Genomic DNA, 72,089 nt, shown 5'->3' on the forward strand with positions numbered 1-72,089 from the left:
CAATAGTGATAAACATAGTACTTTGCAAGTAATTTGGTAAAAATACTCAAATGACATGAGCAAGCGATGAACTTGCCTTTCTTGACTGCAAGATTATGCAGTCAAGGTCTTCGATACGCAATAACTCCAAATTCTGAAAGAGCATCATCGTCCGGTAAGGACGATGTTTAAAAGATTGCCAATGATGCAATAATGCATAAGTATGAGATGCAATCGCTCTAAGCGTGACCTAACCCCGATGATTTAGGATTAGTGAGTGGTAATGATTAGTTTAGGGTGTGTTGCACTTTTAGAGTGATTCCTCAAACAAGGTTCTTATTAAGAATTGGTTACTTGGTATCATAAACAGGTGCTGTAATATATCATAATAATAACACTAATAGCATACATCAATAACATTTGGTATAATTCTAACATGTAACGAATAGTGGTTGGTTTTAGTACTATATGCCATGGTTAATGATTGATTATTATATACTTCAAAAGAATAACTTTTGAAGAACATGTTTTTTTAATAAAGGATAAGTATAATAATCAGGTTTGTGGCGTTCTATGGTTTATTATGGGTTCCAACTAGTTTCTAGGGTAAGGAGTAGATGGATCCCAACATAGTTGGATTCATCAAAAGCTATAACTTGTAAGTGTTGAGCTAAGTCAAAGCATCTTGAGCAATTTATTTTAAATAGTTGCCATCAAGGTTGATATACCTTGTTGGTGATAGATGGCTATTGACTATAGGTCCTATTAGGCAGGGTTGATGATGATTCCTTATTTTCTTCAAAAGAATAACTTTTGAAGAACATACTTCTTAAATAATAAGAAGTATATCAATTAGGGTTGAGGGGGTCTAGGTTTTACTATTGGATCCACTCAAATAAGGCATAGTTGGCTCCTGGATATTATGGTTCATAAGTATCTAATACTTTAGTAGGGGAATCATCACCGGAGGGCTCTACATCACCATGCCCGCCTCCGGACTGATGTGTGAGTAGTTCATCCTTGGACTATGGGTCCATAGCAGTAGCTAGATGGTTGTTTTCTCCTCTTGTGCTATCATGTTTAGATCTTGTGAGCTACCTATCATGATCAAGATCATCTATTTGTAATGCTACATGTTGTGTTTGTTGGGATCCGATGAATATGGAAAACTATGTCAAGTTGATTATCTATCTATCATATATGTGTTGTTTATGATCTTGCATGCTCTCCGTTGCTAGTAGAGGCTCTGGCCAAGTTGATACTTGTGACTCCAAGAGGGAGTATTTATGCTCGATAGTGGGTTCATGCCTCCATTGAATCTGGGACAGTGACAGAAAGTTCTAAGGTTGTGGATGTGCTGTTGCCACTAGGGATAAAACATCAATGCTTTGTCTAAGGATATTTGTATTGTTTACATTACGCACAGTACTTAATGCAATTGTATGTTGTTTGCAACTTAATACTGGAAGGGGTGCGGATGCTAATCCGAAGGTGGACTTTTTAGGCATAGATGCATGCTGGATAGCGGTCTATGTTCTTTGTCGTAATGCCCTAAGTAAATCTCATAGTAGTCATCATGATATGTATGTGCATTGTTATGCCCTCTCTATTTGTCAATTGCCCAACTGTAATTTGTTCACCCAACATGCTATTTATCCTATTGGAGAGACACCACTAGTGAACTGTGGATCCCGGTCCATTCTTTTACATCTGAAATACAACCTACTGCAATCACTGTTCTCTGCTGTTCTTTGCAAGCAAACATCATTCTCCACACCATACGTTTAATCCTTTATTTACAGCAAGCCGGTGAGATTGACAACCTCACTGTTAAGTTGGGGCAAAGTATTTTGATTGTGTTGTGCAGGTTCCACGTTGGCGCCGGAATCCCTCGTGTTGCGCCGCACTACACTCCTTCACCAACAACCTTCACGTGGCCTTCATCTCCTACAGGTTCGATAACCTTGGTTTCTTACTGAGGGAAAACTTGCTGCTGTACGCATCACACCTTCCTCTTGGGGTTCCCAACGGACGTGTGCTTTACCGTCACAAGCACTAACCTATTAACAAGATGCCGAAGCGCCAGTTCCTGTTTTCTGCTGTTTTTGGTTTCAGAAATCCTACACGGGAAATATTCTCGGAATTGGACGAAACAAAAGCCCACGGTCTTATTTTCCACGGAGCCTTCCAGAAGTTCGAAGAGGAGATGAAGAGGGGCGATGAGGCCGCCACATCATAGGGGGGCGCGGCCCCACCCCTGTCCGCACCGCCTTATGGGGTGGGCCCCTCGAGCGTCCCCCGACTCTGCCCCTTCGCCTATATAATCCTTCCGCCGCGAAAACCCTAGTACCGAGAGCCACGATACGAGAAAAGTTCCAGAGACGCCGCCGCCGTCAACCCCATCTCGGGGGGTTCTGAAGATCACCTCCGGCACCCTGCCGGAGAGGGGAATCATCACCGGAGGGCTCTACATCACCATGCCCGCCTCCGGACTGATGCGTGAGTAGTTCATCCTTGGACTATGGGTCCATAGCAGTAGCTAGATGGTTGTTTTCTCCTCTTGTGCTATCATGTTTAGATCTTGTGAGCTGCCTATCATGATCAAGATCATCTATTTGTAATGCTACATGTTGTGTTTATTGGAATCCGATGAATATGGAATACTATGTCAAGTTGATTATCGATCTATCATATATGTGTTGTTTATGATCTTGCATGCTCTCCGTTGCTAGTAGAGGCTCTGACCAAGTTGATACTTGTGACTCCAAGAGGGAGTATTTATGCTCGAGAGTGGGTTCATGCCTCCATTGAATCTGGGACAGTGACAGAAAGTTCTAAGGTTGTGGATGTGCTGTTGCCACTAGGGATAAAACATCAATGCTTTGTCTAAGGATATTTGTATTGTTTACATTACGCACAGTACTTAATGCAATTGTCTGTTGTTTGCAACTTAATACTGGAAGGGGTGCGGATGCTAACCCGAAGGTGGACTTTTTAGGCATAGATGCATGCTGGATAGCGGTCTATGTTCTTTGTCGTAATGCCCTAAGTAAAACTCATAGTAGTCATCATGATATGTATGTGCATTGTTATGCCCTCTCTATTTGTCAATTTCCCAACTGTAATTTGTTCACCCAACATGCTATTTATCTTATTGGAGAGACACCACTACTGAACTGTGGACCCCGGTCCATTCTTTTACATCTGAAATACAATCTACTGCAATCATTGTTCTCTGTTGTTCTTTTACATCTGAAATACAATCTACTTGCATTTATTTTATCTAGTTTGCTTTATTTACTACTGCTAAAATGGCCACCCCTGAAAATACTAAGTTGTGTGACTTCACAAACACAAATAATAATGATTTCCTATGCACACCTATTGCTCCACCTGCTACTACAACAGAATTCTTTGAAATTAAACCTGCTTTACTGAATCTTGTTATGCGAGAGAAATTTTCTGGTGTTCGTTCTGATGATGCTGCTGCCCATCTCAATAACTTTGTTGAATTGTGTGAAATGCAAAAGTATAAGGATGTAGATGGTGACATTATAAAATTAAAATTGTTTCCTTTCTCATTAAGAGGAAGAGCTAAAGATTGGTTGCTATCTCTGCCTAAGAATAGTATTGATTCCTGGACTAAATGCAAGGATGCTTTTATTGGTAGATATTATCCCCCTGCTAAAATTATATCTTTGAGAAGTAGCATAATGAATTTTAAACAATTGGATAATGAACATGTTGCTCAAGCTTGGGAAAGAATGAAATCTTTGGTTAAAAATTGCCCAACCCATGGACTGACTACTTGGATGATCATCCAAACCTTTTATGCAGGACTAAATTTTTCTTCGCGAAATTTATTGGATTCAGCTGCTGGAGGTACCTTTATGTCCATCACTTTGGGGGCGGCTACAAAGCTTCTTGATGATATGATGATTAATTACTCTGAATGGCACACGGAAAGAGCTCCACAAGGTAAGAAGGTAAATTCTGTTGAAGAAACCTCCTCCTTGAGTGATAAGATTGATGCTATTATGTCTATGCTTGTGAATGATAGGACTAATGTTGATCCTAATAATGTTCCGTTAGCTTCATTGGTTGCCCAAGAAGAACATGTTGATGTAAACTTCATTAAAAATAATAATTTCAACAACAATGCTTATCGGAACAATTCTAGTAATAACTATAGGCCATATCCTTATAATAATGGTAACGGTTATGCTAATTCTTATGGGAATTCTTACAATAATAATAGGAACACACCCCCTGGACTTGAAGCTATGCTTAAAGAATTTATTAGTACACAAACTGCCTTTAACAAATCTGTTGAGGAAAAACTCAATAAAATTGATATTCTCGCTTCTAAGGTTGATAGTCTTGCCTCTGATGTTGATCTTTTGAAATCGAAAGTTATGCCTAATAGGGATATTGAAAATAAAATTGTTACTACAGCAAATGCCATCCAAGTTAGAATTAATGAGAATATAAGACTAATGGCTGAATTGCGTGCTAGGTGGGATAGAGAAGAAAATGAAAAACTAGCTAAAGAGAAAAATGTAGCTAAAGTTTGGACTATTACCACCACTAGCAATGCTAATGATTCACATGTTGCTGCACCTCCTACTATTAATGGTAAAATAATTGGTGTTGGCAATGTTTCTACTCCTAGTGCAAAGCGTACAAAAGCATGAAATTGCTAAAGCTACTTTGAAATTGCTTGTGATAAAACTGCTGAAATTTTTTCCAACCTTGGGGACAATGATCCCATTGCTGTAGCTCATAATGATTTAGATTTTGATGATTGCCACATCTCTGAAGTTATAAAGTTCTTACAAAAACTTGCTAAGAGTCCCAATGCTAGCGCTGTAAACTTGGCCTTTACAAAACATATTACAAATGCTCTCATAAAAGCTAGAGAAGAGAAACTAAAACTTGAAACTTCTATTCCTAGAAAGCTAGAGGATGGTTGGGAGCCCATCATTAAAATGAGGGTCAATGATTTTGATTGTAATGCTTTATGTAATCTTGGTGCAAGTATTTCTGTTATGCCTAAGAAAGTCTATGATATGCTTGACTTGCCACCATTGAAAAATTGTTATTTGGATGTTAATCTCGCTGATAATGCTAAAAAGAAACCTTTGGGGAGAGTTGATAATGTTCATATTATGGTTAACAATAACCTTGTCCCCGTTGATTTTGTTGTCTTGGATATTGAATGCAATGCATCTTGCCCCATTATATTGGGAAGACCTTTTCTTCGAACCGTTGGTGCTACTATTGATATGAAGGAAGGTAATATTAAATATCAATTTCCTCTCAAGAAAGGTATGGAACACTTCCCTAGAAAAATAATGAAGTTACCTTTTGATTCTATTATTAGAACAAATTATGATGTTGATGCTTCGTCTCTTGATAATACTTGATATACACTTTCTGCGCCTAGCTGAAAGGCGTTAAAGAAAAGCGCTTATGGGAGACAACCCATGTTTTTACTACAGTATTTTTGTTTTATATTTGAGTCTTGGAAGTTGTTTACTACTGTAGCAACCTCTCCTTATCTTAGTTTTGTGTTTTGTTGTGCCAAGTAAAGTCTTTGATAGTAAAGTTCATACTAGATTTGGATTACTGCGCAGTTTCAGATTTCTTTGCTGTCATGAATTTCGACCTGCCTCCCTGTAGGTAGCTCAGAAAAATATGCCAATTTACGTGCGTGATCCTCAGATATGTACGCAACTTTCATTCAATTTGGGCATTTTCATTTGAGCAAGTCTGGTGCCTCAATAAAATCCATCTTTTCGGACTGTTCTGTTTTGACAGATTCTGCCTTTTATTTCGCATTGCCTCTTTTGCTATGTTGGATGAATTTCTTTGATCCATTAATGTTCAGTAGCTTTATGCAATGTCCAGAAGTGTTAAGAATTATTGTGTCACCTTTGAACATGTTAATTTTTATTGTCCACTAACCCTCTAATGAGTTGTTTCGAGTTTGGTGTGGAGGAAGTTTTCAAGGATCAAGAGAGGAGTATGATGCAATATGATCAAGGAGAGTGAAAGCTCTAAGCTTGGGGATGCCCCGGTGGTTCACCCCTGCATATTCTAAGAAGACTCAAGCGTCTAAGCTTGGGGATGCCCAAGGCATCCCCTTCTTCATCGACAACATTATCAGGTTCCTCCCCTGAAACTATATTTTTATTCCGTCACATCTTATGTGCTTTGCTTGGAGCGTCGGTTTGTTTTTGTTTGAATAAATGGATCCTAGCATTCATTGTGTGGGAGAGAGACACGCTCCGCTGTTGCATATGGACAAATATGTCCTTAGGCTTTACTCATAGTATTCATGGCGAAGGTTGAATCTTCTTCGTTAAATTGTTATATGGTTGGAATTGGGAAATGCTACATGTAGTAATTCTAAAATGTCTTGAATAATTTGATACTTGGCAATTGTTGTGCTCATGTTTAAGCTCTTGCATCATATACTTTGCACCCATTAATGAAGAAACACTTAGAGCTTGCTAATTTGGTTTGCATATTTGGTCTCTCTAAAGTCTAGATAATTTCTAGTATTGAGTTTTGAACAACAAGGAAGACGGTGTAGAGTCTTATAATGTTTACAATATGTCTTTTATGTGAGTTTTGCTGCACCGGTTCATCCTTGTGTTTGTTTCAAATAACCTTGCTAGCCTAAACCTTGTATCGAGAGGGAATACTTCTCATGCATCCAAAATCCTTGAGCCAACCACTATGCCATTTGTGTCCACCATATCTACCTACTACATGGTATTTCTCCGCCATTCCAAAGTAAATTGCTTGAGTTCTACCTTTAAAATTTCCATCATTCACCTTTGCAATATATAGCTCATGGGACAAATAGCTTAAAAACTATTGTGGTATTGAATATGTACTTATGCACTTTATCTCTTATTAAGTTGCTTGTTGTGCGATAACCATGTTTCTGGGGACGCCATCAACTACTCTTTGTTGAATATCATGTGAGTTGCTATGCATGTCCGTCTTGTCTGAAGTAAGAGAGATCTACCACCTTAATGGTTGGAGCATACATATTGTTAGAGAAGAACATTGGGCCGCTAACTAAAGCCATGAATCATGGTGGAAGTTCCAGTTTTGGACATATATCCTCAATCTCATATGAGAACACTAATTGTTGCCACATGCTTATGCATTAAAGAGGAGTCCATTATCTGTTGTCCATGTTGTCCCGGTATGGATGTCTAAGTTGAGAATAATCAAAAGCGAGAAATCCAAAATGCGAGCTTTCTCCTTAGACTTTTGTACAGGCGGCATGGAGGTACCCCATTGTGACACTTGGTTAAAACATGTGTATTGCGATGATCCGGTAGTCCAAGCTAATTAGGACAAGGTGCGGGCACTATTAGTATACTATGCATGAGGCTTGCAACTTGTAAGATATAATTTACATAACTCATATGCTTTATTACTACTGTTGACAAAATTGTTTCATGTTTTCAAAATAAAAGCTCTAGCACAAATATAGCAATCGATGCTTTCCTTGTTGAAGGACCTTTCTTTTACTTTTAATGTTGAGTCAGTTCACCTATTTCTCTCCACCTCAAGAAGCAAACACTTGTGTGAACTGTGCATTGATTCCTACATACTTGCATATTGCACTTGTTATATTACTCTATGTTGACAATTATCCATGAGATATACATGTTATAAGTTGAAAGCAACCGCTGAAACTTAATCTTCCTTTGTGTTGCTTCAATACCTTTACTTTGATTTATTGCTTTATGAGTTAACTCTTATGCAAGACTTATTGATGCTTGTCTTGAAGTACTATTCATGAAAAGTCTTTGCTTTATGATTCAGTTGTTTACTCATGTCATTACCATTGTTTTGATCGCTGCATTCATTACATATGTTTACAATAGTATGATCAAGGTTATGATGGCATGTCACTCCAGAAATTATCTTTGTTATCGTTTACCTGCTCGGGACGAGCAGAACTAAGCTTGGGGATGCTGATACGTCTCCGACGTATCGATAATTTCTTATGTTCCATGCCACATTATTGATGATATCTACATGTTTTATGCACACTTTATGTCATATTCGTGCATTTTCTGGAACTAACCTATTAACGAGATGCCGAAGAGCCATGTTTTCTTTACTGCTGTTTTTGGTTTCAGAAATCCTAGTAAAGAAATATTCTCGGAATTGGACGAAATCAACGCCCAGGGTCCTATTTTGCCACGAAGCTTCCAGAAGACCGAAGGAGAGTCGAAGTGGGGCCACGAGGTGGCCAGACACCAGGGCGGCGCGGCCCAGGCCCTGGCCGCGCCGACCTATGGTGTGGGCCCCTCGTGTCGCCTCTTTACCTACCCTTCCGCCTACAAATAGCCTTCGTCGCGAAACCCCCGATGCAGAGAGCCACGATACGGAAAACCTTGCGAGACGCCGCGCCGCCAATCCCATCTCGGGGGATTCTGGAGATCTCCTCCGGCACCCTGCCGGAGAGGGGATTCATCTCCCGGAGGACTCTTCACCGCCATGGTCGCCTCCGGAGTGATGAGTGAGTTGTTCACCCCTGGACTATGGGTCCATAGCAGTAGCTAGATGGTTGTCTTCTCCTCATTGTGCTTCATTGTTGGATCTTGTGAGCTGCCTAACATGATCAAAATCATCTATCTGTAATACTATATGTTGTGTTTGTCGGGATCCGATGGATAGAGAATACTATGTTATGTTAATTATCAAGTTATTACCTATGTGTTGTTTATGATCTTGCATGCTCTCCGTTATTAGTAGAGGCTCTGGCCAAGTTTTTGCTCTCAACTCCAAGAGGGAATATTTATGCTCGATAGTGGGTTCATGCCTCCATTAAATCTGGGACAGTGATAGAAAGTTCTAAGGTTGTGGATGTGCTGTTGCCACTAGGGATAAAACATTGATGCTATGTCTAAGGATGTAGTTATTGATTACATTACGCACCATACTTAATGCAATTGTCTGTTGTTTTGCAACTTAATACTGGAAGGGGTTCGGATGATAACCTGAAGGTGGACTTTTTAGGCATAGATGCATGCTGGATAGCGGTCTATGTACTTTGTCGTAATGCCCAATTAAATCTCACTATATTTATCATGTCATGTATGTGCATTGTTATGCCCTCTCTATTTGTCAATTGCCCGACTGTAATTTGTTCACCCAACATGCTTTTATCTTATGGGAGAGACACCTCTAGTGAACTGTGGACCCCAGTCCATTCTTTTATACTGAAATACAATCTGCTGCAATACTTGTTCTTTACTGTTTTCTGCAAACAATCATCTTCCACACAATACGGTTAATCCTTTGTTACAGCAAGCCGGTGAGATTGACAACCTCACTGTTTCGTTGGGGCAAAGTACTTTGGTTGTGTTGTGCAGGTTCCACGTTGGCGCCGGAATCCCTGGTGTTGCGCCGCATTACATTCCGCCACCATCAACCTTCAACGTGCTTCTTGACTCCTACTGGTTCGATTAAACCTTGGTTTCTTACTGAGGGAAAACTTACTGCTGTGCGCATCGCACCTTCCTCTTGGGGTTCCCAACGAACGTGTCAATTATACGCGCATCAGCAAGCCGGTGAGATTGACAACCTCACTGTTAAGTTGGGGCAAAGTATTTTGATTGTGTTGTGCAGGTTCCACGTTGGCGCCGGAATCCCTGGTGTTGCGCCGCACTACACTCCTTCACCAACAACCTTCACGTGGCCTTCATCTCCTACTGGTTCGATAACCTTGGATTCTTACTGGGGGAAAACTTGCTGCTGTACGCATCACACCTTCCTCTTGGGGTTCCCAACGGACGTGTGCTTCACGCGTCATCAAGCTATTTTTCTGGCACCGTTGCCGGGGAGATCAAGACACGCTGCAAGGGGAGTCTCTCACACCCAATCTCTTTACTTTGTTTATTGTCTTGCTTTATTTTATTTTCTGTCTTGTTTGCTTTCTTTATATCAAAAAACACAAAAAAAAATTAGTTACTTGTTTTACTTTATTTAATTCGGTTTTGCTTAGTTTATTTTTATTATTGCTAAAATGAGTAATCCTGAAGTTGAAGTTCGTTCGTTTAAGCAACAAGGGGGAGAGAGTTTTAAAGATGCTTGGTATAGAATTAGTGATGCTCATCATAGGTGCACTAAGAAACACTCCACTATTATCCTCCTTAGGAACTTTTATGTTCGTATCTCTAGCTGGAATAGGTATGTTTTTGATACTCTTGCGGGGGGTAATTTCCTAGGCACTCCTGCTTTAGAAGCTAGTTGCATTATTGAGAGTTAAGTTGGAATACTGATTGCGCGTAGTTAACACGTCCGTTGGGAACCCCAAGAGGAAGGTATGATGCGCACAGCAGCAAGTTTTCCCTCAGTAAGAAACCAAGGTTATCGAACCAGTAGGAGCCAAGAAGCACGTTGAAGGTTGATGGCGGCGGAGTGTATTGCGGCGCAACACCGGGGATTCCGGCGCCAACGTGGAACCTGCACAACACAACCAAAGTACTTTGCCCCAACGAAACAGTGAGGTTGTCAATCTCACCGGCTTGCTGTAACAAAGGATTAGATGTATAGTGAGGATGATGATTGTTTGCAGAAAACAGTAGAACAAGTATTGCAGTAGATTGTATTTAATGTAAAAGAATGGACCGGGGTCCACAGTTCACTAGAGGTGTCTCTCCCATAAGATAAATAGCATGTTGGGTGAACAAATTACAGTCGGGCAATTGACAAATAGAGAGGGCATGACCATGCACATACATGATATGATGAGTATAGTGAGATTTAATTGGGCATTACGACAAAGTACATAGACCGCTATCCAGCATGCATCTATGCCTAAAAAGTCCACCTTCAGGTTATCATCCGAACCCCTTCCAGTATTAAGTTGCAAACAACAGACAATTGCATTAAGTATGGTGCGTAATGTAATCAATAACTACATCCTCGGATATAGCATCAATGTTTTATCCCTAATGGCAACAGCACATCCACAACCTTAGAACTTTCTGTCACTGTCCCAGATTTAATAGAGGCATGAACCCACTATCGAGCATAAATACTCCCTCTTGGAGTTAAGAGTAAAAACTTGGCCAGAGCCTCTACTAATAACGGAGAGCATGCAAGATCATAAACAACACATAGGTAATAGATTGATAATCAACATAACATAGTATTCTCTATCCATCGGATCCCGACAAACACAACATATAGTATTACAGATAGATGATCTTGATCATGTTAGGCAGCTCACAAGATCCGACAATGAAGCACATAAGGAGAAGACAACCATCTAGCTACTGCTATGGACCCATAGTCCAGGGGTGAACTACTCACTCATCACTCCAGAGGCGACCATGGCGGTGAAGAGTCCTCCGGGAGATGATTCCCCTCTCCGGCAGGGTGCCGAAGGCGATCTCCTGAATCCCCCGAGATGGGATTGGCGGCGGCGTCTCTGGAAGGTTTTCCGTATCGTGGCTCTCGATACTGGGGGTTTCGCGATGAAGACTATATATAGGCGGAAGGGCAGGTCAGGGGGAGTCACGGGGGACCCACACAGCAGGGCCGCGCGGCCAGGGCCCAGGTCGCGCCGCCCTGGCGTGTCGTCGCCCCGTGGCCCCACTTCGTCTTCTCTTCGGTCTTCTGGAAGCTTCGTGGCAAAATAGGCCCCTGGGCGTTGATTTCGTCCAATTCCGAGAATATGTCCTTACTAGGATTTCTGAAACCAAAAACAGCAGAAAACAACAACTGGCTCTTCGGCATCTCGTTAATAGGTTAGTGCCGGAAAATGCATAAATCTATCTATACCTACTAATAAAGGAAGGAAGGTTTCTCCCCAAAATTTTCGTCCGTTTTTTCATTACCCCTACTTTTGTGTGGAAATTACGGCAGCTGCCACCGCAAAACTGAAAAAACGATCGCTGGATTCCTCCGTCGCTCGCCTGCCTGGGCCTGGCCCAATTTTGGGAGCACGAACCCTACGTCTGGATCGCTCACATAAATCCGCACGGACGCCACGCCTCTCCTCTAGCCGCCATCGTCCGCGACTTCCTGTCCTCGGTTCCTCACCACCGTCGCCCGCGACCTCTCGTGCTCGATTCGTCGCCACCGTCGACGAGTTTGTCGTCCAGGAGAACTATTCTAGCGGCAGGGGAGTGTGAGCCGCATCACCCCCGATCTGGGGAATCTCGGTCTCCCGGCGCGGCCCGGTCCTCCATGTCGAGCACGCCCAGCGCAGCCCCTTGCCCGGCACTTCCAGGAATGTTTTCGTTGTCTCCATCACCGCAACAGATGCGTTGGTGACTGAAGTTTAATTGGCTGGGTTCTTTCAGTACAACAACAGAAAAACATCACTCTGATGTTCGATTATTGGCTGGCTGATGATGCGCGGATTTACTTCTGCTTCATATTGAAAATTAGCTGTCATTAAACTAATTCGTTTTTTGTTCAGATTTTAAGAGAGCTGGAAGATTAGATATGAGTGAGCCGGACGGAATTTGGGCTATTGTATGCCGAGATTTGAGAAGATAAAGAGAGATTGTGCTGGGCATTATGACAAGTTGTTGCTGTTTGACCGCATGCTTATTCTTGAGGCCTAGAGATTGAGCCAAGGTGTGAGATTCAATTTCTTGCTCGTGCTTGCTACACTGCATTAGACATCAGAGAGGAGAGAGAGATTTATTTTGTTTGGTTGTGTTTTCTGCATAGGAGAGAAGAGTGGACCCTGTTATTTTGTTGCGTGTAAAATTTTCAGTAAATGAGTGTATGTGTATCAAAACTGAAAATTTGAGACTCATAGTATGTCAATACATTATATGATTTTTTAAAAAGTGTGTGTATTATTGTGTTACGTCAATGAAATATATAGTGTCACTTAAAGAGTCCCCCCGTATCAATACAAACAGAATAGAATTTATGTTGAAGAACTATATGAGTGGATATATGCATAGACCTATTTCTGCCACTCATTATATATTGGAGGAGAAAAATGGGAAAATACCAAAGTAAGGCTAGGGTTACGGTCCTGAGCTACCTACATTATCGGGCAGCATTGTATGGATGTTTTTAGTTAGTACTAAAATTTTGGAACCATTACCAAAATATTATGTGTGTACTAATTATAAAGTTGTTTGAATTCATATACTCAAAAATGGTGCCCACCATCTTACCGGTGTGCGGTATTACAAGTCGGTGTGGTGATCGACTTACACAATAATCTTATTAGGTATGATTATGTCGGCCATGAATAGGGAAAATCTAAACATCATTAACGATGGTGGAAAAGAGGAGAAGTGTCAATACGGATTATTAAATAGAGTGGGTTTCAGTATTTCTTTCTCCCGGTGCAACGCACGGGCACTTTTGCTAGTACCTACTAATAAAGGAAGGAAGGTTTCTCCCTAGAATTTTCGTCCGTTTTAAAATTACTCTTACTTTTCAGTTGAATTACAAGGAATGCCACCGCTTATGTTAGATACCGGTTCGTTTTGTCGTTCGCAAAATGAGCTCGCTCGATCACCCGGTCGCCTGGGTCCAGCAGGCCAAACTTTCGCGCAAAATGAGCTAGCTTGCTAGAAAGGCCGTATGCCCGCATGCCTGGGCCCATACCTGAGCCAGACTTGCATGTAGAGGCAATACACGTGGCATGCTGGACGTATGCACAAACATTAAAAGATTGGCAAGCTGCCTCGATCCGGTTCCGTAGGCATCCGAGCTAGACGTAATCTGCCCGTGCACGTCTAAAACTCCGGCTACCTGTATATACTATGACGCGCGATCGATTAGATGCGTGCAGTTCACGACAAAGGAGAAAAGCTAAAATCTAAACTGATCGGGGAGTCCAACACGGTGACGAACGTCTTGCCCACCGCCTTTCGCCAAGACCTGCTGCATATGCCTATATAAACAAGGCGCCAGGATATGGACTCATGGACGGACGCATGGAGACCTAGACTAAACAGAGGAGGCATATATGCGACGCCTGTGGCCTGCATGCTGGCCGGTGTCGGCGTGTCGCCAACCACGGCCAGAGACGAACTCGATCGCATCTAGGCAGCCGAGAAACATGGCCGTCGCTCGGCCATCTACTCGAATATTACAAGGAGTCTATGGATTTGGCATCACCCTGAAACGGCATATGTCGTCCCGAGTAGCGATGCCGCCGCGCTTGATGGATGGCATGGAGACGTCTGCTACGGCCACGACGCCAGACAAAAACTGGAGCCGCGCGGCGAGACCTTCCGGCAACACGTACGTTGGCATGATGAGGTACATAATCCTCAAGCTGAACTTAGTGTTGCAGGTATTGAGATTACACACGCATGAGGCTGTGCACTTTTTTTCACTCGGCTGTGGTGCCCGTTTTATCACTTCATAATAGTTCAGAAGCCACTACGATTTGTTGGTATCCTGATTCACTCCCATGAAAAGAGCATTTACCGTGCCGGTTAGAACTTTTTGCAGGCTTATTTATTTACTTTCCACAAAAGTTTCTTGGCTAAAAAGATCGAAGGGCAGATCATATGATATGTGAAGCCCTATTCTAGCTACGCGATTGCGCAACTAAATATCAGATGCCCTCTCCTCTACCATAATCCTTCATCTGCACCGAATTTGATTTGATTTATTTATGGACGGAATATATCGTTGCATAATTAAATGGGTATTTGAGTTGTAGGTCCTATACCACTGCCCCTTAAAATCTAAATAACTATAAATTCCGGTGTAAAACTTATCATCAACATGTGATGTTACGATGTCTCGAAGCGACGTATGAGTGACTACGCAGAAGGATCAAATCATACTATACTGATAAGATCAATCCTGTGTAATGCATAAGATATTTCCGCAGCAACGCGCGGGCATATTTCCTATCTATACCTAATAATAAAGGAGCTAAGATTTCTGCCAAAAAGTTTCGTCAACGCTTTTTTTTAGACCGTTTTACCCTCCCACCAAAACACATATAATGCACACTGCCACGTACCGGTTCGTTCCTTCCTTCCTTCTCTTTCTTTTCCCAATCCCAATCCCAAGCAACCGAACGAACGCCCCACCCCTGTGCCACCTGCCCCACAATCCCACAGAAAAAACATCTTTCTTGCCGCCGCCGGCCTCCGCCGTGCCCGTGCCGCCAACTGCCCTCCTGCACCACAGAGGATCCACACGGAGCAGAAACATTTCCCAGGCCACGCGCGACGCCGCGCCGTCGAGCAGCTCCTGGCCGCGCGCGACGCCGTCAAGCGTCTGCAGGGCGCCGTCGTCGTCCGCAGGCGACGCCATCGAGCGTCCGCAGGGGCGCGGGCGCACGGAAGCTCCAGGCCGCGCGCGACGCCGTGAAGCGTCTGCAAGGGCGCCGTCGAGCGTCTGCAGGGGCGCGCTCCGACGGCCCGCGGCCCTCATCGGCGATTTGGCGCCCGCGAAACTCAGAGTTACACCCACGGGCGCAGAGGCGACCCCTTCCCTGACGGTGCTACTTCCTGGACGGTGGTGCCCATGGCCGTGGCCATAGTCCCGGCTCCTCGCCGGGGCGTGGCCGCCTTGCCGCGTCGGAGGCAGCTTCCATCTGCCGGCGCACCACACGGCAGCATCTGCGTCCCTGGCCACACCCGAGAAACAGGGGAATATGTAGGTAGAGACTTAGGCCATGGCGGGAAGGCGTCGTCGTCGAGGAGGATGTCCTACACGCGCCAACTGAGGCAGATTTTGGTCCTATTTCTGATGTCTGGTCCTATTTCTTCTCCTCTCTCACCGTGGCTGGCTTAAAGAACTAAGGGGCTGTCATCGGGGCCGAGGCAGAGGAGTTACCGCGCTCGTCGAAGCTTCCATTCGGGAAGGGGTCTCCTGCTCCACGGGCTTAGCGGAGAGCTTGATCACGACGAGAACACCTGTGGCTGGCGCTAAGCCCGCTGATGTTGCTTTACTAATCTTTTCTTTCATTTTTCCCTCTGAAGAGAGCAGCATATTTTCCGCCTCGTTTGGTTCCACTAAAAAAAGCAGATGGCCATGGCTACCATTGGGCCGTGCCACATGTGCATCAGGCCTGGTGCAACAAAGGAGGCGTAACGTAGAATCCAGATCTGGTAAGCTTCCGTATGTTTAGTCCCACCTTGCCTCTTTACACCGAACGCTACCGATTTATAAATGATTGCAAGTTGCCTGATATCAGCAAGCAGGCATGGGAACAGCCAGCACACCGATCATTGTGAGCTTTAAAGAGGAGGGATTGAGGCCCCGTTGGGCATGGTGCATGATATAAAGGAAGCAGATGCTTGTGATTAAACCAAGCCGGAGGGATTGTGGGCTTGCCCGCTGGTCATCATGCATGACTGAATTAAGGAGTTGTAAAACCAAACAGGATTATGGTGCAATCCTGAAAGAGGAAAGAAACGCCGTGGTACGACCCGACGAAACGGAAGTATGGTGCAATGCCGAAAGAAAAGATTCGCGTTAGGTGGTTTCTCAAAGTGGCAATTGCTATAAATTGTGCATATCAATCAATAAATAGGTACAATTCTTCAAAGCCACTTTTAAGTCTAAAGTTGCATACATGATTTTAATAAGTATAATGATATTTTTGAAGTCGTACGGATGTTTTTAATGCTAAATTTTAGATTGTTAGCAAAATATTATGTGTATACTGACCGTAAGTTTGTTTAAATTTATAATTAATAAAATTTTAGGATGAAACCCACCATTATTGCCTCTACGGACTGCTGACAATCTAATCTTATTTGGTATAGATGATGTTCTTCGTAAATAGGAGAAAACGTGAACCATCAACAATGGTGACAGATTAAAGAGAAGAAGTGTCAACATAAATGATTTGCTGCACCGTTTGAGTACTTTGTTTCTCCCGGTGCAACGCACGGGCAATTTTGCTAGTATGACATAAAGTATGCATAAAACATGTAGATATCATCAATAATGTGGCATGGAACATAACAAATTATCGATACGTCGGAGACGTATCAGCATCCCCAAGCTTAGTTTCTGCTCGTCCCGAGCAGGTAAACGATAATAAAGATAATTTCTGGAGTGACATGCCATCATAACCTTGATCATACTATTGTAGGCATATGTAATGAATGCAGCGATCAAAACAATGGTAATGACATGAGTAAACAAATGAATCATAAAGCAAAGACTTTTCATGAATAGTACTTCAAGACAAGCATCAATAAGTCTTGCATAAGAGTTAACTCATAAAGCAATAAATCAAAGTAAAGGTATTGAAGCAACACAAAGGAAGATTGAGTTTCAGCGGTTGCTTTCAACTTATAACATGTATATCTCATGGATATTGTCAATGTAAAGTAATATAACAAGTGCAATATGCAAGTATGTAGGAATCAATGCACAGTTCACACAAGTGTTTGCTTATTGAGGTGGAGAGAAATAGGTGAACTGACTCAACATAAAAGTAAAAGAAAGGCCCTTCGCAGAGGGAAGCATTGATTGCTATATTTGTGCTAGAGCTTTGGTTTTGAAGACAAGAAACAATTTTGTCAACGGTAGTAATAAAGCATATGTATCATGTAAATTATATCTTACAAGTTGCAAGCCTCATGCATAGTATACTAATAGTGCCCGCACCTTGTCCTAATTAGCTTGGATTACCAGGATTATCATTGCAATACACATGTTTTAACCAAGTGTCACAAAGGGGTACCTCTATGCCGCCTGTACAAAGGTCTAAGGAGAAAGCTCGCATTTGGATTTCTCGCTTTTGATTATTCTCAACTTAGACATCCATACCGGGACAACATAGACAACAGATAATGGACTCCTCTTTAATGCATAAGCATGTAGCAACAATTAATGTTCTCATATGAGATTGAGGATATTTGTCCAAAACTGAAACTTCCACCATGATTCATGGCTTTAGTTAGCGGCTCAATGTTCTTCTCTAACATTATGCATGCTCTAACCATTAAACGAGTGGTAAATCTCCCTTACTTCAGACAAGACGGACATGCATAGCAACTCACATGATATTCAACAAAGAGTAGTTGATGGCGTCCCCAGGAACATGGTTATCGCACAACAAACAACTTAATAAGAGATAAAGTGCATAAGTACATATTCAATACCACAATAGTTTTTAAGCTATTTGTCCCATGAGCTATATATTGCAAAGGTAAAAAAAATGGAAATTTTAAAGGTAGCACTCAAGCAATTTGCTTTGGAATGGCGGAGAAATACCATGTAGTAGGTAGGTATGGTGGACACAAATGGCATAGTGGTTGGCTCAAGGATTTTGGATGCATGAGAAGTATTCCCTCTCAATACAAGGTTTAGGCTAGCAAGGTTATTTGAAACAAACACAAGGATGAACTGGTGCAGCAAAACTTACATAAAAGACATATTGTAAACATTATAAGACTCTACACCGTCTTCCTTGTTGTTCAAAACTCAATACTAGAAATTATCTAGACTTTAGAGAGACCAAATATGCAAACCAAATTTTAGCAAGCTCTATGTATTTCTTCATTAATAGGTGCAAAGTATATGACGCAAGAGCTTAAACATGAGCACAACAATTGCCAAGTATCAAATTATTCAAGACATTTTAGAATTACTAAATGTAGCATTTCCCGATTCCAACCATATAACAATTTAACGAAGAAGATTCACCCTTCGCCATGAATACTATGAGTAAAGCCTAAGGACATATTTGTCCATATGCAACAGCGGAGCATGTCTCTCTCCCACACAATGAATGCTAGGATCCATTTTATTCAAACAAAAACAAAAACAAAAACAAACCGACGCTCCAAGCAAAGCACATAAGATGTGATGGAATAAAAATATAGTTTCAGGGGAGGAACCTGATAATGTTGTCCATGAAGAAGGGGATGCCTTGGGCATCCCCAAGCTTAGATGCTTGAGTCTTCTTAAAATATGCAGGGGTGAACCACCGGGGCATCCCCAAGCTTAGAGCTTTCACTCTCCTTGATCATATTGTATCATCTCCCTCTCTTGATCCTTGAAAACTTCCTCCACACCAAACTCGAAACAACTCATTAGAGGGTTAGTGCACAATAAAAATTTACATGTTCAGAGGTGACATAATCATTCTTAACACTTCTGGACATTTGCGGTGACCCAGCATACCACTGCATGTTGTAGTATACAAGTCGTTGATATGATCTTTGTGAAGGGGCTTCCTCACAAATTGCCATATCCCTCAGAGTGGTACAACAGAAACATTGCAGGTCATACACTCCATACTTTATTACAAACATTGTCTTACAAGTTGGTATTCTCACAGGTCCTATGAGAACACCCTAATATACTACTAAAGTACCAGTACAACTCATACTAAAGATGAAAAGAGCTCAACAACTTATTTAGATAAGTTCTACGTTGCTCGGCTCTATGATGCTAGGGTATGTCACTACTCCTCCACCTCCGTGTCATCTGGTCCGTAGACTATCCCATAGTCTACGCCTTCCACTCCGCCGGTAAGATCAGGTTCTTCGTAGACCAGCTCGTAGCTTCCTTCTGGTGCTCCATCGTTGATAGCCTCCACTTCGGAATCACAGTCTAGCAAGGGGGTCGCAAGAAAGTCAGTACAGAGGTACTCAGCACGTCCTAAAAGAATAAAAGGTGTTTGATGCACTAGCTACGACCATTGATCAGAAATCGCGAGGTCAATGCATGTTTTGAAAACATTTCTTCAAAAGGTTGCTTTTATTATGAAAACTATGCCCGTCGGTCTTCACGGGTTGACTAGAACTTCGTGGAGTTCCTTTCCTGCCGCGTTCGCAGTTCCCTTCCCGGAACAAGGAGTGACAGCCACAATTTGATACACTCTGCAGAGGTGCGTTACTTTTCCCACAAGAGATCTCACCCTTTTTGCCATCCGCAGGGACTTGCCCCCGTTCACACTTCCTTTGGTGTGAGGCCAGGTATAAAGATCCAAGCCCACACCGCCTTCTCCGTGACTGCAAACCCACCCTTTTGTCCACCCGTACACCTCCAGTAGACTTTCCCCCGATAATACGGCTTTACTCATGGTGTACTTTGGACAATCCTTCATAGATCGTAGAGCCATCATCACTAATGGATGGGATTTAAAAGGCTATCCCAACCTACGGCAGTGCCTCCAACACCCCGCCGGCTCTACCAATCCGTTGGCGTGCAGAAGAGAAAAGATACGACTGGCTTCCCCAGAGCCATTATAGATCTCATGGTTAACGCGATTTGTACGGCGCTAGAATCACTGGACGGCATTGGTAATTTAATCCTAGGGTGATATAACCCATTGCAATGGAACCTCCACCATATCAACACATACCATGGTTCCATTGCCAGCCACATAGTCATATTCATAATTGGAAAATAACATTTCATTTGCGATGCAGGAATGATAAGTATATAGTTTTGCATTAAAGTAATAGAAAATAATCAAGTTGACATGAGCAAGGGTGAACTTGCCTGTGGACTGCGAGATAGTGCAGTTCAATGCAGTTGATGGAACCTGGACCTCGGGTTCTGTAAGAAGCATCATTGTCCGGTAAGGACAATGTTATAAAAATCCAAATAATGCAATCATGGATGTATTATTTTATGTTGAATCCCTTTACCCCATTGAGTTATTACAAGTTAGGGTTGTATTTAAGATTTATGTCTTTGACGGTAATTTACAATTAATTTAAAAGTGTTAATCATGGTAATTCACACAAAGTACAACAATTTTCAAAGTAAAATGATTTACTTGATAATTACCTTAGTCATTCCAAAATAATTTGAAATTATAGAGTTACCTCTATAGTTTTTGGAATAAAAAGGAATATAGTAGTTTTCTGGGAAAAGTTCCCTTGTTCAAATGAAATGACTTGGAATAATAGAATCTCATGTTGAAATGTTTGAAAATAAGTTTTTGAACTTATTTGAGATTTTTCCTTGAATTTTAAATACAAGGAAATAATAATTGAAAATTCCAAGTTTAAATTCTAAAAATTCATAATTTTGAATTTATTTCATAATTTCATTTCATATTTTATTCTGGTTAAGATTTATTTTTCATTTATAAATCCAATTTTTATTGGATTTTTAGAGTTGTTTATGATTTATAAAAATTTGGTAAAGTTTTGGTCTTTTATTAAATGTAAAATGACCAAAATACCCCCTGGACTCATATTGGGCCCAGCCCAATTAAATTAACCCAGGGACGGCCCAAATAGGCTGGCCCCCTTTTGGGTTTGGTGGCGCCGAAGCGGCCCACCACTCTCACTCTCACTCGGCCCTCTTCTCATTCGTCTAACCCTAGCCTCTCTGGCGATTCCGTGGCGATGGCGTCGCCGCCATGGCCGCCGCCCTGCTCCGGCCATCACCGGCCTCCTCCGCCGTAGCCACTTACCGATCTGGAACCGCCTCGAGCAGATCTATCGATCTGTCCGAGCCGTTTCTCTCCTCTCGTCCTCTCCTGGCGAATCGCCTCGATCTGGATCTCGTGGAGAATCGCCATGGGCGATCTGGTGGTCTCCGACGAGCTCTCGCCTTCGTCGTCGTCGTGTGCGCCTCAGAGACCGACACAGCGCGGAGTCTTGCTGCGGCGCACTGTGCCGTCGTCTCCGTCTTTGTCTTCTTTGTGGTGGTGTTCGTCGGCGTAACGCCGGCGACTTCCCTGGCTTTGCAGCTGCTATGGCCGCGCGGGCACTGCCTCGCCATGCCATAGTTTCTGCCTCCAGGCGCGGGTAAGGTCTTTTGCTCCTCCTCCTTCTCTTCTGTGCGCCTCCCTTGTCACTGTTCTTCTTCCTCCTCATGATCTGTTGCTCTCTGGTGGTCTTGTGATCATCTAGAGTTATGCTACTGCTGCGCAATCTTACTGTGCTTCGGTTTACTGCAAGCTCATGGCCCAATTACCATTTCCTGGTACTGGCACATGCTTCTTTGCTTGCTGTTCATGCTATGCTTGCCTCTCTGCTACCCCTAGCTTGCTTATGGCTTGATATACCCTGTTGTTCATGCTTATGGGCTTGCTATGCTTACTGGACTATTATGCTTGCTTGTCTAGGTGCACTTGTGATGCATCTGTGACACTTGTGTGTGTGCCAGAGGTGCCTGTGATATGATTCAGTACTACTACTGCAAGCCAATGATCCATTGGATCATTTCTTGCTTGTTGGCTAATCCCTCTGTGTAGCTTGGCTTGCTATGATTGATCAAATTTGATCAATAGCTTGTCAGTGATTGCTTACTGGCTAATTCTGTGGCTATATGAATCAATTGTCTAGTGATGCTGATGCTCAAGCATCACTGTGTGGTTGCTTACTTGTGCTGTTGCTTATTTCTAGCTATCTAGAGTTGCTCTAGTGGCTATGAATTAAGTTGTCTTGCTTAACAGTATGCTGCTGTCATGTTTAGCATGGATCTGTAATAAATTCATGCTTGGATTATTTAATTATGATGAACTGCTTATGCAGTGATGATTTAAATGTCTTGCTTGTATATGAGTTTGCTGTTCATGATTCTTTTACAAGCAATTAAAATCTGAATCCATTTACGGATAGTGATGTGATCTATTTGGCTTGCTCTTATTTGGTGCTAAGTGTGATGTGACCTCAGTAGCTTGCTACTGATTGGTTGCTCACATAATTGATTTGATCTTGTTGGCTACTCACTTTGCTTGCATATCTGGGAATCATATTAAGTATGAATGCCAATATGCTTGCCTGTGAAGAAATCTAGGGTTTTACTGATGGTTGCTTGCTTAGGATCTTCTGTATAGTCTTAGCTGCTAATCTATGCTATCTACTGGTGCTATCTGTGCATGTGATCTTGCTAGTGTGCATCTGTTCATGCTTTCTAGCCTCTGTGCACATGATCTGTATCTGGATGGTTTCTATCTTAGTAGCTTTTGACTGGCAGTAATCCTTGGTGAAAACCAAGTGATGATTCACCCTGTTGAGCATCTGCTCAACCCCATGACTATGTCATGCATATGATGGATTAGATCCATGGGATCTTCTCCAGGAACTAGGTATACCTTGTTCCAGCTCCTAGAATGAAATGTTTTGTTGTTGCAGTCTTGTGGTTTGTGCACAGCCCTTCACCTCCAGTCCTGGTTGATCTTCTAGGTCACCATGATTTACAGTGGCTGAGTGTTTTGTGTTTTTGTTCTGTTCTTGAGCAAGAACAGTGAAGAACACTTGATGTTGTTCTTGGATATGGCTTCTTTGTGTGTTGCTCAGTCGACAAGGCATGGTTTCTAGGGTTTTACGCCTATTTATTACTTCTTTGTGGTTCTCCTCTGGCTTGGACACCTTACCCTGGCATACCTAATGACTCATCTATGGTGTTGTCTTTGTTGGTGCATTGCACCAACAGTCTTTGTGGTGAAACTTGAGCCTACGAGGTGCTCGGGTTTGGTCTGCTTTGGTGCTCTTATCTTGATCTTGTCCAAACCTTTGGACAGACACAAGTGTCAATGACACTTGGTTAAGCGACCAAACTGCACATTGCTAGTTTCTAATCCCCTGGCTAGTGTCTTTGCTTTGTTTTGCAGGTTTTGAAGGTGAATATGACCGAAGATATTCTCCAAGTCATTAGTCTAAGTTTTAGTTTAGGAATCAAATTGTAATCTTCCTTTTTATTTCTGTTTATTATTCGTTAATTCTTGTATCAAGAATTTTGTAAAGACAATGTAATTTGTGTTGTGATATCAATAAAGCCCAAGGTTTTTGTTTATGAGCTTTTGATTTATGTAATATTTATATTCTGGAATAATCATTGTATTTGTGATTCACTTTGAAATTCAAATTTGTTTGAATTCATAAGTTGTTTGAATTATAAATTCCATTTATATTGTTCAATGTTTATTGTTTAATGTATTGACACTTGTCAAATGAAATCAATTCCCCAAATCAAGCAAGATACAAAAGAGATCATGTCGAAATTTCCCTAACTCACAATGCCTAACCCTAAGTGCAAAATGAGAGAGAATCTCGATCCCTCTTAGGTTTAGTTGCAATAAGGCGCGAAAATTTCCCCCGTTTTGTGATGAAATGCACATCCCATTTCTAAATCTACCCTTCGTTGTTCCTATGTTCTGGGTTATTACAGCCTCTCCCCCTTAACAGAAACTTCGTCCCGAAGTTAAGATTGAGTACTGAACATCTCGGGGTAAGACTTCCTGAGTTCTTCTTCTGTCTCCCAAGTAGCTTCTCGCTCGGGATGATGTTGCCATTGCACTTTGCAGTATTTGATTGCTCTGTTTCTTAACTTCTTCCATTGTACTTCTAAGATCTTTTCAGGCCTTTCCACATAGGTTAGATCAGATTGCAATTCAATTTCTTCATATGTGATAGGATCATCCGGTGCCTTCAAACACTTTCTGAGTTGTGATACATGAAATACATTATGAATTTGACTTAGTTGTGCCGGTAACTCCAACTCAAATGCTGTTCCTCGATTCTGACTGAGTATCTTAAATGGTCCTATATATCGAGGGCTTATCTTTCCTTTCACTCCGAACCTCTTAAGTCCTTTCATTGGGCTAACCTTTAAATATACCATGTCTCCCACTTTTGGTTCCCAATCTCTTCTCTTTAAGTCGGCGTAACTCTTCTGACGACTCTGAGCTACCTTGAGTCTATCCCGGATCACCTCGATGACATCTTGTCTCTCTTTGATGTAGTCCGGTGTAAACTCCTTGTTTTCTCCGGTTTCAAACCAACAAATTGGTGATCGACACTTCCTTCCGTACAATGCTTCGTACGGTGCCATCTGAATGCTACTCTGATAACTATTGTTATATGAGAACTCTGCTAAAGGTAAATGATCCTCCCATGAGCCTCCAAAGTTCAGAGCACAAGCTCTAAGCATGTCCTCAAGTATCTGATTGGTTCTTTCGGTTTGTCCTCCGGTTTGTGGATGATATCTTTGTCTTGAAATCCAACTTGGATCCCAAAGATTCTTGTAGTTGTTTCCAGAATGCTGATGTGAAAATCGAACCTCTATACGAGACTATCTTCTTTGGTACTCCATGCTTACTCACAATTTCCTTCACATATATATCCACAAGCTTTTCTGCATTATCTTTTGTGTTTACGGCTATGAAATGAGCACTCTTGGTGAGTCTATCCACTATTACCCATATCATATCCTTCTTCTTATTAGTCATTGGTAAACCAAGAACAAAATCCATTCCTATTTCATCCCATTTCCATTAGGTATCTCTAGTGGTTTGAGTAATCCCGCAGGACTCTGATGCTCTGCCTTCACTCGTTGACATGTATGACATTCCGAGACATATTGTGCTATTTCTCTCTTCATGTTGTTCCACCAGAACATCTCCTTCAAATCCATATACATCTTCGTACTTCCCGGGTGTATGGAATAAGGGGTTTCATGTGCTTCTTTTAATATGATTGACTTCACTTCTGGATCATCTGGTACACAGATCCTTTTCTGGAAATATAATGAATCAAAATCCCCTAGATGGAATTCCGATGGTCTTCCTTCGCCAATCCTCTTGATCTCCTCTTGGATGAACAAATCATCCGCTTGCTTTCGGATAATCTCATATTTCAAGTCTGAGTACATCTCATCCATAATCCTCATGGTTGCTATACTTCCTTTGACATCACCCTGAATAAACAGAATCTGAGCATCTTCTAACTCCTTCCGAAGTTCCTTCGGAATTTCCCATTCCGTAGGTTGATTCTCCGTACTCTTCCTACTTAGGGCATCTGCTACTACATTAGCTTTGCCTGGTGTATAGTTGATCTTAAGATCGTAATCCTTAATCAACTCTAACCATCTCTTCTGTCTCATGTTTAATTCTTTCTGGGTGAAGAAATACTTCAAACTTTTGTGATCAGTGTATAACTCACACTTGGATCCATATAGAAATTGTCTCCAACTCTTCAAAGCATACACAACTGCCGCTAATTCAAGATCATGTACTGGGTAGTTGTGTTCATGTGGTTTCAACTGTCTTGATCCATAAGCTATTACCTTCCGATCTTGCATAAGAACACATCCAAGTCCATTCTTGGAAGCATCACAATACACCGTATAATCCTTTCCGAGTTCGAGAGCTGCTAACACCGGTCTTTGTGGTTAACTTATCCTTGAGTGTTTGGAAGCTGGCTTCACACTCATCAGTCCACACAAATGGAGTATTTTTCTTGAGTAACTTGGTCATTGGTCCTGCAATCTTCGAAAATCCCTCTATGAATCTCCGATAATAGCCTGCCATACCAAGAAATCCTCGTATCTCCTTAGCATTTTTGGGTGATTTCCATTCCAATACGGACTGAACCTTATTTGGATTCACCGCTATGCCTTCTTTGGTTATCACATGTCCAAGAAATTCAACACTATCTAACCAAAACTTGCACTTGCTGAACTTCGCATATAGCTGATGTTCCCTCAAAGTTTGCAGAACTATCTTCAAATGTTTGGCATGTTCTTCTTTATCTTTGGAATAGATTAGAATATCATCTATGAACACTATCACAAACTTGTCCAAGTACTTCATGAATATCTTGTTCATCAAATTCATGAAAATTGTTGGTGCATTTGTTAGTCCAAATGGTACAACCAAGTATTCATGGTGTCCATACCTTGATACGAATGCTGTTTTTGGTACATCTTCCTTCTTGATCTTGATTTGATGGTATCCTGACCTTAAATCTATCTTTGAGAAGACTCCTGCTCCTTGAACTTGATCAAAAAGATCTTGAATTCTAGGTAAAGGATACTTGTTCTTGATAGTTACATTGTTCAAATTTCTGTAATCTCCACACATTCTCTTTCCTCCATCTCTTTTATCCACAAAAATAACTGGTGTACCACATGGTGACACACTTTCTTGAATAAATCCCTTCTGTTCCAGTTCATCTATCTGAGCTTTTAGTTCCACTAACTCCTTTGGCCCCATCTTATATGGTGGTTGTGCTATTGGTGCTGTGCCTGGAATTAGATCGATTGTGAATTCTATCTCTCTATCGGGTGGCATCCCCGGTAGTTCCTTAGGAAATACATCCTTAAACTCATTTACTACAGGAATATTTTCCATTCTCACTTCCTTCAGGCTGTTGAGTTCCAATCCAATCTCCAACTCACTGTACCTATCGCCTTGGAACACTATTCTACCTCCGATGGAGTTACGAAGTGACACTGTTTTGTCTCCACAGTTAATCACCGCTCCATTTTACGTCCAACCAATCCATCCCTAAGATGACTGATATGTCCTTCATGGGTATGATGAATAGGTCCGCGAAATACACACAGTCACATATGGTTAGGACTTGTGCTTCTTTCACGTGGGTTACTAAGATCGTTCCCCCCGCGGATAGGACAGTTATAGGGGTTTCTAACTTAGAACATCTAAGCCCGAATTTTTCCACAAACTCCAATGCAAGAAATGATGTGGTTGCTCCAGTATCAAATAATACTTTGCCAGGATGAGTAAGAATGCTTAGCGTACCTAAGACTGTTTGATCCGACTCTTCCGCTTGTTCCAAAGATGTGCAATTCAGCTTTCCATAAGGCTTTCCCTTCTTGTTGTTGTAGTTATTGTAGTTGCGGTTGGTGTTGTTGTTATTGTTGTTGCGGTTGTTGTTGTTGTTGTTTCCACCTCGTCCTCCAGAGCTTTGTCCGCTCCAAGATGCCTTGTTCGGACACTCCGGCTTGATGTGTCCTTCCTTCCCACAACCATAGCAGATGATTACGGGTTTTACGGTCCTTACGCAAATGACCCCTTTGGCCACAATCGTTGCGAGATGATCTGGTTAATTGGGTTCGACTCTGACCTCCCCGGTTGTATTGATTACCAGTAGTAGGTCTGTATCGAGGTTTGAAACTCCGATCAGGTAATGGTTTCCTGATTGGGTACTTCCTTGGCTCTATACGAGCTCTCGTCCTCCTGGCCTCCTGGACTTGCCTGGAGTCATCCTCGAAAGTGATTGCCGAGTCAATCGGTTCTGGAATTCGGCGATCCGTGCCAACCTCAGTTGCATCTTCATGTATGGATTCATGCCTTTCATGAACCGCTTCTTCCGCTTCTCCTCGGTATCTACATCCTCAGGTGCATACCTGGATAACCTATTGAAATCCCGAACATACTGCATAATTGGTGCAGTATTCTGTCTTAGTTCTTCAAACTCCCTCTTCTTCAACTCCACCACGCTGTCCGGAACATGAGCATCCCGAAACTTCTTCTTGAACTCCTCCCAGGTGAATACCTTATCACGGAGGGTGTCTTGCTACAAGGTTCTCCCACCATGATGCTGCGGGTCACGACAACAGATACGTGGTGTATCTAATCTTTTCCTCATCGTTGCATCCAACAGTCTTTAACTTTCGTTCCGTATCCATGAGCCAATCTTCAGCGTCCATTGGTTCTGGAGCTGATGTAAATGGTAATGGTTTTGCATTTTGGAAGTCCGATAGTGTTACTCCCTTGCCTTCATTACCCCTATCATTAATGACATGGGTAAAGAAATCCTGCATATTCTTGCTCTGGCTTTCCTGGTAACGCCTCCTATCTTCCTCCATTGACCTCATATATTGTTGGAAGTCTGGGTGCAACATTGGGTGTGGTGGTGGTGGTGCGTTTTCTGCTCTAGCTGCTGCATCTGCTTCCTCTTTCTCTCTGGCTTCCCGCTCTCTGCGAGCCTCTTCAGTTTCTACTAACGCCATTTCCCCCTAGTCCTGTAACAAAGAGCGATTACTCATAATTACACCATGCAAATGTTTTCTGAGCTCAACTCAATGTCCAGAACTAGTCACACAATGAAATCAAGAAGCAAATCCAAAACAAACATTTATTATGTATATACACTGTATAATACATAACATACTCACAAACTTATATTACATGTGGTACATATAAACCACTTATTTGGCTCAAAGCCCAAGCCAACGGAAATTTAAAATACGTTCTATTACAATACCACCTAGATTACTTTATTCTTCCTTGGAGCTCTACTCCTCATCGTCTTCATTCGCCTCCGCGTACATCCCTGGGGTCCATCCGGTACAACGGTCTGTCCTCCGAAGACCGTTCGGAATGAAAGTTCTTCCCGTAGGTATGTAATCTGAATCGGACGAAGTGCCGAGACAGAGATCTGTCATTCCAAAGTAACTAGATAAAGACTCATACATATCCCAAGTGGAATACAGTGCCTCTTCTCCAGTCATCCATGGAGGATTCCTATTAACTTGACCCCTCATCTTCTTCTTCTTCTTTTTCTTTGTTCCAGAACTCTCACCTACTTCGTACTGTGATGGTTTAGATATTCCCATCTCCAAATCTAAAGAAATGGAATCAGTACCTTTCTCTTCCTTCCCGTAGTGTTGGTTAACATTCGGGTTAACCGCATCACTCTCATCACCTGTATCACATGGGATTGGCTCCTCCTCATCACCGAAAGGTTCCCCGAAACGCCAACCCGTCGAGTTTTCAATCGGTGACTCCGAGCAATTTATGTTCCATGAGTGGTCTCCCCCATATCCAGTATCATATGATGCTGACACGTGTGGGTAGTGCGGAACAAAGTTAGGTGTAAGTGGATCTCTTGTAGGTAGATTTCTCTTGAACCACTGGTCACTCAAATCTACATCACTGTCTGGGTTAAAGAAGGGTGTAGTATGTTGTGGTTGTGCCCTCAAGTCATGCATCCGAGTTTGGACTTTATCAGGGTCCGTGAACTCAGCTAGCATGTGGTCAATCTCACCTCTCATCTTCATGTGTAAAAGGTACATCGTGGTCAATAAAGACTTACAGCTATCCATGTCTTTGTCTTTGCAGCTTCAGGACTTCGTGGGCTAATACCAAATGATTAAGAGTGGGATCCTCATCTTCCTCGGCATGAGGTATATGAGAAAACTCGAACATAGGAGTTCTCTTGACTTATGCTGCCTTATCTCAAGGATTGCCTTGAATAGGCCCATATGGTAGGCTGTGGTGATAGTTTTGGCTTCTCCGTATGGCATTATACGACTCATCAGCAGTTGTTCCGGTAGTTGGACCGATACTCTGCACTTGGCTAGGATTTCCCCATCATAGTAAGTATACTTGATAACAGGTATCCGTGGATCGCAATGAAGTTCCTTCAGCATCCCACACAGGAGAGCTGTTATTGGTCCATCATAATCACCGAGCCAACCCTCAACTTTCCTCAAAGTCCTCTTGGGAAAAGTGTTCGCCATTATGGCTGTATACAAAAGCAGAATATTAGTAGTGATAATGCATCATAATAGCTATAATAAAGAATTATCGCACTAAAATATATGGTTTTGCTATTCTCAAGTGAATAATCACCATATTTCTAGAGAATCCTTTACTATTTCTACTAGACTCCTACAGGTTTCTTCCCTATACTAGGTTTTTCGAACCTAAGGTCGCAACATTTGCTCTGATACCAGCTGCGGTGACCCAGCATACCACTGCATGTTGTAGTATACAAGTCGTTGATATGATCTTTGTGAAGGGGCTTCCTCACAAATTGCCATATCCCTCAGAGTGGTACAACAGAAACATTGCAGGTCATACACTCCATACTTTATTACAAACATTGTCTTACAAGTTGGTATTCTCACAGGTCCTATGAGAACACCCTAATATACTACTAAAGTACCAGTACAACTCATACTAAAGATGAAAAGAGCTCAACAACTTATTTAGATAAGTTCTACGTTGCTCGGCTCTATGATGCTAGGGTATGTCACTACTCCTCCACCTCCATGTCATCTGGTCCGTAGACTATCCCATAGTCTACGCCTTCCACTCCGCCGGTAAGATCAGGTTCTTCGTAGACCAGCTCGTAGCTTCCTTCTGGTGCTCCATCGTTGATAGCCTCCACTTCGGAATCACAGTCTAGCAAGGGTGTCGAAAGAAAGTGAGTACAGAGGTACTCAGCAAGTTCTAAAAGAATAAAAGGTGTTTGATGCACTAGCTACGACCATTGATCAGGAAATCGCAGGTCAATGCATGTTTTGAAAACATTTCTTCAAAAGGTTGCTTTTATTATGAAAACTATGCCCGTCAGTCTTCACAGGTTGACTAGAACTTCGTGGAGTTCCTTTCTGCCCGCGTTCGCTTCCCTTCCGGAACAAGGAGTGACAGCCACAATTTGATACACTCTGCAGAGGTGCGTTACTTTTCCCACAAGAGATCTCACCCTTTTTGCCATCCGCAGGGACTTGCCCCCGTTCACACTTCCTTTGGTGTGAGGCCAGGTATAAAGATCCAAGCCCACACCGCCTTCTCCGCGACTGCAAACCCACCCTTTTGTCCACCCGTACACCTCCAGTAGACTTCCCCCGATAATACGGCTTTACTCATGGTGTACTTTGGACAATCCTTCATAGATCGTAGAGCCATCATCACTAATGGATGGGGATTTAAAAGGCTATCCCAACCTACGGCAGTGCCTCCAACACCCCGCCGGCTCTACCAATCCGTTGGCGTGCAGAAGAGAAAAGATACGACTGGCTTCCCCAGAGCCATTATAGATCTCATGGTTAACGCGATTTGTACGGCGCTAGAATCACTGGACGGCATTGGTAATTTAATCCTAGGGTGATATAACCCATTGCAATGGAACCTCCACCATATCAACACATACCATGGTTCCATTGCCAGCCACATAGTCATATTCATAATTGGAAAATAACATTTCATTTGCGATGCAGGAATGATAAGTATATAGTTTTGCATTAAAGTAATAGAAAATAATCAAGTTGACATGAGCAAGGGTGAACTTGCCTGTGGACTGCGAGATAGTGCAGTTCAATGCAGTTGATGGAACCTGGACCTCGGGTTCTGTAAGAAGCATCATTGTCCGGTAAGGACAATGTTATAAAAATCCAAATAATGCAATCATGGATGTATTATTTTATGTTGAATCCCTTTACCCCATTGAGTTATTACAAGTTAGGGTTGTATTTAAGATTTATGTCTTTGACGGTAATTTACAATTAATTTAAAAGTGTTAATCATGGTAATTCACACAAAGTACAACAATTTTCAAAGTAAAATGATTTACTTGATAATTACCTTAGTCATTCCAAAATAATTTTAAATTATAGAGTTACCTCTATAGTTTTTGGAATAAAAAGGAATATAGTAGTTTTCTGGGAAAAGTTCCCTTGTTCAAATGAAATGACTTGGAATAATAGAATCTCATGTTGAAATGTTTGAAAATAAGTTTTTGAACTTATTTGAGAGTTTTCCTTGAATTTTAAATACAAGGAAATAATAATTGAAAATTCCAAGTTTAAATTCTAAAAATTCATAATTTTGAATTTATTTCATAATTTCATTTCATATTTTATTCTGGTTAAGATTTATTTTTCATTTATAAATCCAATTTTTATTGGATTTTTAGAGTTGTTTATGATTTATAAAAATTTGGTAAAGTTTTGGTCTTTTATTAAATGTAAAATGACCAAAATACCCCCTGGACTCATATTGGGCCCAGCCCAATTAAATTAACCCAGGGACGGCCCAAATAGGCTGGCCCCCTTTTGGGTTTGGTGGCGCCGAAGCGGCCCACCACTCTCACTCTCACTCGGCCCTCTTCTCATTCGTCTAACCCTAGCCTCTCTGGCGATTCCGTGGCGATGGCGTCGCCGCCATGGCCGCCGCCCTGCTCCGGCCATCACCGGCCTCCTCCGCCGTAGCCACTTACCGATCTGGAACCGCCTCGAGCAGATCTATCGATCTGTCCGAGCCGTTTCTCTCCTCTCGTCCTCTCCTGGCGAATCGCCTCGATCTGGATCTCGTGGAGAATCGCCATGGGCGATCTGGTGGTCTCCGACGAGCTCTCGCCTTCGTCGTCGTCGTGTGCGCCTCCGAGACCGACCTGGCGCGGGTGCTGCTTGCAGCGCCTGTGCCGTCGTCTCCGTGCTTTGTCTTCTTTGTGGTGGTGTTCGTCGGCGTAACGCCGGCGACTTCCAGCTTTGCAGCTGCTATGGCCGCGCGGGCACTGCCTCGCCATGCCATAGTTTCTGCCTCCAGGCGCGGGTAAGGTCTTTTGCTCCTCCTCCTTCTCTTCTGTGCGCCTCCCTTGTCACTGTTCTTCTTCCTCCTCATGATCTGTTGCTCTCTGGTGGTCTTGTGATCATCTAGAGTTATGCTACTGCTGCGCAATCTTACTGTGCTTCGGTTTACTGCAAGCTCATGGCCCAATTACCATTTCCTGGTACTGGCACATGCTTCTTTGCTTGCTGTTCATGCTATGCTTGCCTCTCTGCTACCCCTAGCTTGCTTATGGCTTGATATACCCTGTTGTTCATGCTTATGGGCTTGCTATGCTTACTGGACTATTATGCTTGCTTGTCTAGGTGCACTTGTGATGCATACGTGACACTTGTGTGTGTGCCGAGGTGCACGTGATATGATTCAAGATTACTATCGCAAGCCAATGATCCATTGGATCATTTCTTGCTTGTTGGCTAATCCCTCTGTGTAGCTTGGCTTGCTATGATTGATCAAATTTGATCAATAGCTTGTCGATGATTGCTTCTTGGCTAATTCAATGGCTATATGAATCAATTGTCTAGTGATCTTGATGCTCAAGCATCACTTTGTGTGGTTGCTTACTTGTCTTGTTGCTTATTTCTAGCTATCTAGAGTTGCTCTAGTGGCTATGAATTAAGTTGTCTTGCTTAACAGTATGCTGCTGTCATGTTTAGCATGGATCTGTAATAAATTCATGCTTGGATTATTTAATTATGATGAACTGCTTATGCAGTGATGATTTAAATGTCTTGCTTGTATATGAGTTTGCTGTTCATGATTCTTTTACAAGCAATTAAAATCTGAATCCATTTCTGGATAGTGATGTGATCTATTTGGCTTGCTCTTATTTGGTGCTAAGTGTGATGTGACCTCAGTAGCTTGCTACTGATTGGTTGCTCACATAATTGATTTGATCTTGTTGGCTACTCACTTTGCTTGCATATCTGGGAATCATATTAAGTATGAATGCCAATATGCTTGCCTGTGAAGAAATCTAGGGTTTTACTGATGGTTGCTTGCTTAGGATCTTCTGTATAGTCTTAGCTGCTAATCTATGCTATCTACTGGTGCTATCTGTGCATGTGATCTTGCTAGTGTGCATCTGTTCATGCTTTCTAGCCTCTGTGCACATGATCTGTATCTGGATGGTTTCTATCTTAGTAGCTTTTGACTGGCAGTAATCCTTGGTGAAAACCAAGTGATGATTCACCCTGTTGAGCATCTGCTCAACCCCATGACTATGTCATGCATATGATGGATTAGATCCATGGGATCTTCTCCAGGAACTAGGTATACCTTGTTCCAGCTCCTAGAATGAAATGTTTTGTTGTTGCAGTCTTGTGGTTTGTGCACAGCCCTTCACCTCCAGTCCTGGTTGATCTTCTAGGTCACCATGATTTCTGGTGGCTGAGTGTTTTGTGTTTTTGTTCTGTTCTTGAGCAAGAACAGTGAAGAACACTTGATGTTGTTCTTGGATATGGCTTCTTTGTGTGTTGCTCTGGTCGACAAGGCATGGTTTCTAGGGTTTCTGCCTATTTATTACTGCTGTGGTTCTCCTCTGGCTTGGACACCTTACCCTGGCATACCTAATGACTCATCTATGGTGTTGTGCTGTTGGTGCATTGCACCAATAGGTGCTGTGGTGAAACTTGAGCCTCTGAGGTGCTCAGGTTTGGTCTGCTGGTGCTCTTATCTTGATACTGTCCAAACCTTTGGACAGACACAAGTGTCAATGACACTTGGTTAACTGACCAAACTGCACATTGCTAGTTTCTAATCCCCTGGCTAGTGTCTTTGCTTTGTTTTGCAGGTTTTTGAAGGTGAATATGACCAGAAGATATTCTCCAAGTCATTAGTCTAAGTTTTAGTTTAGGAATCAAATTGTAATCTTCCTTTTTATTTCTGTTTATTATTCGTTAATTCTTGTATCAAGAATTTTGTAAAGACAATGTAATTTGTGTTGTGATATCAATAAAGCCCAAGGTTTTTGTTTATGAGCTTTTGATTTATGTAATATTTATATTCTGGAATAATCATTGTATTTGTGATTCACTTTGAAATTCAAATTTGTTTGAATTCATAAGTTGTTTGAATTATAAATTCCATTTATATTGTTCAATGTTTATTGTTTAATGTATTGATACTTGTCAAATGAAATCAATTCCCCAAATCAAGCAAGATACAAAAGAGATCATGTCGAAATTTCCCTAACTCACAATGCCTAACCCTAAGTGCAAAATGAGAGAGAATCTCGATCCCTCTTAGGTTTAGTTGCAATAAGGCGCGAAAATTTCCCCCGTTTTGTGATGAAATGCACATCCCATTTCTAAATCTACCCTTCGTTGTTCCTATGTTCTGGGTTATTACAACATTGCATAAAGCTACTGGACATTAATGGAACAAAGAAATTCATCCAACATAGCAAAAGAGGCAATGCGAAATAAAAGGCAGAATCTATCAAAACAGAACAGTTCGTAAAGACGAATTTTAAAGTGGAACCAGACTTGCTCAAATGAAAATGCACAAATTTAACGAAAGTTGCGTACATATCTGAGGATCACGCATGTAAATTGTCATATTTTTCTGAGCTACCTACAGAGAGGCAGGTCGAAATTCGTGACAGCAAAGAAATCTGTTTCTGCGCAGTAATCCAAATCTAGTATGAACCTTACTATCAAAGACTTTACTTGGCACAACAATGCACAAAACTAAGATAAGGAGAGGTTGCTACAGTAGTAAACAACTTCCAAGACTCAAATATAAAATAAAGGTACTGTAGTAAAAACATGGGTTGTCTCCCATAAGCGCTTTTCTTTAACGCCTTTCAGCTAGGCGCAGAAAGTGTATATCAAGTGACATCAAGAGATGAAGCATCAACATCATAAGCTCCCCCATCCGTAGTGGTACTAAGGGCTTTGTCAATTTTAGGCCTATAATAATAATATTTTTTTGGTTTAGGCACTTTAGAGACATACATAAACTTTTGCTCCTTACCTACATAAGCTTTCTCCTTAAACTTAAGAGAAGAAAAAGTTGAACCCAAGGTTCCCATAGCTTCTTCAAGTTCGCTAATCCTATGGGTTCGATTATCATGAGTAGCACAAGTTTCTAAAACAGCAATTCTTTCATTAATTCCACCTAGAGATTTAACAAGTTTATCAGTGCTATTAAGTAATATTCCCAATTTAGTCTCAATACTTGGAAGATCTTTCTCTATGACCTCCAACTTTTTCATGACATCTTCAAGAGAGATTTCAATTTTAGCTTCATTAACAGGTGGTATTCCAACTAGACTCTCAATGATGCAACTAGCTTCTAAAGCAGGAGTGCCTAGGAAATTACCTCCCGCAAGAGTATCAAGAACATACCTATTCCAGCTAGAGATTCCAACATAAAAGTTCCTAATTAGTATAACAGTGGAGTGTTTCTTAATGCACCTATGATGAGCATCGCTAATTCTATACCAAGCATCTTTAAAACTTTCTCCCCCTTGTTGCTTAAAGGAACGAACTTCAACTTCCGGATTACTCATTTTAGCAGTAGTAAATAAAGCAAACTAGATAAAGTAAATGCAAGTAACTAATTTTTTTTTGTGTTTTAGATATAGAGAACAAGATAGTAAATAAAGTAAAGCTAGCAACTATTTTTTTTTGTGTTTTGATATAATGCAGCGAACAAGAAAGTAAAAGCAAGACAAAAACAAAGTAAAGAGATTGGATTGTGGAGACTCCCCTTGCAGCATGTCTTGATCTCCCCGGCAACGGCGCCAGAAAAAGAGCTTGATTGCGCGTAGTTAACACGTCCGTTGGGAACCCCAAGAGGAAGGTATGATGCGCACAACAGCAAGTTTTCCCTCAGTAAGAAACCAAGGTTATCGAACCAGTAGGAGCCAAGAAGCACGTTGAAGGTTGATGGCGGCGGAGTGTAGTGCGGCGCAACACCAGGGATTCCGGCGCCAACGTGGAACCTGCACGTACAACACAACCAAAGTACTTTGCCCCAACAAAACAGTGAGGTTGTCAATCTCACCGGCTTGCTGTAACAAAGGATTAGATGTATAGTGTGGATGATGATTGTTTGCTGGAAAACAGTAGAACAAGTATTGCAGTAGATTGTATTTAATGTAAAAGAATGGACCGGGGTCCACAGTTCACTAGAGGTGTCTCTCCCATAAGATAAATAGCATATTGGGTGAACAAATTACAGTCGGCCAATTGACAAATAGAGAGGGCATGACCATGCACATACATGATATGATAAGTATAGTGAGATTTAATTGGGCATTACGACAAAGTACATAGACCGCTATCCAGCATGCATATATGCCTAAAAAGTCCACCTTCAGGTTATCATCCGAACCCCTTCCAGTATTAAGTTGCAAACAACAGACAATTGCATTAAGTATGGTGCGTAATGTAATCAATAACTACATCCTCGGACATAGCATCAATGTTTTATCCCTAGTGGCAACAGCACATCCACAACCTTAGAACTTTTCTCACATCGTCCTGCATTTAATGGAGGCATGAACCCACTATCGAGCATAAATACTCCCTCTTGGAGTTAAGAGTAAAAACTTTGCCAGAGCCTCTACTAATAATGGAGAGCATGCAAGATCATAAACAACACATAGGTAATAGATTGATAATCAACATAACATAGTATTCTCTATCCATCGGATCCCGACAAACACAACATATAGCATTACAGATAGATGATCTTGATCATGTTAGGCAGCTCACAAGATCCGACAATGAAGCACATAAGGAGAAGACAACCATCTAGCTACTGCTATGGACCCATAGTCCAGGGGTGAACTACTCACTCATCACTCCGGAGGTGACCATGGCGGTGAAGAGTCCTCCGGGAGATGATTCCCCTCTCTGGCAGGGTGCCGAAGGCGATCTCCTGAATCCCCCGAGATGGGATTGGCGGCGGCGTCTCTGGAAGGTTTTCCGTATCGTGGCTCTCGGTACTGGGGGTTTCGCGACGAAGACTATATGTAGGCGGAAGGGCAGGTCAGGGGGCGTCACGGGGGACCCACACAGCAGGGCCGCGCGGCCAGGGCCTAGGCCGCGCCGCCCTGGCGTGTCGTCGCCCCGTGGCCCCACTTCGTCTTCTCTTCGGTCTTCTGGAAGCTTCGTGGCAAAATAGGCCCCTAGGCGTTGATTTCGTCCAATTCCGAGAATATTTCCTTACTAGGATTTCTGAAACCAAAAACAGCAGAAAACAGCAACTGGCTCTTCGGCATCTCGTTAATAGGTTAGTGCCGGAAAATGCATAAATATGACATAAAGTATGCATAAAACATGTAGATATCATCAATAATGTGGCATGGAACATAAGAAATTATCGATACGTCGGAGACGTATCAAATACCACCTGTTAATGAAGCTAAAATTGAAATCTCTCTTGAGGATGTCATGAAAAAGTTGGAGGCCATAGAGAAAAATCTTCCAAGTGTTGAGACTAAATTGGGAATATTACTTGATAATACTGATAAACTTGATAAATCTCTAGAAGGAATTAATGAAAGAATTGCTGTCTTCGAAACTTGTGCTATTCATGATAATCAAACCCATAGGATTGGTGAACTTGAAGAAGCTATGGGAACCTTGGGTTCAACTTTTTCTTCACTGAAGTTTAAGGAGAAAGCTTATGTCGGTAAGGAGCAAAAATTCATGTATGTCTCTAAGGTGCCTAAGCCAAAGAATCATTATAAGCCTAAAATTGATAAAACCATTAGTACCACTATGGGAAATTTAGATAATGGAGCATCTAAGATACCTATTGCGACAAGTTATGTTTTTAAGGAAAATTATGATGTTGATGCTTCTTCTCTTGATGTTACTTGATTTACACTTTCTGTGCCTAGCTGAAAGGTGTTAAAGAAAAGCGCTTATGGGAGATAACCCATTATTTTATTTCTGTAATTTTTGTTTTATATTTGAGTCAAGGTGCTTGTTACTACTGTAGAAATACCTTTGTATCTTTACTTTATTGCATTGTTGTGCCAAGTAAAGTCTTTGATAGTAAAGTTGATACTAGATTTGGATTTTTGCGCAGAAACAGATTTTTAGCTGGCACGAATTTGAGTAGATCTCTCTGTAGGAGAATCTAAAAATTCTGCAAAAAATCATGAGTAATCCTCAGATATGTACGCAACTTTCATTCAATTTTAGCTTCTTCATCTGAGCATGTTAAGTGCATCAAAAAAATTCGTCTTTACGGACTGTTCTGTTTTGACAGATTCTGCCTTTTATTTCACATTGCCTCTTTTACTGTGTTGAATGGATTTCTTTGCTCCATTAACTTTTAGTAGCTTTGGGTAATGTCCAGAAATGTTGGGAATGATTGTGTCCTCTCTGAACATGTGAATTTTTGATTATGCACTAACCCTCTAATGAGATTGTTTTGAGTCTGGTGTGAAGGAAGTTTTCAAGGATCAAGAGAAGAGGATGATATAATATTATCAAGAAGAGTGAAAAGTCTAAGCTTGGGGATGCCCCCGTGGTTCATCCCTGCATATTTCAAGAAGACTCAATCATCTAAGCTTGGGGATGCCCAAAGCATCCCCTTCTTCATAAACAACTTATCAGGTCACTTCTAGTGAAACTATATTTTTATTCCGTCACATCTTATGTGCTTTACTTGGAGCGTCTGTGTGCTTTTATTTTTGCTTTTGTTTGAATAAAATCGGATCCTAGCATTCCTTGTGTGGGATAAAGACACGCTCCGCTTTTTCATATTGAACACTGGTGTTCTTAGTTTTACTTTTAATGTTCATGGCGAAAGTTGAAAGTCACTTCATTTATTGCTATTTGGTTGGAAACAGAAAATGCTTCATGTGGTAATTGGTATATTATCTTGAATAATTTAATACTTGGCAATTGTTTTGATCTCTCAAGTAGATCATGTTTAAGCTCTTGCATCATGTAGTTTAAACCTATTAATGGAGAACTACCGTAGAGCTTGTTGAAATTTGGTTTGCATGATCGGTCTCTCTAAAGTCTAGATATTTTCTGGTAAAAGTGTTTGAGCAACAAGGAAGATAGTGTAGAGTCTTATAATGCTTGCAATATGTTCTTATGTAAGTTTTGCTTTGTCTTAGGTTCATACTTGTGTTTGCTTCAAACAACCTTGCTAGCCAAAGCCTTGTACTGAGAGGGAATGCTTCTCGTGCATCCAAAACCTTGAGCCAAAACTTATGCCATTTGTGTCCACCATAACTACCTATTATGTGGTATTTTTCTGCCATTCCAAAGTAAATTGCTTGCGTGCTACCTTTAAAAATTTCATTCCTTGTCTTTGCAATACATAGCTCATGGGAAAGTAGCCTAAAAACTATTGTGATAAAGAATATGTCGCTTATGTATCTTATTTCTTATAGGTTGCTTGTTGAGCGGTAACCATGTTTCTGGGGACGCCATCAACCTGTTACACCTTTGTTGAATATCATGTGAGTTGCTATGCATGTTCGTCTTGTCTGAAGTAAGGGAGATTTGCCATGAGTTAAATGGTTTGAGTATGCATATTGTTAGAGAAGAACATTGGGCCGCCAACCAAAGCCATGTATCATGGTGGAAGTTTCAGCTTGGACATTAATCCTCAAATCTCTTATGAGAATATTATCTGTTGTTGAATGCTTAAAGCATTAAAGAGGAGTCCATTATCTGTTTTCTATGTTGTCCCGGTATGGATGTCCTCAAGTTGAGATCTATCAAAATTGAGAGATCAAATGCGATCTATCTCCTTGGACATTTGTACAGGTGGCATAGAGGTACCCGTTTGTGACACTTGGTTGAAACATATGTAATGCAATGATAATCCATGGAAATCCGAGCTCATTAGGACAAGGTGCGAGCACTATTAGTATTCGATGCATGAGGCTTGCAACTTATAGGAGGTTTTATGCATAACACATATGAATTATTACTACCGTTGACAAAATTGTTTCCATGTTTTCAAAATAAAAAGCTCTAGCACATGAGTAATTCGTGCTTCCCTCCGCAAAGGGCCTTTCTTTTACTTTATGTTGAGTCAGTTTACCTACTTCTTTCTATCTTATAAGCAAACACTTGTGTCAACTATGTGCATTGATTCTTACATACTTTCTTATTTGCACTCATCATATTACTTTGTATTGACAATTATCCATGAGATATACATGTTGAAAGTTGAAAGCAACTGCTGAAACTTAAATCTTCCTTTGTGTTGCTTCAAAACCTTCTATTAAGAATCTATTGCTTTATGAGTTAACTCTTATGCAAGACTTATTGATGCTTGTTTTCTCCTCTTGTGCTATCATGTTTAGATCTTGTGAGCTGCCTATCATGATCAAGATCATCTATTTGTAATGCTACATGTTGTGTTTGTTGGGATCCGATGAATATGGAATACTATGTCAAGTTGATTATCGATCTATCATATATGTGTTGTTTATGATCTTGCATGCTCTCCGTTGCTAGTAGAGGCTCTGGCCAAGTTGATACTTGTGACTCCAAGAGGGAGTATTTATGCTCGATAGTGGGTTCATGCCTCCATTGAATCTGGGACAGTGACAGAAAGTTCTAAGGTCGTGGATGTGTTGTTGCCACTAGGGATAAAACATCAATGCTTTGTCTAAGGATATTTGTATTGTTTACATTACGCACAGTACTTAATGCAATTGTCTGTTGTTTGCAACTTAATACTGGAAGGGGTGCGGATGCTAACCCGAAGGTGGACTTTTTAGGCATAGATACATGCTGGATAGCGGTCTATGTTCTTTGTCGTAATGCCCTAATTAAGTAAAACTCATAGTAGTCATCATGATATGTATGTGCATTGTTATACCCTCTCTATTTGTCAATTGCCCAACTGTAATTTGTTCACCCAACATGCTATTTATCTTATTGGAGAGACACCACTAGTGAACTGTGGACCCCGGTCCATTCTTTTACATCTGAAATACAATCTACTGCAATCATTGTTCTCTGCTGTTCTTTGCAAACAAATATCATTCTCCACGCCATGCGTTTAATCCTTTGTTTTTAGCAAGCCGGTGAGATTGACAACCTCACTGTTAAGTTGGGGCAAAGTATTTTGATTGTGTTGTGCAGGTTCCACGTTGGCGCCGGAATCCCTGGTGTTGCGCCGCACTACACTCCTTCACCAATAACCTTCACGTGGCCTTCATCTCCTACTGGTTCGATAACCTTGGTTTCTTACTGAGGGAGAACTTGCTGTTGTACGCATCACACCTTCCTCTTGGGGTTCCCAACGGACGTGTGCTTCACGCGTCATCAGGCGCCGACTTGTGTGCCCCTTGGTGGTGTGGCCAAGGTGTAGCCAGCCCTCTCCCTCTCCCTCTCTTTATATAGGTGGAACCCCCAAGGGTTTGCCCCAAATCCGAATAAGAGTCCAACTCAAAACCTTCCATATGGGTGAAACCTAAGGGAAGTAGGACTCCTCCCTTTCCTTCCCCTATGGCCGACCATGGAGGTGGATTCCACCATGGACTCCACTTCCCCTTTGGCTGGCCGGCTAGGGTTGGTTGAGACCATCCGGGACTCCACCTTCCATGGCGATTTCTTCCGGAAGGTTCTAGAACATTCTAGCGCCTTCCATAAATGCACCGGATCATTTCCAAACTTGGAAAGTGACTTCCTATAGATGAATCTTATTCTCCGGACCATTCCAGAACTCCTCGTGATGTCCTGGATCCCATCCGAGACTCCGAACAACATTCGAACTCCATTCCATATTCCATATCTACTTATAACGACATCAAACCTTAAGTGTGTTACCCTACGGTTCGAGAACTATGCGGACATGATCGAGACTCCTCTCCGATCAATAACTAATAGCGGGACCTGGAGATCCATAATAGCTCCCACATATTCAACGATGACTTCGTGATCGAAAGAACCATTAACATACGATACTGATTCCCTTTGTCACGCGATACTTTACTTGTCCGAGGTTCGATCATCGATATCTCCATACCTAGTTCAACCTCGTTACCGACAAGTACTCTTTACTCGTACCGTGATATGATATACCTTGTGAACCAGTCACATGCTTGCAAGCTAATTGGATGTCATTCCACCGAGAGGGCCCAGGGAATATCTATCCGTCATCGGGATGGACAAATCCCACTCTTGATCCATATGCCTCAACTCATACTTTCCGAATACTTAATCCTATCTTTATAACCACCCATTTACGCAGTGACATTTGATGTAATCAAAGTACCCTTCTGGTATAAGTGATTTACATGATCTCATGGTCAAAGGACTAGGTTACTATGTATCTGAAATCTTATAGCAAGTTTGAACTTGATGACTTGATCTCATGCTATGCTTACTATGGGTGTGTGTCCATCACATCATTCACCGAATGATATGATCTTGTTATTAATAACATCCAATGTTCATGATCAGGAAACCATGATCATCTATTAATCAACAAGCTAGTTAAACGAGAGGCTTATTAGGGACTCTGGTTGTTTACACAACGCACATGTATTAATGTTTCCGGTTAATACAATTATAGCATGGGGTGTAAACATTTATCATGAACACTAAGATATAACAATAACTACTTTATTATTGCCTCTCGGGCATATCTCCAATAAAGATTTCTTCTGTGTCAGCCTCTCCATCAATGTCTATTATCAAATCTGGTTACTCCGGGCTTATTCTCCCCGCCCTCTCCATCTTCATAGAGCTTTGTGGCCCATAGGACTTGGTGGAGACCTCATATGTCTTGAAGATGAGGGAGGAGTGTATTTAGAGGAGCAGAGGAGGTGGAAATGACTTTCTGCTGAACAAGCGACACGAGAACTTTTGGACCGAGGAGAATAATTTCCAAACTTGAACTGTGAAAAAACATTACTCCCTCTCTCACAGTTTATAAGGCACGCGCGTACCCCTAGGTCGCAAATTTGATCAAGTTAGCATTAGTTATATGTTATAAAAATTATATCATTAGAAAGTTTAGATGTTCTATTTTCTAATGATATAATTTTTATATTATATAATTTAAATTATATAGGTTAAATTGGTGACCTAGGGGTACGCGCGCGCCTAATAAACTGTGAAGGAGGGAGTATGTTGAGCGAGTGGACCAATGAGAATAATTTCCAAACTTACCTATACCATTTTGTGCACTTCCATTTCTAGTAAGTACGTAGGTTGATCCAGATGTGGTATCCTTTTTGGTGGAAAAAAACATTTCTAAGAAGTGATAAACAAAGAACAATAAAACGAATGGGAGTATGGAGAGGGTTTGGAGAGGGGATTTGGTGCACATGAACACTAGTGCTCCATGCACTTTCAGATTTTTAAAAATTTCAAAATCTCACATTTCTATGTCTCCAAAAAATATGCCGTTAAATATATAGATAGATATGTAAAGGAGGAGACTACACAAAAAGTCCAGGTAAAAAATACTTTGTATTTTGAGAAATACAAAAAAATTCTGACAAAAATATATACTATTTTAGTACTGTTGTACTACCATTTTACTGTCAGAAATTTTTCTTTCTTATATTTCCCAAAATATAGCGTATTTTTTGATGGGACTTGTTTGCATACATCCGTACTATATATGTCTATCTATATATTTAACACCATGATTTTCAGAGACATAGAAGTGTGAGGTTTTAGAAGTTTTAAAAATCTGAAAGTGCATGGAGCACTAGTGTACACTTTGCGGAGGGTTTGTTCAAAGAAAACACTTTTGAGAATTGGAGCAGTAGCGTGGGAAGTGCTACTACATCTATTGTGCACCTACCACTATCCTCACTCCGGTCGGTCCCTCGAGCGTGTCCAACCTAATCAAGAAACCGGGGCACAGTGTCCACCCGAGCAACTCAAAGCTCACCGACACACGGGCTCCACAAACCCATGGCCCACCTGTCACCCTGCCAAACACCTCTGGATATTCCACGGCAGACCCACGTGTACCCCAGCACGAAACGACCAAACAGCAAAACGAAACCACAACTCCTCATTTGACTCATCGCAAAATTATCCTCCTCCACCTTTTTCTCGTCGCCAAAACGTAGCTCCGACTCCGGTGACCCCAAATCTCCACCCGATTCCACGCGCCCTCCGATGCTCCGGCGCCCCGCCGCCGCCGTCCACCCGTAAACCAGTCACCGGTCAGCCGCCCGGCCTCGGGCTCCTCCGATTCCGGCCGACTGGCCTCTCGCATTTTTTTAATCCCGACGCCCACTTTCGGTCTGCGCGCGTGGTCTCTGCCTGTCGTGCTGCATCTGCCCCCGGCGGATGGATCGGGGCCAGCAGGGCGTGAGCCTGCAGCGGTTCGACCAGCCGCGGATGCAGTACCAGCACGGCGGCGGCCGGGGCCGCGGCCGCATGCCGCACTTCGCGCGAGGCGGCGGCTTCGGCCGCGGCGGCCGCGGGCGGAAGCAGTTCTACCAGCCGCCGCCGCCGCCCATTTCGCCGGGCATGCCGCCGCAGCACAGGTACGAGGTGCTCATGGAGGCCGGCCGCCTCGCCGCCGAGTACCTGGTGGCGAAAGGCGTGCTCCCGCCCGCGTCCCTGCAGCGCGGCGGTAGCGCCGGATGGAGCCAGATGCCGCCTCCACTGCAGGAAGCCCCTGCGTTCTACGACTCCCGCCGGAACGGCCGCGCCGAGTACAGCGATCCTAACCCCCGCTCGCGGCGGAACAATGGCGGGGATTACAGTAGCGGCAGCTACAATGGGAGGGGGAAGAGGAGGTTCGGTGCTTACAATAGGAATTCAGAATGGGGCCAGGATAGGGAGAGGAGTAGTAGGGGTTACTTGGATAGCCGGAATTACGACGATGACGACAATGAGGAGGATTCGGCTCCTGGGTATAGGAGGGAGCGGCGCGGAAGTGGGGTGGTTGATGAGATTGGGAGTAGCTTGTCCGGGGTGGCTGGGGAGGGACCTGCTTCAAAGGTGGAGGCTGTGGGAGAGTCGGAGTTGGAGGATACTGGGTCGAAGGTGATCCCTAACAGCAATGGCATGAAGGGTGTTGATGCCCTGCAGGATGCGGATGATTCTAACAAGATGCAGGAGGATAGTAAGGTGTCCAGTTCAGTGGTCTTGGAGCAAGGGGCGAACGAGGAGAGTATTCTTGATCATGCTTCTCCTAGTGTTGATGAGGAGGGAGAGATAAAGCATTCGCCGTTGCGCTCAGATGATGACAAGGTTTCGCCCGACAAGCCTGATGGTAGTAGTAGTATTATGGACGAGGGGGCTGAATGTGACAAGACTTCGAATGAGAAGGCTGAAGATAAGGCTTCAGATGAGAAGGTATCAACTGTTCAGAATGATCTCAATGATGATTGCCAGCATTTGCTTAGCCAGTGTAGTTTTGCAAGAGCCCCAACAAGACCACGATCAGTACTTGCGCACAGGAATGGAGCACCAGCCCATAGAGATGCTGCATTGCCCGAACAGGTAGATCTGGCTCCTCAGATGCTGATCGATGAAGTAGCGAGTGGCAGCTCCTTGACTAACGTTCAGGGAGACAATAAAGATGGCCTTGTTTGCCTGGAACATACTGACCCAAGTATTGCTTGCAATCAAATGGTGGAACAAGTGAGACTCCAAGAAAAAGAAACACAAGATATGCGAGAAAGGAATAATACTGCACAACATTACGCAGTTCAGGAAGCTAAGGAGCAGGATGGACTATGTCCTACATTGACATCTCATCAAGATTGCTTGAAGCTTCAAATCAGGGAAGGAGTGGAAATTTACAATATTGACACACCACCACAAGATGAAGACTTGATTGATTCAGCTGATAAGGGGAAAACAGCTAGTGTGGAGTTATTATTACCTAATATCGGAGCTGAAGCTGTTGTCAAAATGGAAGAGGAAAAGCTTGGTCAATCTAGCTCGTTTAAAATACGTGATCTGAACCTGATTGGTAGTCCAGAGAATGCTGAGATACGACATGATCTTGGTTTTGGCCAATGCTCCACTAATGTATCTTCAGTGGAAACACGCAATCAACAGCATTTGGACTTCGTAGCATCTATGGATAATGCAAGTAATACTGACATGTATTCCCACATTCCGTTGGATGATAAGGTTGTTATTGATATCGAAGATGACTCGCCAATCGAACCTAGTGCTTGTGACACTACAAGAGCAGAGTGAGTTACTTTCTCTCTCTCATTTCATTCTGCTCGTAGATATGCAAGAGTGATCATTTAATATCCTTTTCAGCGTTATGAACTGACTATGTCCGACCTTTAAGAAACATGCTTGGACTCTAGGTGACCATTTATGTGTAACCTCAGTAACTGACAGAATCTGTAATAGGTACTCCCTCCGGTCCTATTTAATTGACTCAGATTTAGTACAAAGTTGTGCTAAATCCGAGTCAATTAAAAGAGACCAGAGGGAGTAGAAATAGGCTGTGAGCTGTCCTCCCAAGTTCCATTCCTGGCAAATCTTGCCATCTTAGTATCAGCAACAGCAAGATATAATGCCATTAATATGATAAGCTACTGCATTCACAGTCAAGAAAAGCATGAAACTAATTTATAGCTGCTGGAATTTAAAGTACTTCAGCTAGAGAGCAACAACTGATCACTGCTTTCTAAACCGAACTTACAACTTACATTTGTGGCACAATGCCGTAATAATGCTGAACATGGGCGAGATGACATGGTCTTTGGCTGAACTATGGTGCGACCATCCCTTCATTATTTCTGCATAATCCATCCGGTCGCTAACATGGTGGAACGATCTCAATGGCGTACCAATCTATGTCTGAGTTGACTCCTTTTTATTAAGTTTCATTGATGTACCATTTGTTTATCAGTTATGGCTGCTGATTTACATGCTTGAAATACTTTTTTTGCATTTGTTCCTGTACTAATACAATCTACTGTTGAACAGAAGCGGGATAGTATACTCAAGCATAGATACTATAATGCACCCTGCTGTGAACACCAACATTTTTCCTGGTTTGCAAGATGATTATAATCTTGCAATTCCAGATTTCCTTGGTGCTGATATGCCATGTTATCCACCAATACAAACAGATGTTCATGCTGAGATGGGCCTAAACGAGTCAGAGGTGAGGTTTCCTCTTTCCTGGTATTGCTAGTCATTCATCACAAAGGAGTCTATAGTTTATGACTAAATTTTATGGTGTCATTGTTCTACCACATTTTTTAGATGCGGTCTACCCACATTTCTTCCAAAGTAATGGGTACATATTTTTGTTCTTGCAGGTCATCACTGTCATGGATGATCCAATATATGGTTCTCTCACTGATATTGGTAATTGATACTTCTCTACTCAAGTGCTTCTACGACTGCTTTCATATCATGTTGGTTTCTACGTAATGTTTCTCTCGTTTATTTACCCTGAAAAGGATGAAGGCTGCTAAAATTTTAAAAGACTACAAAAGATATGCCTAAGCTTTTAGTTCTGAAACTCACAAGCTCAAAAGTTTAGTTCATAAGCTAACCTGCAGTACAGTGAAATGCTGATAATGTAGTGTCTATGTTCACTTTGGTCGGCAAATCGCAGCTATCTGTACAATTAGAAAAGTGGTGTCTCATCTTGCGATTTAGCTTATACTTTGAGCTCGACTGAGATGCAAATCTCTAATTTCTTTTTCATTGTTTCAGGTTTTATGGAGGTTTGGGACCAGCAGCCACCAGACTACGCGAAATTCTTCTGATGAGGCATGAAATCTTTGTGCTGAAACTGTTGAAGAGTTTGACGGATCAACACGGGCTTTTTTGGTATAGGCGGAAATAAATAGATAGCTTGCTGCACGGTTAGCTCAGCACAAACAAACATACTTTCAGGGCCATGTTGGCCACTCCTGTGAAGCCAAGGTCTGCACGTTTAACTCAATCAGTAGAGTAGAGGTGGTCGGTGTTCTCTGGACCTGGCGGGCAAGTGTACCATGTAATTCGTGGCATACAGTTGGTCCCATGGTGCATCCATCCAAAAGGATTGATCTTTCTTGTATAAACAGTTTGATATGCAATACATCCATTTGTTCTTTCGACAAAGGTTGCCTGAGCAGGTCCCTGTGGAGTCGTTGAGCTGCAGCTTGGTGGCTTGTGCCAACAATCAGCGTCACCGTGCCCTGGCCTACTGAGAGATGAAGATGCCAGGCCGAGTGAGAGCGGCTGCCTTTGCCTGGGGTTTGCAACTGGCAGGCAGCCACTGGAGTTGTCGAGTTTACAAGCAAGCTTGCAATGTTGCAAGTTATATGTGCCTAGATGGCTGATATACGGTGGAGTATCATAGTTTTGAAACGGAAGTAGTATTTAACAGTTGTGTCTGGTTAATCATCAATGCTACACATAAGAACCTCAAATATCTTGCAATTTCCATTACGAAACAACAATTTTTTTACTCTTCAACTCCAAGCACATGCGTTTGCAGGTGCTTTAACGCATGTGCTTTAATGCGACTGGACAAGTTAATGTACATTGTCATTCAAATCTTTAGCGTTTACACCGAAAAAACACAACTAGCAGTAGAATGCCACAAGGTAACGGAAATTCAATTCGGCTCCCGGGTGCGTATGCACCCTCTACCAAAAAATTATATTTCGAAATGTCGAAAAAATTTAACAAATTTTTTTACATGTACATCTTCATAATATATGTTCGTTCGTCAAGTTTCACGAAAAACTAATATTTTTTGTGGTCTATATAAAAAAGAGAAAACTTATCTTGTGAAAAACATTATTTTTAGCATTGAGTTTTGTCTTTTTTACACACGTCACATAATAAGTCGATTTTTTATGAAACAACTTTGTAAGCGTGTAGCACGAGAAGATTTACATGAGAATTTTTAGTTTCAATTTTTTTGAAATTCAAAATATGTGTAAGATGCATTTCAAAATAGAGGGAGCATATGCTCCCATGTTCCAAAACACCACTCCCGCAAGGTAAAAAGTTCTTTAGGATCCTTGCAATCAGCATAAATGTACATTCTCATATGTGTTGTTTCAAAAGGGACTCCTTTGGAATCAAAAGACTCCGGTCCATATTAACAGTACAATGTGAGCTCCCAGACAATGGTGCTCTAGCTACAACGACTTGCTACTTCTGCTCCAGGTTGACGGCGGATTCAGACAGTGGCATCCTCTTTGGTATCCTCCACAGGCTCCTCTGAGGATGCGGAGCTCACGTTTTGGTCACCAGGACCAGTAGAGACCTTCACAGTGGCAGGCCTTAACACCCTCTCTCTCAAAAGGAAACCTCGGTGAACTTCGTGTGAGACAATCCCTGCCTTGAACTGTGTGGATTCTTCTCTCGAGATAGCTTCATGAACCTAAGAAAATGAAGGTATCAGCTCCTATTATGCTGCCTATTATGTGAAAAGAGTAGCTTGAACATGATTTTGTATTTCCTGGTGGAAGCATTCCGCATGTGTGAACTCAAACCATGGCATGTGCTTAAACAAACATTTTTGTCAACAAACAATCAATTTAGATGCTAATTATTATTTAAACAAACATTGTGTTCAAGGCAGTAGATAAATGACTTTCTCAGCACAAATGATAATTTAAAATTCACAAATGTATGTTCATGTAGTTGGCAGCTAAGCTAAAATCACTACATAACATTTTTAAATATGAATCAGGGATAAATATTAAGTAATCATTTGACCAACATCTTACCAACAATCCGCTTCTTGAGATACAAATGTAGTGTTTAACTAACAAGCCTACTTCATTTACATAACAGACTACGTCCAAAGCAGAACATAAAGAAGCATCAATATGCATGTGTTGATACTAGCTAAATAAGTGGCTCCGATAAATGAAGTAAATGGGTGATGGAAAAGAAAAAAAACTGTACTTACCAATGGATCAAATGGCTTGCCGACAGTTTCAACAACCCCTACACCTAAGCTTTTCAATGTTTCTACTAATTGCTTGTAAATGCCTTGATAGCTTGTGCTAATCTTCTGCTCCTTATCAGTCTCCAGGGTGACCTCTACATTTGCCTTCTCAAAGCTATCAACTAGAGGCAACAGACTCTGCACAAGATCCACTTGTATACTCGATGTAAACTTTGCACGGTCCTTTTCAGTCTGCTTCCGGAAATTCTCTAGATCAGCATTCAAGCGAAGAAACTTATTCTTCCCCGAAATTATTTCAGCTGTAATACTTTCAAACTGAGAGGCTGCTTTACTTCTCTCTTCCTCCAGGCCAGCGATTGCCTTCTCGATGTCACTAACAACATCATTGTTTCCATCTAGAAAAGCTTTCTTGTATAGTCGAATTAGGTCATTCATAGGAGGGAAATCTTCCCCTTTTACAACCTGCAGTAATACCAATCTGTTTAGTGAAACTTGATAAACCAAATTCCATCAAATATACATAACAAGAAGCTCCAAAAAAAAATCAGCAACATATGATTATTTTCCATGTACGTACCAATATTTGGGTCATTTAATAATCTTGTGGCTCACTGGTAGCAAAAGTAGCTTAACATGCTGCAACTGTGTCTTAACACCTACAGTTACTTGTTCTATGGCTATGCTCAGTCTTGTTAAGTTTAGCTGATGAGTGACGAAACAACATTTCCATGTTCTCCATTTACCCATGTAATTGCCAAGCTTATTTTCTTCTGAATGTGGCCAACCGGTGGCTAACACTAAATGCTATTTTTGTGTAGAGCATACTCCAAGTGTACTGTAATTTGAGTGCCTATCAATTATCACAAGCTTACTGTACCCATCAGAATTTACCATTAGTCACTCAGATACTCTAATTAAAACATTTAATTGAAAACTACATATGAAGCAACAGACATAACACTTCACAGCATGCACACGGAAGACAAATCTTGAGCTAGAAGAGTAATCTTATCGAAAAGAATCTCCGAAAACAGCACTCCTCCCAATCAGCTAACCCCTCTGCCTCTACAAGAGGGGAGGACCGAAGAGGCGAATTCTCCACAAATCGAGTAGAGAATCCAAATCTGATAGCTAACAACAGTGCGGACGGAATCGAAAGATCTTACCTGTGGGTCAGCGCCGGCTACTCGGAGCGGCGGCAGCGCTGCATTGGGGCGCCGGAAAGAGAGGAAAGAGGGGGGTTGGCGGTTGGATTTACGGGCAGCAGGTACGGCGGAGGGCGGAGTGAGGCGGCGACGGGTAGGGTTTGCGGCGGCGGAAGCGGCGGGGTAGGTGCAGAAGGTTGCCGCCATACTGGATGCCCCCTATCGTTTCGCTTCCGCGGTGTCTGGAAAGTACAGGAAACCGCGGTGGGGAAATTATACTGTACATACAAGGGACCTGTACACACAAGCATTTTAGATACCATGTGGTACACGTGGTGAGCAACAAAACAATTGTTAAAAAAACAAGCATTTTAGATATAAACATTGTCTAGCTTATTTAGATTTTTTTTTGCGAAAATCTTATTTAGAAAAACTTGCCTCCAGTTCCTCCTTAATTTTTTTTAGAAAAATCTGGATTCATTATAGAAGTTCAAAAGAAGTATGAAGCACCCCAACCGTAATAAAGATTACATTGAAATTCTTGGACCACCTAATGCCACTACTACCGCCACAGCGAGCTGCCGACGCGCCATTGTCTCCACTCCCCTACCGGAACCGCCATGACGTTGTTGATGACAAGCGAGAATTTTTTGTGCACGTGCTCCTAAGGACCAGCACCCCAGACCCGAAATTGTCGCCGCTAAATCATTAAATTGATTTGAATCTTTTAGCACTAAACCTATAATAACACACAGGATGAACGAAATCTATCACTCATGGGAGCAACAACTAGAAAATTCCCCACCCTCCTCAACGCCAACAAGATCACCGCCGACGAGTTGGATGAGGAGGCGGGTATACCTTATTCTTGTCTCGCACATCACCATCATAGCCACCATAGCACCGACATCGGTTGACCAATCTCTAAGTTTAGGGAACTTACTATAGCGTCAAGCGCAGGTCCAAGGTCCCCACCCCCTCTCGCCATCGGAGTGGCCAACAGAGGATGCTGAAACCCATTGGTTCCCGATCGAAGAGAGGGGAGACGACGCAGATGGCAATGACGGATAGGATGGAACCCTAGGTCGCCTCCTTTTTATTTCTCTAGAGGAAAACGATTTAGTTCCTTCTTAATTTTATTTAGGACTTACTTCAAGAAATACTTATTTCATAGCAATTTAGAGCAGTTTAGTTTTAAAATAAAATTCTATTAAATAATTAAAATCATTCATAAAACAACCAAATATGGTAGGTAGTGAGTTACGATATTATAATTGCGCTTCTGAATACATTGATTGATCTCTCGCAAAAGATTATTTCCTAGGTACGATTAGTTAGGGATGTGATGAAGAAGGCTAACAGCGGCAGGGTTTGCGGCTCCTCTTTCTCTGATTTGATGTGGATATGTGCCATCGAGAGAGGATGATTTAGCGCGGGGGAGGGAACGAGAAGAATTTGGTACATGTAGAAAAAGAACTCCCCACCAGATGACGAGAATTAGCGCTCCGATCATAGGATTTGGGAAACGTGTGGATAAGAAAAAACAATTGGTACAATGAAAGAAAAGGGGAGGCTTGAGCCTTTCTTAGTTCTATCTCCTCTCCACAGCAGCAACTCTGTTAATAAGGGAATGCTGACGACATAGTTGTACGTGCGCTAATATCAAATACTCCATCTGGCTCTCAATACATGTTGTTGATTCAATGAACCTAGACATGTTTTAGCTTACATTTTGCCTAACACATATCTAGAGCTGGATGAACTAATAAAAAGGGGCAATCAAAATTATGTAGTATATAGAAGGTATATTATAGTTGTGTAGTAAAAGTGACTCAAAGTAGTGAAAAACAAATAGCATTTCTTGCCAAAGTGATCCTAAACATTCTCAACTAAAAATGACTTGAGCTGATTTGTGTGTCTTGATGGTGCAATTCTCTGCATGACATCTTCGAAGACATGGTGAGCACCCTGGATGACTTCACAGGGCCGGTCCTGAGAATTTAGGGGCCCGGGGCGAAATCAAAGCACGGGCCCTATAAATACTAAAATTGTTGATATACTTATTCCCTTCTATGAATTTTTTTATTAACTTTATCTAAATTTGGATGTACAAAGTTAAGATAAGTTTAATGTGACGGAAGGAGTACAATAATGCATATATATTATTTTGAAGAATTGTTCTAGCATTACTAGGTGCAAAGCCACGGTGATAATAATATATAAATATTGACGGTAACTATTACCTTGTAAACTCTACCCGGAAACTATCTGCAACTGCGCTATCGCGAAAGCCGTGGGCGCAGTGCGATCTCCTCTGGCTTCTCAATATTGTCATAGAATGTCATGTGTAGGGAGAAGTGGAATTAGATACGTACTAACAATGGTTTGAATTTTTTTCCTTAAAAAGCCATGAGACAAATCAATCAACGTGCTTGAATGAAAAGAAAAATATGTCAATTGGGCGCTACATTTCCTTTTCCCTTTTTCCTGACATGGATACACTCCCTTTCTTTCAAGTGAAGGCGCTAAATTTCTTGGATCAATCTATTTGCCATGGTCTACCTGAGAATCTATCCCACCGGCCCACCCCAGTTAATCATTTTACAGTCATAACTAATATTTAAAGGGCCCAAACGAACTGAAGAAGAAAAATACTAAGCCAGCCAACGGGAAAAGATAGGCCCAACGTTCGGCATAACGTTTCGTTCGTCGTCTGCGTTCGACAGAAACTTCCGTCTGACTTCAATGGCGCCGCCGCAAATAATTCACATCTCCTCCGCTTCTGCATCACCCTTAGAAAGTTGGGACTTGGGGCCCCTCGAATTCGAGGGCCCGGGGCGGCCGCCCCGCTCGCCCCCCTCAGGGCCGGGCCTGTGACTTCAGGTGGTAGAACAGATGATATGTGTGTGTTGTGACTCAGGTCAAAGGGAATGTTAAATGCTTTTTGTTTATCCTCAGCTATCGTATTATAAAGCATGATGTGTTGTGACTCAGGTCAAAGGGAATGTTAAATGCTTTTTGTTTATCCTCAGCTATCGTATTATAAAGCATGACACGTGCTTGCTTTATCGATTCAATGGTTGCACGTTTCTCAAAGTTTGTTGGACGATTTACAATGCTAAAACAAGATCGGAGTGCTGCAAGTACCCGCTCAACATCCTTCATTGCCCCTTCTTGATGCTTTGCAAATAATTGTTTTGTGATTTTGAGGAAGCGGTATTGACTTCACAAACCTAATCCATTCTCTGCTACTATGAGCAAGGTAATACCCAGGTAAATCGGTGTAAAGGAGTTACCTAGAAATTTTAGCACAAGTCCAGATCAATGCCAGCCTGGGTGGTAATGAAATTTTGCGGGCTAAATTAGTCACACGTCACGTTGTAAAAACCAGGGTGTACTGACCTGGTGGACCAATCAATTTATGCCCCTTAAATTTGTGGTCGTAGAGGAAGACAAAAACTCTCTCTGGAGGCCTCGGGCGTCTTCTCTCTTCTCCCCCCTCGAACGCACGCGATTGGGATCGGCTGCGCGTGCCATCCCCGCCATTTCCCGTCCCTCCGCGCTCCGATTCGTCAGAGTTTCTGCACCCCATGGCGTCCCCAGGTACAAGGCTACTCACTCCACGCGAATTTGTGGTTTCATTCGGAGAATTTTGCTGGTCTACCTCGCTGTTTCCCCCGAAAGAAATCAACTTTATTCCATATCCAATACGGCTTGTGATGGATTCCCCTACTCCGCCGCGCACGGGAGGCTGCCGCAATCACGAGCGCCGGCGGACGAAGAGGCCCTCGGCCCAGTCCCCTCTCCTCCTCTGTGCATCCAAATCTCTCATCTCAGGGCCCTAGCCAATCCACCTTTAGATTAGATTAGACATGGCTCCACTCTAAATTTGCTGAGCTGGGCGTGGAGTTTCACTGGCACAACAACTAACTTGTGTTCAGTTGTTTAGGTTGGTATAGGCGGTGAAGATTGGATTTCTGTGCTGTTGGTTTTCTGTGTGTTATGGCTAGGTTTTTCTTTTCGATTTAAATTGTCATTTCTATCTTCTTTTTTCATACTGCGTTCAGTTTTTTATAAATATTTTTTTATGTGGTAATTTTGTTTTAGAACTTGTTGGGACCATCATGGTGCTGATTTGCTGTGAAATACTGTAATATTGTATCAGGTCTCACCAGTTGGAGTAGTCCGGTAAATGGTTCAGCGGTTTCGAAAAGCATTGCTTAGTTGAACAAACTAGTTAGACGATCATCTGTCATGCCACCAAACCACGTGTAACCCCACTCCCTTCATATTTACATTACATATCCTACCTCAGCGGGGATTGGGAACCATTTGTAGTTTAGAAAGAAGGGTTTCCTCTGCTAGTGTATAGAATTTGAATGAACACTCAACAAGGCATATCGGTCGGTATAGTGTTTGTTGTTAGTACATCTACCAAGGGCTATAATTCGAATTGACATTCAACAAGGCACATCAGTGCAATGAAGGAATGGTATAGTGTTGTTAGAACTTTGAAGTACATTCACAAGGGCTATAATTCAGCGAAATTCGACAAGGTCACTAGGCACATTGAGTTCATGAGTCATGACGTGTTCTTTTAAGGAACTGAGGGCATAGCACATATCTTGGAATGTCTTGCTTGCAGGAACTATCCTACTTTCAGGCCTCTTGATTTTTCTTCCAGACTTTTGGATAAGTTCTCTCTTTCGCAAACTTATGTGATGCATCGTTGCCTTGTCGTGCAGATATCTCCATTGATATTCGCCCAGAGTTCATGTCATTTGATCTAAGAAACGCGAGATATCTCTCAACTGATAGACCTTGGCTGAGTAAGTACCAACACTAAGTGGTTCCCTGGCCCCACTCTCATTGGTCACTGAGTTATCCATTAGCTCTAGCATAATGGAAGATTTACGAGCTTTGTGCCTTCTTCTATTGCTTTCGTTCACAGAACTATATGGAGTAAGACTTCCACCCGTCTCACCATTCAGCAGTTTGAGCAGTAGGCCCGATCCGGCGCTTATTCACCAGTGCTTACCTGATGAACTGCTTATCGAGGTGATGATTATGTATTTGCATGGGACCTTTTACAATCTTTTTATGCATGTATTTTAAATATTGTGCTAAATTATTAACTTGGTTTTAATTATGTACTGTACCCATTCTCAAACAGGTGTTGTTCAAAAATGTGAGCGGTCGAACTTTTAAAATTCGTAATACCAACATAAGCAGAACTGTTAGATCTGTAACACCATCGTAATGATATTAGTGGATTTTCCATCAAAAGTGCCTGTACTGTTGTTGCTAATATAAAAAAGTAGCAGTCAAATGCTTTTATTCAAGACCATTTCAGTTTCCAAAACAACAAGTAAAAATGAAAGGAGGGAGTCTTACCTCTTAAGTGAACATCACTATTCAAGTCAGCATATCATAACATATTTGCATGAAAGCAAGTTAATAGTATTTCTTGATTGACCATAGGGTAAGTATCTCATTCTATCTTGACATCAGTGTGAGAAAAAACTCCTAATATTAGATCACAGTAGTTAATCCATATTGTTTCGCTGAACTGTTTTGTGGCAAGAGTACAGTTATCAACACCATATTGCTGTTCTTATTTTGTGGCAATATTTTCAACAGATCTTTGCAAGAATGAGCCCATACACTTTAGGAAGGGCTGCTAGTGTCTGCCGCAAGTGGAAATATACTGCACGCAATCCTACTTTGTGGCGTAACGCTTGTCTGAAAACGTGGCAGGTTAGTATACATATCTGTTTAAGTAGTTGGTTTTCACATTCGTGTTCCTCAAAAATCTGACTCTTTTTATATAAAGAGGAATGGAATGGAGGCAAACTACAAGATGGTGCAGTCGTTATATGATTCTTCCTGGAGGAAAATGTGGGTGCAGAGACCAAGAATCCAAATTGATGGTAAATATCAAGTAGCATTTCTGAATTTTATTGTATGATATGTTGCATTAATACAATCCTATTTATTCAATTGGCAAAGTGCATTGAGGGTTATTATCTTTGGTTTTGAATCTGTTCAACCTGACCAGTCGTTGTGCAAGAAACTAAACCCTAATTACTGAAAACTAGATGAAAGTAAACGACGGTATTCTTCTTGATTGATTCCCAATTTGTACATCTGATGTCCCTTGTATAGGAGGACTTACTTGACCCCTAAGTAATAATCTAAAGGATACAAAACTGATCTCTTAACTCTAGATTACCTCTTTCCTATTTAGATAACCTCCATATATCTCAGTATAGCATAATCCTTCCTACACATAACAACTACCTACCCCTTGACAAGCAGCTTGTCCTCGAGCTGCTCAGGCGGTGGCCACAGTTGCCGCCCAAGGTAACCCCACATTAATGAAGTGTAACGCCAGCTCCTTGTGTTCTGAGAGTTGCTGAAGACAACTCCCTCCCTTTGTGGGTGTAGCAAAACATGATATTTCTTGACTAATTCTGATCCTGCTGCTGGAGGAGGTGGCACTACTTCTGCTCCTCCTTGTAGTTTCTGTACCTCCACTGCTTCAAGCTGCATCCCTTTTGTTGAGGGGGTTAGCTGAACCAACTGCTGGTACGTGGGAGGCAGAATTGGGGAGGGATTTGGCGTGGGATGTGAGCTGTAAGGTGGGGGTGCGAAGTGGTGGAGGTGGCCAATCTGCCCAGTGGGCAGGATTCCGATGGCAGTGGCAATTCCTCCACTGGAGAAGGGGGCACCAGAGGTGTTGTTGGTGAGGGACGTGGAGGTGGTGTCATGGGTGGCTGTTGCATCCATGGAAACTGGTGGCGGGGGCAGGGCTGGCAGTCGTTGCTCGAGTGCCATCAAGCGCTGCTCCAGCCCAGCGAGGAACACCTGGTCCTCCTCTCGTTGGCATGTGAGGTTCTCCAACTGTTTCGCGATGATCTTCATCTGCTCCACAACCTCTATCTTGATCTCTTTGCCCGCCATCGTAGATGGCTCTGATACCAAATTGCAAGAAACTAAACCCCAATTGCTTAAAAGTAGACGAAAGTAAACGACAATGTTCTTCTTGATTGATTCCCAATTGGTACATATGATGTCCCTTGTATAGGAGGACTTACTTGACCCCTAAGTAATAATCTAAAAGATACAGATCTGATCTCTTAACTCTAAATTACCTCTTTCCTATTCAAATAACTTCCATATATCTCAATATAGCATAATCCTATGTTCCTACACATAACACGTTGCCTAAGAAATTCCAATTATTTCTGGTTTTAGTAACATAGTCACCCTGAAAACAAAGTATACGATTTATGGAAGTTCTGTCAAGATCTTTTGCAACAACAACTAATCTGGTTGTCCCAAGCAAGTTAGAGTAGGCTATATATAGGAATGGCTGGTTTTTACGTTGGCTCGCAAAGCCTATCACAACCTTCCTCCATTACCCGGGCTTGGGACCGGCTATGCCTTGAAAACATAGGCAGTTTTAGATTCACAAGACTATGTCCAACTTTTTTGCGCATCTGCTTTGCTCACACTTGAGGTCTGGAGCTTCAAAACATAGTTCAAGTAGAACACAGATGCTAGTATGACCTGTAGTAAGCATGGTATGAAAGGTATTTTAGGTTGTTGATTTATGCGTTGGTGCTTAACTGCTTATAGTGGTGGACTGGTGGGTGCTCACATTCTTCTTGAGAAACATCATTTAGGCCCCGTTTGGCAGCTCAGTATTTTTGAAGTATTTCAAGAATACTTCAGTTTTCAAAAAAAAGTAAAGTATTCAATACTTCAAACCGTTTGGGTCCAAGCAATATGGTGGTTTTGGAAACTGAAGTATCAGCAAAACTTCAGTTTTTTTGACGTATTCCAAACTTCAGTCCCGACCTGTTTTTTCCTAAACAGAGAAACGAGAAAAACTCATCATCTTCTTTGTCTTGCTCACGTACGAGGATTGCAGCCATGTCCTCTTCTTCAACATAAAGAAAGCACATTCAGGCCCGGCGAAGCTCTCCGATCAGCGTGTGTTTCTTGAGAAATATATCAAGCTAGCCCCGCTAGTTGTACTTGCGCTTCGTGGCCTTGAGATAGGCCCCATCCAGCTGCTTCGTCTCATACTCCACCTTTGCGAATCGCTGGTCGTGCTGCGTGTACAACGAGTAGAAATACAGTACGTAGTCAGCCCCGCCCCTGTGCCCACCCACACCCACGCCAAAATCGCTTGCAGCGGTCCAGACTACAGCCTATGTAGGGGGCACCAACATCCTGCAGCTGCTCCATCTTCACTTGATTTTCTATCGTCGGTAGCTGGTTCTGAGATTCGAATATCATAGTATAGCCATTCGCTATTTAACCAAGTAGGTGTGTGAGCATGTGCTACAGCCATGCACGCAACCTATCGGTCAAATATATCTTGCATGTGATGAAACCACGGGTTAAAAGTACATGAAAACAACACTTCCCAAACGGCTTGCAGTATTTGTCAAAACTGAGAAATACTATGGTATCAAGAAACTGAAGTATTCCTTCCCGGTGCGCTCAAATACTTCAGTTTTACAATACTTCAGTTTCAAAAATACTTTGTTGCCAAACTAAGCCTTAGGCTTTTTTATTATTAATTTCACTTTCACTGAAACGTGTTCTAGTGTATTAGGAGGTAGCATTTTTTCCTGGTAAATACTTTATCAAAGACCAGCTGAAAAGAGTTGCTTTAATTTCCTGAATGTATTGTTATTTATGTGTCTGCTTGAGCATATGTTTGAGTTGTCTCTTCCTTGACGTTTGATATTTTCTGCTTCTTCAGGTCTTTATGTTAGTAGAAACACATATATTCATACTGGAATTACAGAATGGCAGTTCAAGAAAACTGTCAATGTGGTATGGTGGCACTCTCTTAATTTCGGAAATAATTCTTGCTTACTTGAAGACAATTTTGCTTCGCAAACTCTATTGTAGGATAATATTATTGATTTTTCTTATTGTTACAAAGTTAGCTTCATTAGCTTTTCTTTTGACTTATAGGTTTGCTACTACCGTTACTTGAGATTTTTTCCAAGCGGGAAGTTCCTGTACAAGGTCCCCATTTGCACTCTTCTCATGGTGAACAGTATAGTAATTATTTGTGAAACATCATTTGATGTTCTGCTTTCTTGCGATGAGCAGATATCGCCACAGAAAGTTAAAGATGTTGTCAAGTGCATGCACCTCCGAGCATCAAAAGGCGATAGTGTGTTTAAAGGCGACTATACACTGTCTGAGGATGGGCAGGTAAAACATTTGGGACCCTGTCTGTGAATTCTGTGGCACTATCCATCACTTGCTAACATTAGCTTCTCTTACTTGTATGCAGATAGAAATGGCACTCCTATATCCAGGGCATAGGTACACGCTTGTTAGGATGCGCCTCAGGTATTCACTTAAATCTATGCGCTTTAGCCTGTAGGTATTGACTCTATTGGTGTTGCTAATGACCACCTTCCATAATTTTCCAAATTTGCTCCAACATTCTTCAGGGTCAGAGGAACTACACTAGGCGCAAATAACAGGCTGGATGTCTTAAAGATCCTAACCACAGGGGTGAATGGGACTGAACTGAAAAACTGGAAAGGCAACATACTTGAACTTATTGAGGGCTGGGAGGAGAATGAGACGCATGACCCAGACGTGCCTGCTGTTTCCCACAGCAGGGGTTTGACTCCCTTTGTGTTTATTCCATTTGAGGAGGTATGCCATATAATCTACCCTAAGTGTGTGCTATGTTTATTTATTTGTCGTTGGAGGGGGCAGCTTGTATCCTCGTATTTCTATCCTAAGCATAGTAATACAACTGACTCAACACTTGCATTTTTCAGGTTGATACTTCAGTGCTAAACCTACCAGTGGAGAAGATGGATTACTTTGTCCCTGGGTGAGCTACCTCGTGAAGGTACCAGGACATTGGGGAATGAAAATGGTCGAATTCTCATTGCATGCTAAGGTTATGATGCGGATGGAGACGATAAGCATATTTCGTTCCAGACCGAGTTCATGTTGGAGCGATTTGTACATATGTAGTACTTGTCTTTCCTTTTCAGGTTTTAGGATTGTTGTTGTATGCTATGTATGCTGCTGCTTTGATGTGGCCATAAAATGAACGCCACGTCGAAACAGGGTGGAAACATCCTCCCACATCACAAAGTTATGTATAACTATGGATATCGAAGGCTGTATTGCATAACTGTTGAGTCTAGTTAATGATATCATGGTGCCTGAACAAAGTTATGCATAATTATGGTTGCCCTTTTGTTGTATCGTGCCTGACTAATTATGGGTGCCCTTTTGTTGTATCGTATAGGTTTTTGCATGCTGTGTCAGTATTTTCTCTGAATCTATATGCTCCATGCGGATTACGGAACAATCAGTGTAGCAACAGTTGGCTCTTGCCAAATGCTGCTGCCCTCTGGTATTATGTGGGTGGGTGTTCATCCAGTTTCATGAAACTTAACATGAACTTCAGGTCACATCTGTTTCTGGTCTATTGATGCGTGTACATGAAAATGATAACCTGTTTATCTTTAAACATCTGACTTCCATACCAAGTGTTTTAACGTCGACCTTACAACGCTTTTACATAAACACCGAATCTTGAGCGCAACAGACTTAGTAGCATCTAACGGCTTATAAGATGCAGTGGACATGGCTAATCAGCTGATTATTCAGTGATATATATTACATCGCAGATGAGCACACTTTTCTACATGCTACTGCTGGTGTTGCTGTGTTTGGGCTTGTCTTCATTGTTGAGGAGCTCGTTCCACGCCGGATTGCGGGGAAGATACGTGTCCTGCAGTTCAGGAAACATGCGTCAGGGTCGCACGATTGCAGCCTGTTTAAGGCCGTGTTTTGAGACGAGTTGAGGAAAAATTAGCTACCAATTCGAGATATTCTTAAACAAGATTCATGTAGACATAGCCAGACAAAGCTACAGCTATGGCCCAGACCAAAATGATGCAATCCCTGAAAACGATGAATTCCCTAAATCTTGAGATATCAATGAGGAATCCCATTTTCCTTCACTGCTAGTACTGAAAAACCGACCATGATTTCATTTTAATTTTTTGCGGCAGATCTGGTTTGACCTCGGAGTAGTTCAGGTGAGGAAAGGAGGGGGAGAGGAGGTCACCGAGATGTAGGAGCAGGTGGGGATGACGCGCATGCCGTGGCTCCGCGCGTGGGCGAAGGCGGCGTCGCAGAGCCGCGCGGCGAGACCCAGCCCGCGCTTGCTCGCCGGCACGTACGTGTGCACCATGTCCTGATGTCCATCGCCGTCGGGGACGCGCCGCCGCGGCCGGAGGAGGCACGCGACAGGTCGACGAGGCGGTACTGGAGGAAGGCCTCGCCGTCGGGCGTCTGGAACTTCCGCGCCGCCTCCCTCCACACGATGCTGTTCTCCGACGGTTGCCGCTCACCGGCGCCACCCTCCTTCGCCATCGTGTTTTTTCCGTTCGTGTTTTCTGTTTTCTTTCGAGTGGATTTTGCTTGCGGTGGTGGAGGTTTATCGGAAATTTTACCGCAAAATCACAACTCCATAAACTTTTTCCACAGAACACCAACATTTGAAGTAATTGTATCACAAAACACATAAATCTTTACTGAGCCGACTTGACAAGTAATTAGTTGATAGTAGTTATCTAGAGTGGCACCCAATTATCTGTACTCTCTCCTGAGCATGTTTGTGTGACAATATGATAATATTTTTTACACAATAAAATTTGCTACACACCTTCTGTTGTCCGAGCCCCCTCCTCCTCTTCCCCTCACCTCGCCGCTGCCAGAGAGAGCCGCCGGGAAAGCCTGCACTATTCCCAAGGACGGCGACGGCGGGGATCTCTCCAGTGCCGCGCGTTTGGCCGACGGGTTGCACACCCATGTCCGATATCTAGAGTTGCAGTCCACGATCCCTTCCGCTGAAGCCCATGGGTGCTTCCACTGCCGGGGTCCGCCGGACCATCACCGTCGCCGGAGCTAGATCGGGCACTGCAGCTCTAGATATCGGACATGGGTGTGCCACCCGTCGGCCAAACGAGTAGCACTAGAGAGATCCCCGCCGCCTCCGTCCTTGGGAACCGCGTAGGCTTTCCCGACGGCTCTCTCTAGCAGCGGCGAGGTGAGGGGAAGAGGAGGAGGGGGCTCGGACAACAACAGGTGTGTAGCAAATATTATTGTGTAACAAATATTATCATATTGTCACACAAACATGCTCCGAAGAGAGAGAGAGAGAGAGATAGTATAAATATTTGGGTGCCACTCTAGCTAACTACTGTCAACTAATACTTGTCAAGCCGGATCATTAGATATTTATGTGTTTTGTGATACAATTACCCCAAATGTTGGTGTTTCGTGAATTTTTTTTTCTAGAGTTGTGATTTTGCGATAAAATTTCCTCAACTAGTGGTGCTAAGTGATAAAACCTCGCGGTGGTGCGACCTGCGGGGATCCTGTGCAAATGGACCCGCATGTCACAGTGCATGCAGGTAGTACTAATAGGAGCTGCGAGAAAATGCTTACAAAAATCACACGTTTAGCTTAAATTCATGGTCGCCGATTATCAGAAACACACACGGACATACATGAGAGAAAAAGTAAAGCGTGCGCGCGATAATCTCACATTTCCTAAACTATCTATGTCAACAAACCATATGCCATAGATGGCTCATGATTTTATAAATCGTGCACGCTTTAGAGGAGGATCACCCACCCTTGCATAGCGACGGTAAGTTTTACCTTGTGCGACATATCATTTCAGCCGTGTGTGAATACCTGGGGGTCGTTTCCCTTCCCGCCCAAAATTCCGCCCTTCTCTCGAAGTTCCTCACAAAAATCCACTCTGGCTCCTCGCCCCCTGGGTCTCCTGGTTCCAACGTATGTATGGATGGAACGGTGACCGTGACCTAGGTGACCGCCACCGTCTGGACACTCATGTGTGGAAGGACATCATTGCTGGGATTGCCCCCTTCCGATCAATCTCCAAGGTCCTCGTGGGGGACGGGTCCTCTACTGCCTTCTGGTTTGATCTTTGGCTTGGAGATCAAACCCTTTGCGAACGCTTTCCTGCTCTCTTCTCCCACTCCATCAGGCCTAACATTAATGTATCCTTGGCCCTCTCCCTCGGCCTCCGTGACTCCCTTGGGCCCCGCCTGACGATGGCCGCCGCGGCTGACCTTCGAGCCCTGTCCTCCGAGCTTAGCCTTGTGCGTGTTCGCATCGGCGTCCCCGATCTGCGTAACGGCTGCCTTACTAACAAAAAACTGTCAAACAAAAGTTTCTATGTCAATTCTTTCAGGCATCTGCAGGTTGATGAAGTTGCAAAAAGGGTCTGGAGGAGTGCTGCCCCCCTTTTTTTGAAAATTGGAGGAGTGCTGCCCCCCTTTTTTTTGAAAATTGGAGGAGTGCTGCCCCCTTGAAGTGCAAGATTTTCTGCTGGCTGGCCAGGAAAAAACGTCTCCCCACCAATGAACGGCGCTTTCGCCACAATATGACCACATCCGCGGCATGCCTCTCCTACGGCCTCGAAGAAGACACAGATCACCTGCTGTTCCACTGCCCCCGAGCTACGGAAGTCTGGGCTTTCTTCCACAGAGACTTTGCTCCCGGCACGGTCTCTAGCTTCGCCGATTTCTGGCATGAGAAGTGCGACACGTTTGTGGAGGCTACCATCAACACCGCCATCTCCTGGAACATCTGGAAACGAAGGAACGCCCGCACTTTCAATGGCGTTCTGGAAAACCTCTCCCTCGTCTCCAACAGGTGTCTCGAAGACGTTAGGCTTTGGGCCTACAGATGCAACACCCCCTCCTCGACCTCCCTTCTTAATTCTTGGTGTAATGGTCATGAACCCCTCAGAACTTTCTTTCTTTAGTCCACCCCCCCCCCCCCCCCCCCCCCCCGCCCTCAATCTGAAAATGTAACGGAACCCTGTTTTTCCCGGCTGTTTGTTATAAAGTTGTTCAGGCTGACGTAAGTCCGCCGTAGTCCAGGTCAAAAAAAAAAAGAATACCTGTTCTATACTAGTGACTCCATGACGCTACTGGTAGGCGAGGAGTTCTCATTTTTCGGAGACACTTAGGTTCCACGTTATTGATTCACGAAACTATGCTGACACCAACTTCTTGTACTCATGCTCGTGCCAGTACTCTACCGTCAAATAGCTGAACAAGTTCCGTGGTCGCGGTCACTGTCATCGTTGTTGTTATTGATCTGATCGTCATGGAAGTTCAGGTCAAGGATGTGGCTTTCGTGGCTTCAAATGCGATGGTCTTTGTTGAGTGGCTGCTCTAGCATGCCCTTCGGCGTCATGGAGAGTCGTCAAGATGATCCGGTGCCACTGAATAGCTCATTGCCATGCACATGCATGCATAACTCATTGTCACGCGAATGCACGCCTAGCTCAATACGGCGCCATAACATCCGCTCGTTTAATTTATCGATGTACAAGGGCATCTGCGTGGCCTGACAAAGCGTCAGTGGGGCCGTGTTTATCGATGCACATCTCTGTTGTAGAGACTAATTAAATGTAGAAGACGTACAACTCCTCGATTTTAGTTGTACTGTGATGGATAACGGGCAATGCAGACTGGATTTCCAGCTTGTTATCAGACAACAGCCAAAGGGGGACATTGCCACTGGATGGCTACAAATCCACACTCGATGGAAGTTTTATGTGGCTTACCAAATCCCCTTACCTGCCACGGTATGGACAGGGCAGCGTGGGATTGTCACAGTATGGACATGGCAGCGTGGGATTGTCACAGGGCAGCGTGGGATGTCACAGTATGGAAGAGGAAGATGAGAGTACAAAGAAAAAAATGGAAAAGGGGAAAAATCCTGCCATGTGGGTTCTTCGGTTTTACAGGTTCAGTTTAAGAGATCTGTTTTAAGCCCAAAAGAAACTGAAAAATAGATTTTTTGCTATCTGTAAACGAGTTTTAGGGACCAAAGTTTTACTTAGATGATGTGCTAGAGTTAGGGCATCTCCAACGGCCCGACGCATTTTGGGCACGATTTATATCCGTTTCCGTCGGGCACGGATACAGAAAATGGTCAAGTGTCCGTATGCGTCTGTCCCTGCTCCAGCATCAAGACCCATTTATTGATCACATGTAGCCTGCCATGCATTTATTACAGAAACGAAAGAGTAAAGGATTTTTTTTTATGTGGTTACTGTTGGCCAGCACATGGACGTGATATTAAAAAGAGAGAATGACAGACGGACGCGTGGACGCGTTGCATTTCTTGACGCAAATTTAGATCAGGTTTGCGTCTGAGTCTGACATTACGGACATTTTACATCTAATCGTTGGAGCTACTTTTTTATTTGCGCAGACGTAAACGGATAAAAGACGTCTCTTTACGTCGTTCCGTTGGAGATGGCTTTAGTTTACTACTTGCGAACGTATTTAATCGGCGCATACTTGTGAATAGTAGATGTAGTAGCAATAATTATTTGTAGTTTGGAGTTGATTAAATGTGAACAGAGGTACTACTGTGCCACGTTGGGGAGCCGCTGGGCTGAGCGCGAGCCAGGTGTTGCTGTCGTGCAAGTTTTTTTTTTTTTTTGAGATATGCTGTCGTGCAAGTTGAAGGCACGTATGTGATCTGGGAGCATGCATCACAATTATAACTTTCTTCCAGATCTATTGCGCATTTGTTCATCATTTCCGTTTTCAAATGCTCAAATGTGCTAGTACTATACATATACTACTCTCATTAGCATTGATGGTTCGGTTTTCCAAGATAGTATACCAAAGGGAAGTTCTTTTAATTCGTTAGTAGTTAAACTACCATTTTCCAAATACGATTTAGGCACCCAATACTGCTTATTGAAAGAAGTATCATATTTATATTGGTCCAAAACATATTCATAATTACGTTTTGTTGTAAACTGATTCACATAATGAAATATTCTATTTTCCTTATTTTTCGGCATTGGTAAAATCTAAGAATAAATCGAGTTCGATGTCATCATCTTGTGATTTACATAATCTCTTATTTTATTAGCTATGTTTTTGTCTTAGTAAAGCTAATCTATTTTTAGCTCTCTCTCTATGTAAGTATTGATATATTAAAGGCTTCTTTCTTCTACAAACATAAGATCTTCTTCAACCTTCTTGTTTACATGATTTTCACCTATAGGTTTAACACCTATAAAGAAGTAGAGGATAAACTTTTTCATGAGCAAATTGAGTTTCGTAAATCCAAGAATGTCACTCTTTTTCTATTCTAAGATTTTGCTTAATAATCGATTAGATGTGTGTGGTCATCCAATCGATGTAGCTAGTGACCTTACAATGTTTACTCAATTATTGAAGTCTAAGAACATTTCCACTCGGCTCCCCAGCACCCCCTCCTCAGGCCGATTTCTAACGCCGGATGGACGAAATTCCCCAGTCGCGCCCCCAGGAGTCTAATTATCGTCAGATTGATCCTATTTTTTCATCCGGCGATCGTAGGCCGAACTCAACAGCCCGGGGAGCGCCTGGGAGAGCCGGATGAAGTGAAAAAGCGTGTGAGCTAGGTCTGTCGGCATCACACCCACAAAGATTCCCCCACTCCACTCGCATTGCCCAAACCAGCTCGTCGCCACCGCGTCGCCGCCAGCACCACCCCAACCCTCTCCCGTAGCGCATATGCCCGTAGAAAGGCCGCACCCATTACCTAGCTATCACCGAGCTCGCCACCGTCCATCACCTCACCGGCGCTCCTTGGCGATCCCCGTGCCTATCCCTATGCCGACCGTTGTGGCACCACGCCCGTGAGGTGTTCGGCGTCTTGATTGCTCGGCCATGGACTCCGACGGCGAGGACGAGCAAATGTTTGTTTCATTATTGGAGGAGGAAAACGCCGCCGTTGAAGATGAAGATCACATGATGATCCTAGCGTCTCTGGCCACCCTATACGCCGAGCGAAACTCAAAGCCGCGGCGTGGAAGCTCGACGCCTGGTCACCGGAAGGCCAAGGCGAGGCAGCGCCTAGAGGGCTACATCATGATGTACGCCGATTACTTCGCCGACGAACTGCTGCACCCTGAGGCGGTATTCTGGTGCCGGTTCAGGATGAGCTGGGATCTCTTTCTGAAGATTGTGTATACCGTCCGGGATTTGGACCCCTAGTTCTGATGCAAACTGGACTGCACCGGCATGATTGGGTTTTCCTCGCTGCATAAGTGCACGGTCGCTATGTGGTTGCTTGCATATGGAGCTCCAGGTGATAGTGCCAATGACTATCTGTGCATGGCTGAGAGCACCACCATTGATTGCTTATACAAGTTTTGCAGGGTAGTCATAGTAGTGTTCGGGGAAGTATACTTAAGATCACCCACTCCTCAAGATACTGAGAAATACTTGCAATCAATGCAGTAGGAGGATTTCCTGAGATGTTTGGGAGCATCGACTGGATGCACTAGAAGTGTAAGAACTGTCCAATGGCTTGGCATGGCATGTACAAGGGCCACAAAGGAGGATGTAGTGTGGTACTGATACGTTGCAAATATATCTATAATTTTTGATGCTCCATGTTTGTTTTACACTAATTTTTATATGTTTTGTTTACACTTCGTGACATTTTTATGCATTTTCTGGAACTAACCTATTGACAAGATGCCACAGTGCCAGTTCATGTTTTCTGATGTTTTTGTATTTCAGAAAAGTTGTATAGGAAATATTCTCAGAATCGGACAAAACGAAAGCCAAATTTCCTAGTTTTCCCGACCCAAAGACGAAGTCCAAAGCAGAGACGGAGGAGGGCGCCGAGGTGTCGACACCATACCTGGGCGCGGCCCCCTCCCTGGCCATGCCTAGGGGTGGTGTGGGCCCCTCGGGCGCCCACTAACCTCGCCCTTCCGCCTATAAGTTGCCTCCCGACGCAAAAACCCTAAATCAACCATCCTCCATCCATGATAAGTTTTGTAGCTCTGCCGCCATCGAAGACAAGTTTTAGGGACATAAGTCTCTGTTTCAGCACCCTGCCGGGACGGTGAATTGCCCCCGGAGTCATCTCCATCGACTCCACCGCCATCTTCATCGCTGTTGCTGACTCCTATGATGAGGAGGGAGTAGTTCTCCCCCCCCGAGGCTGAGGGCTTTACCGGTAGCTATGTGGTCTATCTCTCTCTCCCATGGTATGATCTTTATATGATCATGAGCTTTGTAATCTAGTTGAATAATTAGATGTTATTCTTCATCTATTATGCTACTCAAGTGGTTTTATTATGTGATCTCCGGAGTCACCTAGTCCCACAGTGTGAAGGTGACAGTGTGCACACCATGTGTGTCTTTTAGACTAAACTTTACAGAAATACTTATAAAATGTGGTGTTTGTTAGTACTATATTTGGATGCTCAAAGTGACAAAGCGGGGTGTCCCTAGATTTGGAACGCGACTTTAAGCAGTGCTTTTGTAGCCCTACACGGTGAATTGGTGTTCGTTATCCAACCGGAGAGTGGTTCAGAGTAGCATAGTGAAGAGATGATATTTATGTATTCAATTATGGTATCATTGTTGAGAGTGTCCACTAGTGAAAGTAAGATCCCTAGGCCTTGTTTCTAAGCATTGAAACACCATTACAACCAGTTTTGCTATATGTTTGCTTGCTGCCATTTTAATTTCAGATTGCAATTATCACTTATAATCATCCATATTACTTGTATTTCACTATGTCTTCGCCGAACTAGTGCACATATACACCTGACAAGTGTATTGGGTGTGTTGGGGACATAAGAGACTTCTTGTATCGTAATTGCAGGGTTGCTTGAGAGGGACATCTTTGACCTCTTGATATGGGGTGGCCCGATCTTCTCAGTAAGCAACGGTGGTGATGATGATCACGGGGTGATGGCAGCGGAGATACACGACGATGTAGTGGAAGATAACTTGTATGACGCAACGAGATCTCTCGATTGGTCCCTGTCGCCAATGCAACAGCTCTCAACCCTGCAAGGTATTCGCAACTCCACACACTTGCGCACGTAGCCGCCGACCACGAAGCGGTAAGTTGCAACCGTCTAATTCCCAATGGAACAGCAGATCACACAAGACTTTTTCAGGTTCTACACAATATCAAGCAATATGGTGTAGGGATTCAATAGTTTTGCTAGAGCAAACAACTAAGAACTAGGGTTTATCTTAAACGTGGTCTAAAACAGCTAGGGGGGCATCCTGGGCACTTATATAGGCGTCCGGGACGACTCCTGGTCGAAAAGATACAAAAATAACCGACCCAGAGTAGATCTGGTCGAGACAGACTCGGACGAATCCGGTCTGGAATCCGGTCAACCGGGCCAGGGACCGGATCGGCCGGTCTGGCGTCCGGTCAATCGGGCGGCAACCGGGAAGTTGCGAAGTTTTCCGGTTTTGGTCTGGTACGATGCATCCCATCTGGTTGGCGCCCGGTCAACCGGGCCAGGGACCGAGCTGGCCGGTCTAGAGGCCGGTCTAACCGGGTGCTGGACCGGCCTGGACGTCTTCTTCTCCTCTCGCGCATGCCTCCCGCTCCTCCCTCGCGCGTCCATGAGATATCTTCATGTCCAGCTCCATGTCCAGCTTCACGTCCATCTTGACGTCCATCTTCATGTCCAGATGCTCCTCTCCTTCTCGTGCGATGCTCGTCTCCTCTTGATACCTGATGATACATAAGTAATAGGACTTAGGCAGTATAAAGTTCTCATCAATCAAAGTACCGTTTAGAAACAAGTTCACCTGTTGTTTAAGTAGCTTCGCACGAGCCCTTTTAATTGGTCCAATCCAAACTTCATTGGACTTGAGCTTCACAGCAGGTTCATCTTCATTTATTAGTGACGGAGGTAATGGTGTAGTAGGGATGTCCTCATCATCTCCCCCCCTTCAAAAGGCGTCGACCCCGACGCTCCAAGGTCTTCTCCGTCATATGGTGTCAAATCAGCAACATTGAAAGAATTACTGACACCAAACTCATCAACTGGAAGATCTATCGAGTATGCATTATCATTGATCTTGGCAAGCACTTTGTAAGGACCAGCACCACGAGGCTTCAACTTAGACTTCCGTAGCTTTGGGAACCTATCCTTGCGAAAATTTACCCAGACCATATCACCAGGCTTGAACAACATCTCTTTGCGCTTCTTATTCATCCTTGCA

At 42.8% G+C, this 72,089-nt stretch overlaps 3 protein-coding genes and 1 pseudogene across 3 annotated transcripts; 2 read left to right on the plus strand and 2 right to left on the minus strand.

Moving 5' to 3' along the window:
• Positions 1-44,964: 44,964 nt before the first annotated feature.
• LOC127334861 (uncharacterized) lies at positions 44,965-49,011 on the plus strand. Its single transcript, XM_051361401.2, has 4 exons — positions 44,965-47,126; positions 47,878-48,058; positions 48,216-48,264; positions 48,619-49,011. The coding sequence occupies exons 1-4, from the start codon at positions 45,259-45,261 to the stop codon at positions 48,669-48,671; spliced, it is 2,151 nt and encodes a 716-aa protein (XP_051217361.1). The 5' UTR covers positions 44,965-45,258; the 3' UTR covers positions 48,672-49,011.
• An 894-nt stretch (positions 49,012-49,905) lies between these two features.
• LOC127334862 (uncharacterized) lies at positions 49,906-52,229 on the minus strand. The gene is made up of 3 exons (XM_051361402.2): positions 51,988-52,229; positions 50,822-51,283; positions 49,906-50,287 (listed from the first exon to the last, which is right to left on the minus strand). Exons 1-3 carry the CDS (start codon positions 52,171-52,173, stop codon positions 50,084-50,086), a joined length of 852 nt encoding a protein of 283 aa, XP_051217362.1. The 5' UTR covers positions 52,174-52,229; the 3' UTR covers positions 49,906-50,083.
• Positions 52,230-55,417: 3,188 nt separating this feature from the next.
• Positions 55,418-62,234, plus strand: LOC127334863 (F-box protein 7). The gene is made up of 11 exons (XM_051361403.2): positions 55,418-55,569; positions 56,712-56,795; positions 56,918-57,024; positions 57,607-57,723; positions 57,800-57,896; positions 60,746-60,819; positions 60,964-61,017; positions 61,105-61,209; positions 61,292-61,350; positions 61,455-61,665; positions 61,794-62,234. The coding sequence occupies exons 1-11, from the start codon at positions 55,557-55,559 to the stop codon at positions 61,851-61,853; spliced, it is 981 nt and encodes a 326-aa protein (XP_051217363.1). The 5' UTR covers positions 55,418-55,556; the 3' UTR covers positions 61,854-62,234.
• A 244-nt stretch (positions 62,235-62,478) lies between these two features.
• LOC127334864 (acetyltransferase At1g77540-like) lies at positions 62,479-63,480 on the minus strand (annotated as a pseudogene).
• Between the last annotated feature and the right edge of the window lie 8,609 nt (positions 63,481-72,089).

The sequence above is a fragment of the Lolium perenne genome, chromosome 2 (assembly GCF_019359855.2).
Source record: "Lolium perenne isolate Kyuss_39 chromosome 2, Kyuss_2.0, whole genome shotgun sequence".
NCBI classification, from domain to species: Eukaryota; Viridiplantae; Streptophyta; class Magnoliopsida; order Poales; family Poaceae; genus Lolium; species Lolium perenne.

Bases quoted from the DNA above. Each gene is read 5' to 3' on its own strand.
- LOC127334861 (XM_051361401.2), top strand. From the start codon at position 45,259: ATGGATCGGGGCCAGCAGGGCGTGAGCCTGCAGCGGTTCGACCAGCCG. The intron at 47,127-47,877 runs GTGAGTTACTTT...ACTGTTGAACAG, and splicing joins TGTGACACTACAAGAGCAGA to AAGCGGGATAGTATACTCAA. The intron at 48,059-48,215 runs GTGAGGTTTCCT...TTGTTCTTGCAG, and splicing joins TGGGCCTAAACGAGTCAGAG to GTCATCACTGTCATGGATGA.
- LOC127334862 (XM_051361402.2), bottom strand. From the start codon at position 52,173: ATGGCGGCAACCTTCTGCACCTACCCCGCCGCTTCCGCCGCCGCAAAC. The intron at 51,284-51,987 runs GTAAGATCTTTC...GTATTACTGCAG, and splicing joins TAGCCGGCGCTGACCCACAG to GTTGTAAAAGGGGAAGATTT. The intron at 50,288-50,821 runs GTAAGTACAGTT...TCATTTTCTTAG, and splicing joins GCAAGCCATTTGATCCATTG to GTTCATGAAGCTATCTCGAG.
- LOC127334863 (XM_051361403.2), top strand. The intron at 57,724-57,799 runs GTTAGTATACAT...TTTTATATAAAG, and splicing joins CTTGTCTGAAAACGTGGCAG to AGGAATGGAATGGAGGCAAA. The intron at 60,820-60,963 runs GTATGGTGGCAC...TTTGACTTATAG, and splicing joins TCAAGAAAACTGTCAATGTG to GTTTGCTACTACCGTTACTT.